General features: G+C 40.2%; 3 protein-coding genes and 1 long non-coding RNA gene across 4 annotated transcripts; all 4 read right to left on the bottom strand.

The window, feature by feature from the left end:
* Positions 1–37272: 37272 nt before the first annotated feature.
* Positions 37273–51564, bottom strand: LOC114825642 (uncharacterized). Its single transcript, XM_070823515.1, has 6 exons — positions 51222–51564; positions 50987–51053; positions 50830–50878; positions 38203–38247; positions 37773–37913; positions 37273–37692 (listed from the first exon to the last, which is right to left on the bottom strand). The coding sequence occupies exons 1-5, from the start codon at positions 51483–51485 to the stop codon at positions 37847–37849; spliced, it is 492 nt and encodes a 163-aa protein (XP_070679616.1). The 5' UTR covers positions 51486–51564; the 3' UTR covers positions 37273–37692; positions 37773–37846.
* On the bottom strand, positions 47992–48663 carry LOC139197043 (uncharacterized). The gene is made up of 3 exons (XR_011582015.1): positions 48461–48663; positions 48192–48370; positions 47992–48060 (listed from the first exon to the last, which is right to left on the bottom strand). It is a non-coding gene; the product is annotated as an uncharacterized lncRNA (long non-coding RNA).
* Positions 51565–52749: 1185 nt separating the features above from the next.
* On the bottom strand, positions 52750–56758 carry LOC114825641 (tyrosine--tRNA ligase 1, cytoplasmic-like). Its single transcript, XM_029104658.2, has 10 exons — positions 56351–56758; positions 56100–56247; positions 55592–55881; positions 55412–55508; positions 54415–54520; positions 54225–54307; positions 53876–54021; positions 53610–53715; positions 53093–53152; positions 52750–52958 (listed from the first exon to the last, which is right to left on the bottom strand). Exons 1-10 carry the CDS (start codon positions 56461–56463, stop codon positions 52938–52940), a joined length of 1170 nt encoding a protein of 389 aa, XP_028960491.1. The 5' UTR covers positions 56464–56758; the 3' UTR covers positions 52750–52937.
* A 12151-nt stretch (positions 56759–68909) lies between these two features.
* Positions 68910–70478, bottom strand: LOC114820068 (uncharacterized). Its single transcript, XM_029090115.2, has 3 exons — positions 69906–70478; positions 69555–69780; positions 68910–69152 (listed from the first exon to the last, which is right to left on the bottom strand). The coding sequence occupies exons 1-3, from the start codon at positions 70200–70202 to the stop codon at positions 69010–69012; spliced, it is 666 nt and encodes a 221-aa protein (XP_028945948.2). The 5' UTR covers positions 70203–70478; the 3' UTR covers positions 68910–69009.
* Between the last annotated feature and the right edge of the window lie 1611 nt (positions 70479–72089).

Raw genomic sequence — 72089 nt, 5'->3', positions numbered from 1 at the left:
AGTAAACAGATTCTTAGACAAATTTGGGTGAATCAAAACAAATTGTAAATGAATTTGAATGAAACTTATGGATGGAAGGCTAGCTAGGAGGTTCTTCTCCACACATGTCACACTTGCATACAAAACGATTTCCAGTTGCTTTTCGATAAACTATGAATACTCAACGCCCCAAATTAACCGTGAATTGCACTAATTAACCCTCAGTTTTTCCACAAGTTATTAGGTTGGATGATTGCATACGACAACCCAAAACATTCCCTACAAGTTCCCTACATGAATTGCATAATAGAGATACAAGCAAGAATCATTAAGTTCTATGAAAAACATAAGCATTGACGAGGCACTCGTTACTATGATTTGCATGAAACTTATGCCAAGAATTTACTTAACGTGATTGTGACTAGCAACCTTCACTACTTGTGAATATAAGTTCATAACGATTAGGTGAAACTCCCTTATATTCTAGCGTCAAATTCATGCATGAAAATTAAGCGTGCACTCTCAACCAACATACATAAATCAGTTTTTATACGAACGGATAACTAAATTGAATTCACAACTTATGAATCACAACTGGATGTAATCAAATCATATTGCAAGCATGAACATAGTTTCGAATCACCCCCTAACTAAGAGGGGTTTAGTTCCTCATACTTACAAAGCAAAGATGCATAAATTTAGACATTAAAAACAAAGATAGAAAACACCTAGAAACGCTCCAACACTCCCAAGGCTTGGGCATAGGCACGGCACAAGATGTTCCTTCTCTTTCCTTCCTTGCAAGCAGCGGCACTAGAGGTTTTGGACGGTTTTGGGTGGTTTTTATGGTGTAGAATGGATGGGGAATGGTATGGAAAGGTTTAGGATTGATGGGTGGTGTGGCTAGGGGTGGTTTTTGGCTGAATTTGGAGAGAATGGAGGTGGGAATTTTCGGCCAAACAAGGATCAAAATCTGTTGTGTTGATGAATATGGGAGGTGGTATTTATAGGCTTGAGAGAGGACCACTCCATTTCCTTTGCATGTGCATCTTGTGTGGGTGTGAGTTGTCATGTTTCCCCTTTACATTTACACACACATGCTTCATCATTTCAACCACCAAACACACACATTTTCTGCCATGTTTTCCTTTACATTTACACACACATGCTTCATCATTTCAACCACCAAACACCCACAATTCCTACCCATGTGTGTGTGTTTCCTTTGCCCATGTGTGTGTGTTTCCTTTGCCCATGTGTGTGTGTTTTTCCTTTGCATTTGCAGACACATGTTCATCATTATTTCAGCCAACAATCCACCCATTTTCTGCCCATGTGTGTGTGTTTCCTTTGCCCATGTGTTGCCTTTCTCTTTTTATTAGCCAAATCTGCTTAGCCCTTTTCTGACCTTTCAGTGTTACAATGCCCATAACTTCTTCTAGAAAAATGAGATTAACAATCCGTAAATTGATCCAGAAAATAGACATCTGTAGCTTTCCACACATATAAGGATCATTCACCCATTCATTCTGAGCAGTTTGTAACATGCTTCCAAAGTCAGATAATCTGCACAGGCAGTTTTGACGAATTTGTTACTTAATAATTCACTTGTGCTACTTTTCTTTTCTTTGATTGATAAATCACACAAAACACAAAAACATAGTAAATAGCTCAAAAATATAAGGAACTAACTAAGAAAAGACAAGTGAATTTTATGTAAAATATATATAAATATGAGCTTATCAAATACCCCCACACTTAGCTTTTGCTAGTCCTCGAGCAAAATAAAGAAAACAAAACACAACCTAAACCTTCCAACGTTTGCCTTAGGGATTTCGAACGCACATGACATGTTAAAAATCATTATCCCCACAGATTTGAGTCATCTTCACACTTAAGCACATACTTAATCATAGTCACCACGTACTAGTTCACATTTTACCAATTAAAATATGATTTTGAATGTAGTAACATGCCTTAGAGAATTTGCTCAAGTCCTTACAAGATATTCACTCAATTTTCACTCAGATTTTCTAACTACACACCCTATACTAGTTATATGTGAGAAGATTGATGTAAACATGAAAACGAACGCTCACATATATGTATTACAAAGAAAGCGATTTCTAGAGTTATTAAGCATGTTTAGATATGATCTCATGAATGGAATGCTACTACTTAGATGCGAGAACCAGTGATACCATATGCTCATACCAAATTCAAACTCCACAAATTGAAACACATAACACTCAAGATTGAAGTCAAAGGTTGTAACGGGCTTGGGGTGTTGGCTAACAAATGAAGGTAAGGGAAAACAAACGTTCTTAAAGCAATAGCAAATAAAATAATGAACTTGAACTTATAATTCACTTAGATTGCAGAAATCAACTTTTAGACGTAAGGGAAAGATTTAAACAACTCTTAGGGTCAAATTCAACTTTTTTTTTCTTTTTTTTTTCTTTTCTTTTTTTTTTTTTATATTTTTTTTTTCTTTCCACCCGTGCCTATGGCACACTACTTACATGAGAAACACTTCCCCCACACTTATTTTCTGCCGTACATAATCACAAGGAATTCAATTTGAATCATGCTTTACTATGCTTTAAGAACAAAGGTATGGATGGTCCTAATCTAGGCTAGGTGAGGATAACGTGGGTTAACAAAGAACGTAGGCTAACAAGGCTCAATGGGGTTAACTTAAACATATAATGAAGTAGGATACACGGCAATTTGGCTTTGGTGGTGGTAACTACACAACTTCATCTTGAATATGTGTTATGCAAATCAATATCATGCTTTGAATGAAATGGGCATGAGTTCTAGCATTTGGAACTAAATGATGAAACGCCTTCTAAGTAGTAACCAAGCAAAGAATAATGAGATCATGCAACGACTTAGAAAACAATAATGCACAGATTATCAACTCTCCAAATAACGTTTAGGCTCAAGTCTCACAAGGTTGTAGCGTTTGTTTGAGTTCCTTCCTTCAAGCATGTTACAAAAACTAATTTTTCCTTTATGATTGCATGTGAATTCATAAATTATAACCACAACCAAGCATACACCAAAGAGTAAATCAAATGTTCATCCATGTTTATAACTCTCTTTAACAGTCATGTAATTAAAAACCAAATCCTCATTATTGTGTTGGAAGGTACCCTAAGACACAAATAAACATACAAAAACAATTCTTTTTAGGTTTTTCAAAACAATTTTTTTCAAATTTTTATGAGATTTTCGGATTTTTATATCAAAACAAACTAAAACACTTCAAAACAGCTTAAAAACACTTAAAAGAGCAAGGAACAACATTAGAAGTAATGGGTGATAAACTCCTACGACTTTCATGCAAAACAATGGTTACCCCCCCCACACTTAAATCAAACATTGTCCTCAATGTTTCAAGTATAAACTCACACAAAAACAAGCAAATAAACAAATAACGAATAAACATGACAAGTATAGCAAGGTAAAAACAAGAAAGAGTAGAGTTTAGGAACACAAATCTGGTTATGGAGGTAGATGATCTTGTTACCTTTCCACAGCTTTGATCTTGAACTGGATTGGAATTGTACGGCGAAGCTTTGCTCTTTGGCGATGTTGTTGAAGCTTCTTGAGTTCTTCAACTCAGACTCCTTCTGCTCTCGAGTTGATTGTGCAGGCTCAATTCCTTATTTGTTCTCCAAGCAGATGTGGCAGCTTCTCTAGTTCTTCAACTCAGACTCCTTATGCTGGGTTGATTGTGCAAGCTGCATTCTTCTCTGCTTGTTTCTTCTGCACGTTGTCTCCACATGCTGCTGGTATCATTTTCGCTTGCCTTATCTGTTCTTCAGGTAGATGTGGCAGCTTCTTTGGAAGTACATCAGCAGTGGAAGACGAGTACTCGAGAGCAATTTCTCCATGTCCTGCAGGTTAGAACAAAGACAAGGAAAAGGACATGGAGAATGCATGATATGAGATACTCTTGCTTTCAACCTTCATGATATGAAATACTTTTTCTTTGGATAGGTTGTTTGCAGAGGTACCCCAAGGAATAAGGAACACTGAGTGACTCGAGAGGGTTTGTTGGAAAGGCATTCTCGGAGATGAAGGAAGGTTATGTATGTCTGCCTTGCCATGGTGGGTAAAGGTCGACATTTATAGGAAATAATAACCGGTACTGTCCTTTCACTCCTGTCGGCAACCGTTTAATGATTGAACAGTAAACTTCACGTGTTTTCTACTTCAGCAGAAATCGTCGACAGATTGCCCGTGATTTCCTCAAAGCTGACGAGGCTGAGAGAGACAGATGGTTGGAATCGGCGTTTCGAAAAACTGCCCGTGATTTTCGCAAAGCTGAGTTTGCGTGTGACGGGTGCTGACGAGGCTGAGAAAGCTGACACTCTTTGATATCTGAAATCGGTGGTTTGTGAGTAAGCCCAACTTTTGAGAAAGTTGGCGCCTCTTCGATTTCTGAATTGGCTTCTTCGATTTCTGAGCTCGCCCCTTCGATCTCTAAAATCCCATCGCGTGCTGATTTTTATAGAGGTATGCAGGACGTTCAAAGCACACTTGAATTTCTGCCTGTAAGAACTCCCGTTTTGCACTTCTACGATCTTGACTTGTCCGATCTCCTCTTTCTTTAACACCTCTGAAAAATGTCTGGCCCTTCCGACCGTCGTTTTGACTTGAACCTTGGTGAAGAGGTAGCCCCGCCTTCTCCAGACAACATATGGCGCCCATCCTTCATATCCCCCACTGGTCCCCTTACCGTTGGGGATTCGGTGATGAAGAATGATATGACAGCTGCGGTGGTGGCCAGGAACCTTGTCACTCCCAAAGATAACAGATTACTTGCCAAATGGTCTGATGAGCTGGCTGTTAAGGAATCTTTGGCTCTCAGTGTGCAGTGCGCAGGTTCCGTGTCCAATATGGCCCAACTCCTATTTGCCCGAACCCGTCAAGTTGAATCATTGGCGGCTGAAGTGATAAGTCTTAAGCAGGAGATTAGAGGGCTTAAGCATGAAAATAAACAATTGCACAAGCTCGCACACAACTATGCCACAAACATGAAGAGGAAAATTCACCAGATGCAGGAATCTGATGGTCAGATCTTACTTGATCATCAGAGGTTTGTGGGCTTGTTCCAACAGCATTTGCCTTCGTCTTCTAGGGCTGTACCGCGTACTGAAGCTCCAAATGATCAACCTCTACTGCCTCCTCCTTCTGGGGCTCCGCCAACTGCTGAGGCTCCGCCAACTACTGATACTTCTCCTAAGCAGCCTTTGTGAAGGCTCCCTCTTATAATTTCTTGCTTAATGTTCCTTTTTTTTTTTCATGAAAATGAATGTAAGAATATCTTGCATATCTATCAATGTTTCAAAAATAAACCCGCACCCAAAAATAATTAAATAAACAACAAAAATAAAAAAATGACAATCATGGCAAAATAGAAATGCAGAAAAGTGAAGGTTTTTAGAAACGCAAAACTGATTGTAGAGCGATTCATAGATCTTCCTTTTTTGAATACATGGGTTGCCTCCCAAGAAGCGCTTTCTTTAACGTCTTGCAGCCGGACGATACCTCCTGTCCCATTCCCCTAGGTTCCATGGAAGTGATCTTCGAATGGAAGGTGATACTTGAAGTGATCCGGCAATGGTGTAAATTCTAGTATGGGTGCCTGAATCATCAAAATCAGCAAGTTAGTGGAAAACGTATGTAAAATTGGAGACACAAACACCACATATTTGAAAGTTTCAGGGATATTGGACTTGGCCAGATTGAATGTGATGGTTGGGACTTGTCCCATTGCATAAAATTCAACTTCTTTAGGAATGGTTGTCTCAAGCACATCCTCTTTGATGCATTCTACATCTTCTCCAGCCACTACTTTCTCTTGAATCATTCTTCTTGGTGTACAAGGTCCTTTGAATATTTCAACACAATCTGGAACTTGATTTGTTGCACCAAGAATTGGAATATCATTTTGCACCTTTGGGAAGGCTTCCACGATGTCTTTTTCACTCTCTTCTTTCTTGGGAATCAAAAACCTAAGAGGAAAAGGGACGTTCGGAGGAATAACATTAGAATGAAATGAAATTGGGACGTCCTTACTTGTGGTGGGTGGTTTAGAGGGCTTAAGGGGCTGCGACAAGGGTTGTTCTACCCTTTCCGTGTGTATGTCTTCTTCCTCCTCCTCAATCAGCAGCTCCTCATCCACTTCTAGGCTATGTTTGGATGTTTTTAGGTTAGCTTCAACCTCCATAGCACTTCTCAAAGTGATAGCATCATGGATTTCAAAATCTTCCTTCAAATTTTCAATAGTTGAGTTGGGGAGTTCACTCTGCTCTCGAATTTTCAATTGCATAATAGAGATACAAGCAAGAATCATTAAGTTCTATGAAAAACATAAGCATTGACGAGGCACTCGTTACTATGATTTGCATGAAACTTATGCCAAGAATTTACTTAACGTGATTGTGACTAGCAACCTTCACTACTTGTGAATATAAGTTCATAACGATTAGGTGAAACTCCCTTATATTCTAGCGTCAAATTCATGCATGAAAATTAAGCGTGCACTCTCAACCAACATACATAAATCAGTTTTTATACGAACGGATAACTAAATTGAATTCACAACTTATGAATCACAACTGGATGTAATCAAATCATATTGCAAGCATGAACATAGTTTCGAATCACCCCCTAACTAATAGGGGTTTAGTTCCTCATACTTACAAAGCAAAGATGCATAAATTTAGACATTAAAAACAAAGATAGAAAACACCTAGAAACGCTCCAACACTCCCAAGGCTTGGGCATAGGCACGGCACAAGATGTTCCTTCTCTTTCCTTCCTTGCAAGCAGCGGCACTAGAGGTTTTGGACGGTTTTGGGTGGTTTTTATGGTGTAGAATGGATGGGGAATGGTATGGAAAGGTTTAGGATTGATGGGTGGTGTGGCTAGGGGTGGTTTTTGGCTGAATTTGGAGAGAATGGAGGTGGGAATTTTCGGCCAAACAAGGATCAAAATCTGTTGTGTTGATGAATATGGGAGGTGGTATTTATAGGCTTGAGAGAGGACCACTCCATTTCCTTTGCATGTGCATCTTGTGTGGGTGTGAGTTGTCATGTTTCCCCTTTACATTTACACACACATGCTTCATCATTTCAACCACCAAACACACACATTTTCTGCCATGTTTTCCTTTACATTTACACACACATGCTTCATCATTTCAACCACCAAACACCCACAATTCCTACCCATGTGTGTGTGTGTTTCCTTTGCCCATGTGTGTGTGTTTTTCCTTTGCATTTGCAGACACATGTTCTTCATTATTTCAGCCAACAATCCACCCATTTTCTGCCCATGTGTGTGTGTTTCCTTTGCCCATGTGTTGCCTTTCTCTTTTTATTAGCCAAATCTGCTTAGCCCTTTTCTGACCTTTCAGTGTTACAATGCCCATAACTTCTTCTAGAAAAATGAGATTAACAATCCGTAAATTGCTCCAGAAAATAGACATCCGTAGCTTTCCACGCATATAAGGATCATTCACCCATTCATTCTGAGCTGTTTGTAACATGCTTCCAAAGTCAGATAATCTGCACAGGCAGTTTTGACGAATTTGTTACTTAATAATTCACTTGTGCTACTTTTCTTTTCTTTGCTTGATAAATCACACAAAACACAAAAACATAGTAAATAGCTCAAAAATATAAGGAACTAACTAAGAAAAGACAAGTGAATTTTATGTAAAATATATATAAATATGAGCTTATCAAATCCCTTGTGTAAACAAGGATGAGCTTCAGGGGTAATGAATCTCTAAATCCTTCCTTCTCTTTAATGTTGTTGAAGAGTCTCATGGTTCACCATTCACTAGGCTTTGAAAGTCATGGGTTTTAGAATTGTTTTTGAATGCATGCCTACTTTAATATGTTAATAGTTTGCATATGTGTTCAAATATTCTCACATGTTCTTTGCTAAGACAAAATTTTTCCTTCAGAAACCACCTATGATGGTCTGTACGACAAGACTGTGCACCTAAATTGGATCCAATGTGAGCATAGGGTGCGGGAGGTTACATTATAAACGGGCTGTAGACATCGAAATTTCAGTGAAATAAATGTTGACTAATGCATTAAAATTACAACCTTTATTCATTTCATCAACATCATACACTCACTTCACCTACAACCTTCACTCATTTCACCAACATCATACACTCACTTCACCTACAACAACCACTCACTTCACCTACAACATCCACTCACTTCACCAAAAAAATGGATGGTGGTGATTCATTCTCAAAGCCTATAAATAGGTTTATCCATCAAAGGATATAAAAAAAAAGACGAATTCACATCACACCAAAACCTTGAAGCCTTGAAACTCCAAAGCTCTCAAGCAAATCTCGAAGGATCAAGAAAGCTCTCTTCGTTCTTCGTCAAATATTCCTTCAAGATCAAGCCCCAACAACCCTTGAGGAACTTCGTCAAATCTTCCTTCAAGATCTTCCTTCAAGATCAAGCCCCAACGACCCTTGACGACTTCCAAATCTTCCTTCAAGATCAAGCCCCAACGGCCCTTGAGGAACTTCCACCAAATCCTCATTCAAGATCAAGCCCCAACGGCCCTTGAAAACTTCCACCAATTCAAGATCATGCCCCGACGACCCCTTGAAGAAAGCGTTCATCGTTCATCACCGGTTCATCCTAAGATCAAGCCTCGAAGGCCCTTTGGACCAACAGCACAATCCACAAATCTACATATTACAAAGATCGAATCAGAGGCTAAATTTGTAGAAAAGATTGTAACCTCTAAATCATTAATACAAATATTATTTTGTACACGTGTTCTTGTCTCATTCATTGCAAGAATTTTCGTGTTTACAAATTTGGCACGCCCAGTGGGACTATCTCTACCTCTCATCTCTATCTTCGAATCCGCAAAAAGCGCAAATGGCATCAAAGAAGATTCAAGATGTTCTCGCAACCAATGCAAAGAATAAAAGCGTCATCACCGCAGATGGTGTCACTTCGGACGTCACAACTCGAAGCAAGGCAAGAGCTCTTTTTTCCACCTCTTCCACCCCTGCGTCAACTCCACCGAAGGAACAAGAGCACCCGTGGCACGAGCCCGTGATCACCCTGGCCTCGCTAAGGGTGCCAAGAGAGGAAGGCCCAAGGAAGTACTCAGAGGCCTTACTTTCCGATGTCGACTCAAGCAGCAACATAACCATGCAAGTCATGACTACTGGAGCAACTTCAATTGATGAGCAGCTGGCTCAAATGAATGAAGTGATCGCAAAACTCACACGGACTGTGAAGGATAAAGACTTGTAAATCGCCGTACTCATCAACCAACTAGATGCGAAGCTCGACGTGAAAGTCGAGCCAGGGGTTGATCCACTAAAGAAATGAGCCGATGAAAAAGAGGAGCCTCCAGTGGAGAAAATCAAAGATAATCTAGAGCCAGACCAAGTAGCAGCACTCATGGGATCTCTTTTTATCCAGCAGCTGCAGGAGATGATTGTCAGCACCATCAAGGCCTAGTACGAAGGAAGCTCACATGACTTTGTACTATACTCAAAGCCTTACTCTAAGAAGATTAAGGATTTGAAAATGTCGAAGGGTTATCAGCCATCAAAATTCATGCAGTTCGATGGAAAGGGAAACCTAAAACAACATGTCGCCCATTTCATTGAAACCTGCAACAATGCCAGGACGAAGGGAGACTACCTCGTCAAGCAATTTGTGCGCTCGTTGAAAGGTAACGCCTTTGACTAGTACACCGACCTCGAGCCCGAATGTGTCAATAGTTGGGATCAACTAGAAAGGGAATTCCTCAACCGCTTCTACAACACGCGCCACACTGTAAGCATGCTGGAGCTGACCAGTACGAAACAATGGAAGGATGAACCAGTCGTCGACTACATCAATAGATGATGTTCGTTAAGTCTGGATTGCAAATATTGGCTTTCTGAAACCTCCGCCATTGAGATGTGCGTTCAAGGCATGCACTAGGGGTTACATTACATCCTTCAGGGCATAAAACCAAGAACGTTTGAGGAGCTAGCAACCTGTTCCCACGACATTGAGCTAAGTATCGCCAATCACGGGAAGAAATAGCTGATCACTGACTTCAAGAAGGATAAGGTGTTCTCCCCAAATGTAGACAAGACTGGGAAGAAGCCTCACATAGAAGCGTTCACCGTCAACACTACGCCCATCAAGACCTCATCCGCGCCTATCAAGATCTCCTCCAAGACCAAAGCAAAGGAGATAAAGAGAGGTGAGCCTCCTCGCACCCTAGACAGGTACAAAAACACCTTGATGGAATTGGAGCAGAAGGTGTACCCTTTTCCTAACTCAGACATGGATGCAATGTTAAAACGACTTGCTGAAAAAGAAGGTGATCGAGTTACCGGAATGCAAGCACCCTGAAGAGATAAATCGCGTAAACGGTCCTAGGTACTGCAAGTACCATTGTATCATGAGCCATCCTGTTAGCAAGTGCTTCGTCCTCAAAAAACTCAACATGAAGCTAGCTCAACAAGGGAAAATTGAGCTTGACCTTGAAGACACGGCAGCAACACATACTACTACAATTGCATTTGGATCATTCGATCCCGTGCCTCACTAAGTGACACCTAACCATTTCCGTCAATGCTCAAGTTGCACGGCACCTTCTGCACAACCATCACTGGGAGCAAGCGACCAAGATGCACATACCGATGATGAAGAAGGATAGACATTGGTGACCTACAAAAAAATAAGGAAACCAAAACCACAAGCCATAAGGCTGGAACAAGGGTGAAAGCACCGTCGCCGCAACAGTAGGAAGCCTAAAAGAAACGTAAAAGCTGCCAAGCCAACGTATGCTGGGGAACCTATGGAGTAAGAGCCACGCATTCCAGTCTCCTTGCACTAGTACTTCCCGAATGACTTCTTCCAACAGTGCAATATCGCTGCATGTCACATGGTCGAAGTAGAAATGGAAGAACCTTCAAAAGGCAAAGCCATCGCCATCGAAGGAGAAATTGCCCTCACATCTAAAGAAGGTATGCCGATACACTTTAGCATCGAGGAAGTGCTACGATTACCAAAGAAGATGCGAAAAGCACTAGCAGCGGTCTTGGCGAGTCCCAATGACCACGAAGCACAAGAAAGCAAGGACAAAGGCTTGAAACTTCGACCACATGAGTATGCCACTTGTTGTGCTGCCCAAGACGCAATCAACTTCACTGACGAAGACTTACTGCTAGGATCAAAGCCTCACAACCATCATCTCTTTGTCTCGGGGTTCGTAAGGGAGCACAAAGTCAATCGCATGCTTGTAGATGATGGGTCAGCCATAAACATCATGCCAAAGTCAACAATGACCACAATCGGCATCAAGGTGGATGAACTGTCCCTAAGCTGTCTGCTAATCCAGGGTTTTAACCAAGGAAGAGAAAGGGCGATGGCCATGATCCGAGTGGAAATGACCATTAGAGAACTCAAATCAAGCATAATATTCCACGTGATTGATGCAAGAACCTCCTACAGCTTGATGCTAGGAAGGCCTTGGATCCACGAGAATGGAGTAGTGTCATCCACCCTCCACCAATGCTTAAAATTCTACCAGGAATGAGTAAAGGCGATCCAAGGTGATACCAAGACATTCACCGAAGCCGAATCACACTTCGCATACGCCAAGTTTTACATGGAAGAAGACATGGTGCCCGAAGCTCTTCTAGAATAGATCAAATCCATGATCAAAGCAACACCTAAAAAGCAGAAGTGGCAAGCCATGCCCAAAAAGCAAGAAGGAAAAGCTACGCCATCTTCAAGCAAAAATGATGATGAGCCTGCTAAACCTGCAACAACCAAAGGGAATAGGATGCCCTCAAATGAACTAAGCACACCCGTCTTCCGATACATCCTGATGTCAAGAAGAAAGAATGGTCAATCCCCGTTTGAAACTGGAGTAAGCAAAGCCGATGCACAGCGGCACAAGGATAACGTAAAGTTGCACAAGACGAATGCAATTTTGCCCTTAACACAGCTAAACGACGCTAAGGCTACAGGACTACCACAAAGCTTCATAAAAGCTCTGCCAAAAGAGATGGAACCAAGCTTTCTTCCAACCAAAAGGACTGAATAAGGTTTTGATCCAAACGCTTACAAACTCATGTCTAAGGCTGGGTACGACTTCGCCTCCTCGTCAAGTCCTGGAAAGAAATTTTCAAACACCGTCAATGACAAAGAATGTAACCTCACCAAGACTTAAAAAAAGTTGAAGAAGCATGGTTACAGAGTTGACAATAACAAAGCTGGACTTGGCTTCACACCAAATGCACCCATGAAGATTTCAAGCAAAGTGAAAAATGCTAGCACTCAACACATCAGCGTGAGCATTGAACACGATCAAGAGGAACCTAAATCCACCCCTCGGACGTCAGTCTTCGATAGGATGCAGTGTTCAAGGCCCAGAATTTCAGCACTTAATCGCATTGGTGGTCAGAACCGAACTTCCGTTTTCAAGAGGCTTAACATACCAACATCTCGAAGCTCTGTTTTTTAAAGGTTGTCAAAACCTAAGAAGCAAAGCAACACGGCTAGCTCTCCTCTTCGTCGGTCAGCCTTGGAAAAACTTGAAGACAATAAGAAGCTTTCTAGAAATAGGGAGACAACGTCAAAGGAAGAAAAGCTCAACGGGCTAGCAGAAAAATGCGATATTCGAAGCTCAATTCCTTCAAGGATGAAGCGCCAAGCAATCTTGGAGGTTGACACAAATGGACCATTGAAAGTGAGAAGGCGCACTATCATCCACACTGGACAATCTTCATGCCAACAAGCCCAAGAGGACGGCACTAAAGGGGAGGTCTAAAACATCTTCCCCGTCACGATCTAAGAAAACAAAGAAGATGAAATCCCTAAGGAAGACGTCACTTCTGGCTCTTTCGACTCAAAGTCTTCACCACAACTGCCGGGGGCATGCTCCAAGTCAAGCAAAGTTGAAGGATTGACTCATGTCACTCTAAAGAAATTACACACGAAGCCTACGTTGCATCCACAAATTCACTGGTCGAAAAGTGGGCAAGAAACCATTGTTAATACACTTTCAAGCCTAGATGAAGCTAAGATTGTCAACATGATTGAAGCTGATTTAATTCAAGAGGTCATGGACTCGGGACGGAACTTAAATGTTGCCCTAAAAAAATCAGGGCAACTCCGCACTTGCATAGAGTTTCGTAACTCAAAACAATACAACGCCTGAGGAGGCAGCATAATGCTTCTTGTTCGCACAAACCAACGCTCCTGTCCTGCAAGAGCATAAACTGTGTACGGCAAAATCATCATCAAAATCACCACTAAAACCATTAAAAAAAATATTCATCGCTCATTTGAACTACGTCATGACTTGATCCTTACTCAACCGAGGGTACGTAGGCAACTTGAAATGTCAAAACTTCAAGTACAGTCACACCATCTAAAAAAAAATGCATTTGAACTACGTTATAACTTGATCCTTCCTCAACCGAGGATACGTAGGCAACTTGAAACTTCAAAACTTCGAGTACAGTCACATCTCCAACAAAAACACAAACACTTTGAACAATAAAAAGCAAATTCAAAATATGAATACTTTATTTCTTTAAAGGAATGATTTGGTTACAAAGTCGTATTACAAAGGTGAGCATCACACCAACGTCACCACCGAAGAAAGTTGTGACCAAAAGGCACTACACAACATAAACTCGTTGTAGTCTTTTGCACAACCCCACATGGTAAAAATGACGCACTGGAACAAGCTCCAAGCAGCAACGGCTATAAAGCCCACGGCAAGCAGCAAAGTCAATGTGCACGACAACTTCACCACCGAGGAAAGTTGTGACCAAAAGGCACTACACAACATAAACTCGCTACAATCTTTTGCATAACCCCACATGGTAAAAGTGACGCACTGGAACAAGCTCCAAGCAGCAACGACAAAAAGCTCACGGCAAGAAGCAAAGTCAATGTGCACGGCAACATCACCACCAAGGGAAAACTGTGACCAAAAGGCATTACTGGTGCGAATTTTACTTAACACACAAATTAAACCATCTTGTATCAATTGTAGTTAAGAATGTAAGTAGGGATCGTTCTGGACCGGGGATTAGGAGGGCTTGCTAATAACCTCTAAACTGACTTAAAAACATAAAAGTAAGTATAAAACACCAAACTAGACTCAAATGATGCAATACAAACTAAAAAGACTCAAAACAGCTTAAAACAATGAATTAGACTCTAAACTGACTCTAGGGATGGTTTTGGACGAAATTAGGTTCTAACTTGACTCAAGACACTTAAAAACACAAATCAAAACAGATTTTGACTAATAAAACACTTTAAAGTAAAGGGGGATTTGATTTTGACGAATTTGAAAACAAAACAAATAGATTGTAAACTAAAACAGATTTTGGACGAATTTGGGTAAACTATGGATGATGGGCTAGCTAGAGGGTTCTTCTCCACACATGACACACTTGCACATAAACCAATTTTCAGTTGTTCTTTCGATAAATCATGAAACTCAACACCCCAAGTTAATTAAGTCCGCTTAAAATAACCATCAAGTTCTCCTTAAGTTATTGAATTGGATGGGAAAGCGCATACAACAATTCAAGCATTCTTCAAAAGTCCTTTTCGTGAATAGCACAATAAAGATACAATCAAAGATCATTAAGCATTATGAAAACTATAAGTATTGACGAGGCATTCGTTACTATGATGAGCATGAAACTCCTACCAAGAATTCATTTAACGCGATCGTTTATAAGCGACCTCCACTACTTGTGAATATAAGTTTGTAACTATTAGGTGAAACTCCCTTATACTCTAGCATCATATTCATGCATGCAAACTAAGTGTGCACTCTTAATAAACATACACGAATAAGTTATCAATCAAGCAGTTAAACAAATTGAATTCACAACTTATGGAATCAAACCTGAAGGTAATCAATTCATATTGCAAGTATGTTTATGGCTTTGAATTCCCCCTAGCTAAGGGGGGTTTAGTTCCTCATACTCACAAAGCAAACATAAACAAATTTAGACATTGAAAACAAAAGAATGAAAACACCTAAAAAAGCTCCAACAATCCAACTTGAATGGCAAGCACGTCCAAGGGTCCTGCTTCTTCTCTTTGTTGCGGCACAAGGTGTGGTTTGATGGATGCATATAGATATATGGAAGGGAATGGCTGAATGTGTTTAGGTTGGATGGAGGTCACGGCAAGGAAAGGGAAATGAAGGTGCATGGAATTGTGTTTTTGTTGTGGGAATGTGTAGAATGGTTAAGAAGAAAAGACTCTGCCTTGCGGCAGAATGTGTCTTCCTCCCTTCTCCCAAAACTGTCTCCCCAAATGTGTCTTTGGATGGATATATTTATAGGCTAGGGAGAGGATGTAGTGGGTGGTGGTAATGAGTGGATGTAGTGGTAGGTGAATGTGTTGGGTGAAATGAGTGGATGTGTTGGGTGAAATGAGTGGATGTAGTGGTAGGTGAATGGATATGTTGGGTGAAATTAGTGGATGTAGTGGTAGGTGAATGTGTTGGGTGGTTGTAATGAGTGGATGTGTTGGGTGAAATGAGTGGATGTAATGGTAGGTGAATGGATGTGTTGGGTGAAATGAGTAGATGTAGTGGTAGGTGAATGTGTTGGGTGGTTGTAATGAGTGGATGTGTTGGGTGAAATGAGTGTGCTAAAATGGTTATTTATAGGGAGAGGATGATGCACAAACTTCAAATTTCGTCCATTCCTTTTGCTCCAAGCATGTGCTATCCATTCCATGCCCAAAAATGCTCCAAAATGCACTTCTTTGCCACATTAACCCTTTGGACCTACAAACACACGAAAATAGCTTAAAATACTAAAATAACTACGAACTAACAACATAAATGCCAAGAAACAAGCTAACTAAGTCGCATAAATATGCTCCTATCAAATTCCCCCACACTTAGCTTTTGCTAGTCCTCGAGCAAAACAAAACAAAACAAAACACAACATAGACCTTCCAACAATTGCCTCAGGGATTTTTAATGAAACATGATGTGTTAAAAATCATCATTCCCATATATTTTGGTCATCCTTACACTTGAGCACATACTTAATCACAGTCACCACTTACTAGTTTACAATTAACCAATTAAAACAATGTTTTGAATGTAGTAACATGCCTTAGAGAATTTGCTCAATTCCTTACAAGATACTCTCTATTTTCACACACATTTTCTGACTACACACCCTATACTAGTATATGTGAGAAGATTGATGTAAACATGAAAGATTAGGACTCACATATGTTATAACAAAGAAAGTAATTTTCTGGAGTTATTAAGCATGTTTAGATATGATCTCATGAATGGAATGCTACGACTTAGATGCGAGAACCAGTGACACCATATGCTCATACCAATTTCGAACTCCACAAATTGAAACACACAACACTCAAGATTGAAGTCAAGGGATGTAACAGGGCTTGGGGGTAATGGCTAACAAAGAAAGAATAGGGATAACAAACGTTCTTAAAGCGATAGCAAGCAAAGCAATGAAATAGACACTTGGAAATCACTTTAGAATGCAGAATCAACTTTTAATTACAAAGGGAACATTTATGCAACACTTAGGGCCGAATTCAATGTTTTGAACCCTTTCTTTAACAAACAACACTTTAGAGCTCTTTTCATACTTTTTTTTTTCAATTCTTTTTTTTTTCTTTTCTACCCGTGCCTTATTAAGGACTTTGGCACACACACACACACACACACAAGAATCACTTCCCCCACACTTGCTTTCTGCAATACATTGATAAAAAAAGGAGTTCATTTTAAGTCATGCTTTACTATGCTTCAAGAACAAGGGTATGGATGGTCCTAACACTAGGCTAGGTAAGGATAGTGTGGGTTAACAAAGAACATAGGCTTAACAAGGCTCAACGGGGTTAAACTTAAACACATAATGAAATAGGGGCACGGCAATTTGGCTTTGGTGGTCACTACACAACTTCATCTTGAATATGTGTTATGCAAATCAATAACATGCTTTGAATGAAATAGGCATGAGTTCTAGCATTTGGAACTAAATGATGAAACGCCTTCTAAGTAGCAACCAAGCAAAGAATAATGAGATCATGCAACGACTTTAGAAAACAATGATGCACAAATTATTAACTCTCCAAATAAACGTTTAGGCTCAAGTCTCACAAGGTTGTAGCGTTCATTTGAGGTCCTTCTTTCAAGCATGTTACAAAAACTGATTTTTCCTTTATGATTGCATGTGAATTCATAAATTATAACCACAACCAAGCATACACCAAAGAGTAAATCAAATTTTCATCCATGTTTATAACTCTCTTTAACAGTCATGTAATTAAAAACCAAATCCTCATCATTGTGTTGGAAGGTACCCTAAGACACAAACAAACACACAAAAACAACTCTTTTTGGGTTTTTCAAAACAATTTTTCAAATTTTTATGAGATTTTCGGATTTTTATGTCAAAACACACTAAAGCACTTCAAAACAGCTTAAAAACACTTAAAAACAGCAAGGAACAACACTTAGAAGTAATGGGTGATAAACTCCCACGAATTTCATGCAAAACAACTTGGTTACCCCCTACACTTAAATCGAACATTGTCCTCAATGTTTCAAGCATAAACTCACACAAACACAAGCAAACAATCAAACAAACAACGAATAAACATGACAAGTATGGCAAAGTAAAAACCAGACAGAGTAGAGTTTAAGAACGCAAATCTGGTTTTGGAGATAGATGATCTTGTTGTCTTTCCACAGCTTTGATCTCGAACTGGTTCAGAATTCTGAGTGAGAGTTCCTTGGTTTCAAATCAGACTCATTCTGCTGGGTTTATTTGATTGTGCAGTCTGCATTCTTCTCTGCTTGTTTCTTCTGCACGGCAGGCAGGCACGAGGTAGAGGTGATGGTCTGTTTATTTCTTCAATCTTTCCAAGTGCCCACCTCTTGCTTTCTTTCTCCTTGTCCATAGCTGAGGATGAATTAGCACATTGTCTCCACATGCTTCGAGGTATCATTTTCACTTCCCTTATTTGTTCCCCAGGCAGATGTGGTAGACGAATTAGAAGCATAAGATGTTGAAGATGAGTACTCGAGAGCAGGACTAGGTAAGCAATCAGGAAGGGGTTCCAGGCAGTCGGTTCCAGATCGGAAGATTGATACCAAGTGCTGGCTGATTGCTCTATTTCTCCTTGTCCCACAGATGAAAACAACGACAATGAGAAGGATAGGGAGAAAGCATGATATGAGATACTCTTGCTTTCAACCTTCATGATATGAAATACTTTTGCTTTGGATGAGTTGTTTATAGAGGTACCCCAAGGAATAAGGAACACTGAGTGACTCGAGAGGCTTCATTAGGAAGGCATTCTCGGAGATGACGGAAGGTTATGTATGTCTGCCTTGCTATGGAGGGTGAAGGTCAACATTTATAGGAAATAATAACCGGTACTATTCTTTCACTCTTGTCGACAACTGTTGGATGATTGAACAGTAAACTTCACGTGCTTTCTACTTCACCAAAAATCTTCAACAGATTGCCCGTAATTTCCGCAAGGCTGAGTGTGTATGTGACAGATGCTGACACGTTTGGATAAAGTTGATGCCTCTTCGATATCTGGAATCGGTGCTTCAACAAACTGCCCGTGATTTCCGCAAAGCTGAGTGTGTATGTGACAGGCGCTGACACGTCTAGATAAAGTTGATGCCTTTTCGATATCTGAAATCGGCGCTTCGACAAACTGCCCGTGATTTCTGCAAAGCTGAGTGTGTATATGACAGAAGCTGACACATCTGGAAAAGCAGATGCCTCTCCGATTTCTGAGCTTGCCTCTTCGAGTTCTGAGCTCGCCTCTTCGAGTTCTGAGCTCCGTCGAGTGCAGAGGTTGCATGTGACAAGTGCGAACAAATCTGGAAAAGAAGATTGGCCCGTGGTTTCTGAGCAAGCCCAACTTTTGAGAAAGCTAGCGCCTATTCGATTTTTGAATTGGCCTCTTCAATTTCTGAGCTCGCCTCTTCGATCTCTGAAATCCCGTCGAGTGCTGATTTTTATAGAGGTATGTAGTACGTTTCAACGCACACTTGAATTTCTGCTTGTAGAAACTCCCTTCTTGCACTTCTACGATCTTGACTTTTTCGACCTTTTGAAAATGTCTGGCCCTTCCGACCGTTGTTTTGACTTGAACCTTGGTGAAGAGGCATCCATGCCTTCTCCAGACAACATATGGCGCCCATCCTTCATATCCCCTACTGGTCCTCTTACCGTTGGGGATTCAGTAATGAAGAATGATATAACCGCTGTAGTGGTGGCCCGGAACCTTGTCACTCCCAAAGATAATAGACTACTTTTCAAACGATCTAATGAGTTGGCTGTTAAGGATTCTCTGGCTCTCAGTGTGCAGTGTGCAAGTTCTGTGTCCAATATGGCCCAACGTCTATTTGCTCGAACCCGTCAAGTTGAATCATTGTCGGCTGAAGTGATGAGTCTCAAATAGGAGATTAGAGGGCTCAATCATGAGAATAAACAGTTGCACATGCTCGCACATAACTATGCTACAAACATGAAGAGGAAGATTGACCAGATGCAGGAATCTGATGGTCAAATTTTACTTGATCATCAGAGGTTTGTGGGTTTTTTCCAACAGCATTTGCCTTCGTCTTCTGGGGCTGTACCGCGTAATGAAGCTCCAAATGATCAACCTCTGATGCCTCCTCCTTCTGGGGCTCCGCCGACTGCTAAGGCTCTGCCGACTACTGATACTTCTCCTAAGCAGCCTTTGTGAAGGCTCTCTCTTGTATTTTTCTGCTTAATGTTCCCTTTTTTTATGAAAATAAATGTAAAATACCTTGCATATCTGTCAATGTTTCAAAAATAAACCCACACCAAAAACAATTAAACAAGCAACAAATAAAAATGACAATCATGGCAAAATAAAACTGCAGAAAATGGAAGGTTTTTAGGAACGCAAAACCAATCGTGGAGCAATTCAAAAATCTTCCTTATTTGAATACATGGGTTGCCTCCCAAGAAGCGCTTGCTTTAACGTCTTCCAGCTTGACGAAACTTCTTTCTAAACTTGGATAGGGCCCATAGCATGGAATTGATCCTTGAATGGAAGGTGATACTTGACGTGATCCGGCAATGGTTTAAATTCTAGTGTAGGTGCCTGAATCATCAAAATCAGCAAGTTAGTATATAATAAAATCGAAGTTGGAGAAATGGCTTACTTGCTTGCTCCAACACAAACTCAATTACGAACACCACATCAGGGATATGGGACTTGGCCAGATTTGGTGTTTTGAGAGTTATGACTTTTCCCATGTCATAAAATCCAACTTCTTTGGGAATTTTCGTCTCAAGTGTATCTTCTTTGATGAATTTTAGACATTCCTCATCCACTTCTTGCTCTTGATTCTTTGGAAAGGTTTCGAAGATGCCTTTCTCACCCTCTTCTTCCTTGGATTGCATGATCCTGCAAGGAATAAGGACATTTAGTGAAACGGGGTCAGGACAAATTGAATTTAGGCTTACCTTGGTTGTAGTGGATGGCATAGAGGGCATATGGGGCTGCGGCAAGGGTGGTTCTTCCCTTGTCGTGGCTTTGTTATTCTCCTCTTCTTCGAGCAGCAGCTGTTCATCCATGTTTTGGCTTTGTTTGGATGTCTTGGGTTCACCTCCAACCTCCATAGCACTTCCCAAAGTGATAGCATCATGGATTTCAAAATCTTCGTTCAAATTTTCAATAGTTGAGTTGGAGAGTTCACTTTGCTCTTGAATTTGTGCCATGAACTTCATAATCTGCCCAATTTGCTTCTCCAATTCATCCGTCTTCTTAGCTTGATTTTGTATCTCTTTGTTTCGATTTTCTACTTCCTGGTTCAAAGAGGTGAGTAACTTATTAAACATATCATTATCCAAAGACGTACCTGAATTGAATTGGGCAGATTGTTGTGGTGGCTGTGATGGTTCATATGGCCAGTGATAGAACTCATCCGATGGCGGCAAATATTCTTCTTGTTGTGAGCTCTGCGTCAACGAGGTTAGTACATCAAGAATTTCATCATAACTCATAGGCATACTTGAATTTGATTGGAATTGTTGTGGAAGAGGTTGTGGTGGCTGCATAGGTCTTGAATAGAACTCCTCTTCTTGCTGCCAATATCCATCTTGTTGGAATTGTTGAGGTTTTCCCCACATGTAATCTGAATAATCTCTCCAATCTGAATTGTAAGCGTTGGAAAACATGTTGTCCCATGATTGGTTATGGCCTTGATAACCCCAAGCATCTTCATTCGCAGCGAATTGAGAACATTGATGAGTTGGATATCCTTGCCCATAGGACACACCATATGTAGGGACACTTTGCATTGTGGTCCTTTCGGGATATTGTGACAATTGAGAAGTAAGTTTCGCCAATTGAGCTTGAATGGTAGCAAAATCCATGTCTTACTTCTCTAGTACCTGAAATCAAGGAAACAAAACTAAATCAAATATCAAAAGTAAAACAAACAAAAAAAAAACACAAACATAAACAAAGTCAGTAACTAAAAACAAAAGACACGAAAATATACAAAAAGAAATAACAAGGGATTAGCAAAGTTGCTAATCCCCGACAACGGCGCCAAAAATTTGGTGCGAATTTTACTTAACACACAAATTAAACCCTCATGTATCAATTGTAGTAAAGAATGTAAGTATGGATCGTTCTGGACCGGGGATTAGGAGGGCTTGCTAATAACCTCTAAACTGACTTAAAAACATAAAAGTAAGTTTAAAACACCAAACTAGACTCAAAAGATGCAATACAAACTAAAAAGACACAAAACAGCTTAAAACAATGAATTAGACTCTAAACTGACTCTAGGGATGGTTTTGGACAAAATTAGGTTCTAACTTGACTCAAGACACTTAAAAACACAAATCATAACAAATTTTGACTAATAAAACACTTTAAAGTAAGGAGGGGTTTGATTTTGATGAATTTGAAAACAAAACAAACATATTGTAAACTAAAACAGATTTTGGACGAATTTGGGTAAACTATGGATGATGGGCTAGCTAGAGGGTTCTTCTCCACACATGACACACTTGCACATAAACCAATTTTCAATTATTCTTTCGATAAATCATGAAACTCAACACCCCAGGTTAATTAAGTCCGCTTAAATTAACCTTCAAGTTCTCCTTAAGTTATTGAATTGGATAGGAAAGCGCATACAACAATTCAAGCATTCTTCAAAAGTCCTTTTCGTGAATAACACAATAAAGATACAATCAAAGATCATTAAGCACTATGAAAACTATAAGTATTGACGAGGCATTCGTTACTATGATGAGCATGAAACTCCTGCCAAGAATTCATTTAATGCGATCGTTTATAAGCGACCTCCACTACTTGTGAATATAAGTTTGTAACTATTAGGTGAAACTCCCTTATACTCTAGCATCATATTCATGCATGCAAACTAAGTGTGCACTCTTAATAAACATACACGAATAAGTTATCAATCAAGCAATTAAACAAATTGAATTCACAACTTATGAAATCAAACCTGAAGGTAATCAATTCATATTGCAAGTGTGTTCATGGCTTTGAATTCCCCCCTAGCTAAGGGGGGTTTAGTTCCTCATACTCATAAAGCAAACATAAATAAATTTAGACATTGAAAACAAAAGAATGAAAACACCTAAAAACGCTCCAACAATCCAACTTGAATGGCAAGCACGTCCAAGGGTCCTGCTTCTTCTCTTTGTTGCGGCACAAGGTGTGGTTTGATGGATGCATATAGATATATAGAAGGGAATGGCTGAATGTGTTTAGGTTGGATGGAGGTCACGGCAAGGAAAGGGAAATGAAGGTGCATGGAATTGTGTTTTTGTTGTGGGAATGTGTAGAATGGTTAAGAAGAAAAGACTCTGCCTTGCGGCAGAATGTGTCTTCCTCCCTTCTCCCAAAACAGTCTCCCTAAATGTGTCTTTGGATGGATATATTTATAGGCTAGGGAGAGGATGTAGTGGGTGGTGGTAATGAGTGGATGTAGTGGTAGGTGAATGTGTTGGGTGGTTGAAATGAGTGGATGTGTTGGGTGAAATGAGTGGATGTAGTTGTAGGTGAATGGATGTGTTGGGTGAAATTAGTGGATGTAGTGGTAAGTGAATGTGTTGGGTGGTTGTAATGAGTGAATGTGTTGGGTGAAATGAGTGGATGTAGTGGTAGGTGAATGTGTTGGGTGGTTGTAATGAGTGGATGTGTTGGGTGAAATAAGTGTGCTAAAATGGTTATTTATAGGGAGAGAATGATGCACAAACTTCAAATTTCGTCCATTCCTTTTGCTCCAAGCATATGCTATCCATTCCATGCCCAAAAATGCTCCAAAATGCACTTCTTTGCCACATTAACCCTTTGGACCTACAAACACACGAAAATAGCTTAAAATACTAAAATAACTACGAACTAACAACATAAATGCCAAGAAACAAGCTAACTAAGTCGCATAAATATGCTCCTATCAATTACACAATGAAGCCTCGCTGCAGTCTTTTGCACAACACCACAAGGCAGCGCACCACCGAAGAAAAACTGTGATCAAAAGGCACTACACAGCGAAACCCGGTTGCAGTCTCTTGCACAAACCCTAGGCAGCATAAAACACAGGTACATCCACGTCCTGCTCACTCCGCCACCAACTACCACTTCTCTGAAAGCTTCGTGAATGTCTCAACATCCTGCTCTGTCTTCTCAAAATTAAAGAATTCTAGCATTACAGCAAAGAAATCCATCAGTGGGGTACTCATATATCATATACAAATAAACACATTAAATTATATATATATATATATATATGCACGAACGTAGATTGTCCCATCACTGTTTGTGAATGAAGATTTTGTGAAAACATGTTCATTTAAGCAACATCTATAGCATGCTATTAACAATTAAAAGGCGGAATCATGCTTGCATGCACTTAAAAACAAAACATTAACCATGAAATTCAAAGCCTAGTAGATTGGTGAACCAAGACTCAACTCAAATCAAAGTGAGTTGAGAAATTATACCTTTGTAGATTCCTCTTTGTATAAGCAAAGGCTAATCACCCAAAGAGGGCCTTCATTCCTTGCATCTTAAATCTATGGATTTGGATGGATGAAAAGGTTTCTCCAAGTTCTCAAAATAGAGAACCTCTAAGTCTCCACACCAAGGTAAGATTGATGAAGAAATGAGTGACCTTGGAGGAGTGGGATTGCTAGCTAATCCCTCCAAGGGGGGCGGCCTCCTAGAGAGAAAAAGGAGAGACATGTTCTCTCCAATTTTCTCCAAAAGAACCCTAAATGAATTTTGGCTATAAAGTCATATTTATACCTTAATTCATTGGAGTGGCAAACTTGTAAATAAGTCCAAAACCCACTCCATCTCTAAATGGCCGGCCATAGGGATTCATTGGACTATTTGGGCCTTTGTGAATCATTATTCATTAAGTTGTCATACAACTTAAGTCAATGGACTTGACGTTCGAAGCCCATTGGGCCTTAAGGTCCAAAACTATCCCGAGGTCTTTAACGAACTTATTCGTTTGATTAATTAACATATTAATTAATTCTTGCCATAAATAATTAAACCATTTAATTATTCTTACTCATCTTCGTTGTTTCTTCAATCTTTACCTTACACAGTGTACGATCCATTAGGTTCCTTTTAGCGAGGCAGTGGGCGATTAGAACTCTTTCAAACCGATTGTGAATTGAAACTTACTTTCAATTCTCCCTTTAGTGATTATACACGTTTAGGGCTTCCACAAACCATGAGTGACACCTAGCAGCATATCATGGTTACCCAAGCTAATCAGAAGAGGTGGAGAACCTATTCAGTTTAGGATTACAAATGCAATACGGTCTTTCTCTAATACAATACTCTTGACCACATTGTTTGGTTTGATAGTTTATTCATGTCTACTATCCAATGTGATTCGTTTACTTATATGATTACCTTGAATGTGATTTGGAACGACTTCCTAAATCTCATTCATTCTCTGATCAGAGATTCTTAATCATATCATAGAGTATTCTCCCTCAAACAGTTTGAAGGTTAGAGATCCCTTGTTGCGCATTCACTTGCCTCCATAGCTAAGTGGCTTAACCCCAACTATGCCGTGGACACCCTCCTGATGGAGTGACTTTGACATAATCAAAGATCAAGGACTTAACCACAATACAACTATGATGCCTCAGGTCAAAGGACTACTTTGCATTATCCCAACCATGAGTTCTCATGTGACATGAATATGAGAACTCTTCGTTGATCGTGTTCAGTGAACTCATTCTCTATTGAGCACCTACGTACTTGTCTTGATGTCACACACACTAATGACTCGAGACCAGTCACTCTCCCTGAGAGAAGACACAGCACGTACTGATCTTAACGGACTGTCAATGCCCAATTGGCAATCCTATGATCAGGAACATTTAGGATGTGTCTACGAAAGAATGGTCTCATAAATCTAACTTCTTTAGATTGCATTCTCCCAATCACATATTCCTTGGACTTATCATTTAAGCATATAACATTTATATGAGACAGCTCAAACAATAATCTTTGCCCTTTATATTTAAACTACATTAGTTTAACTTTGTGAAATGTCCGTAAAGTATCATCATATGATTGGTTTTAGGGCACATTTCCAACAGTTTGTGTGTGTGTCTTTATATATATATATATATATATATATATATATATATATATATACATGTCAAAATCGATATATATATATATATATATATGTGCATGTCAAAATCGTTCTCAGATTAAAATGAATAAGCCTCACCAGAGTGAAGGCTTTGCAAAGGAGTTGGCTGGCCTTCCCTCTCCCCGACCTTCACCGATGGCAGTGCAGCAAGAACGGCAATACAGCAAGAATGGTGAAGCAAGAACTGCAAGCAATGCAACAGGTGTGCAGCGAGCGAAGAAGTGATGGTAGAGCAACAAGAGATGCAGTTGCGGTGCAATTCTATATATATGTATATACAACAGTCCAAAGATAAACAAGCTACATGCTAAAATCTCTGAGAGGACGAACAGCAAGGCAGCATGCAGTAAAGAGCAAGCGGTAGTTGTCGAAGCATAGCAAGAGACAAAAACAAAACCCGATACTGCATTACTTAAATCAAAGTCCCCCTACCCTCCCTATATAGAGAGTGACTACACTAATACTCAAAGCCCATTTAAAATGGTGCCTCTGCTCTGCGGGGAGGAAGAAGACAATGGTTGCGCAGTCGCAGTGCAATGGTTGCGCAGTGATGATTCGATCTTGTATATGTACGTACATATATATATATATGTAGAAGAATGCAGTGCGTAGACTGTGCTAACAGTGATCCGCATGTAGAGAGGAAGGCTATGCGGTGATTGTATGAATAATAGTCTCCAGAGAATCAAGTGAAAAAAAAAATACTCCGCATGCGGAGAAGAATGCGGTGCAGCGAGGAAGCCCATCGAGTAAACCCAGCAATGTCAGTCTACCGTACTCATCATCAAAACATATACACACACAAAAAGAAAATGCATGCTACTGTTAGCAAGTCAAGAAGGGAAAAGGAAATGGGTGGTGGCGACAGAATGATGCTTCCAGTCACCATCTAAAAGGAAATGGGTGCACTATTCACCATCTATAAGGAAATGGGTGCATCAAGCACCATCTAAAAGGATAATAAAAATAATAATAATAATAAATAATTTAAAAAAAAAAGAAAAAAAAAAGGAAGTAACACATCTTAGTCAAATATACATTTTATTTGTATTTAGCACAACATACTGAATAATATAAAGCATGTCCATTGATATCTCTAAGAAGTTACAAGTGTGTACAAAAAAAAAAAAAAAAAAAAGAGCTTTCACAAAGGTTGCTCACGTGAAGCCTCACCACCAGGCATAGCCCTAAAAGAAGAGGCACTAAAGATTGATCATATGGCGCCTCAATACTTGGTCGAACACCAGATAGCGAAGGCAAAAGGTGCCTCTGGAAAGAAAGCACGAACTTCTGATGGTCAATTTGAATCCGACCTTCAGATTCCTGCAAATGATCAAGCTTCATCTTCATGCTCGTCAAATAATCATTTGCAAGCATGCGCAACTCTCGATTCTCCCGCTTGAGACGTTTGATCTCTTGTCCAAGGCTTTCCACCTTGGCCGTCAATGATTCAACTTGGCGAGTTCGAGCAAGTAGGCGATGGCCCATGTTAGACATAGAGCCCGCACACTGAACACTGAGAGCTAGGAAGTCTTGAACAGCCAACTCATCGAACCGCCTTGAAAGTAGCCTATTATCTCTAGGAGTGAGAAGGTTCCTAGCTACAACCGTAGCCGTTGTTGCATCCTTCATCATGGAGTCTTCAACTGTAAGAGGGCCATTAGAAGATAAGAAGGATGGACGCCATATATTACCCTGACGCGGCGTACTTGTATCACTCCCAAGACTCAAATCTAAGCAAATGTTAGACGGGTACTCCATTTTCAAAAAATGGTAAAGAAAAAGGTTGGAGGGAGTAAAATCTCATAAATACACTAGAGACAATTTTCACAAGCGGGCAATCTTCAAAATGTGCATGTGGGATGCGGTCGATACCTTTATAAAAGGAGAGGCAACGCAGCCACCAGTTCAAAAATCGAGAGACACCACTCTTCGAATTTCAAAAGCCAGATTTTCCTACTTAAAGTCCGTCAACACTTTTCAGACACAATCTCAGCTTTTCAGCTATCACGTGCAACTTTGTCAAATATCACTGACAGAGTTGAAAACACGCGAAGTTCATTATTCCAACTACCACACTTTTGGCCGACAAGCATGGGTGACAAGGCCGCATCCGCACTACCACTTGCTATTGGGAAATCACTATATAGTTCGACCTCCATCCTCTATGGCAAGGCACACATCCAAAACGCATGACTCTTCTTCCTTGCCAAATGCATCTGCAACCAAACCCTTTAACATATTCAGTTTTCTTCCTCCCTGGAAACACCTCTTCAACCAAGTCACACCATAGCAAAAGTATCTCATATCACTAGGGTTGAAAGCAAGAGTATCTCATAGCATGCTTTCTCCCAATCATTTTCTTTATCCTCGTTCTTCTCTTTAAGGCAAGAAGAAAGAGAGCAATCAGTCGGCGCTTGGAATTAGCCTTCTGATTTGGAATCGACTGCCTGGAATCCCTTCCCTAATTGCTTGCCTAGCACTGCTCTCAAGCACTCATCTTTAACTATTGATGCACTACCAAAGAAGATACCAGATGCCTGGAGAATAGATGAGGTAAGTGAAAGTGATGCATCGAAGCAGGTAGAGACGAACGCAACAAATACATGTGCTGATCATCAGCTACTTCTTCAAAAGCAAAAGGATATCATATCATCAGACTCAAAAGCAAAGGTATCTCATATCATGTTTTTCCCCTGTCCTTTCATTTGCCTTTGCTCTTGCATGCACGACAAGGAGAAAGAAAGCAATCAGTCGGAACCCGAAATTAAACTTCCGATAGGGAACTGATTGCCCGGAACCTTTACCTAGTTGCTTATCTAGCATTGCTCTCGAGTGCTCATCTTCAACTGTTGACGGGTCTCGAATTTCCTCGGCAAATACTTCAAGACAGCTTATATGATGTTGGCTTTTTACACTGAAGCTGCCAAGCATGGATGAGTCGCTGAGAAGTGATACTCTGAAGGACCATTTAAAGCAAAAAGGTTGCGCACCACTTCTGCTATGCGAAAGAAACAAGCAGAGAAGAATGCAGCACGGTGAGCTGGAACAAATCATTATAGAAAGACACCGTTCTCGGTAGAACTGCATAATCCAAACGAATGAGTCTAAGTCAAATCCAAGCTCGCCATCGTTGTTATAATCAAAGACCTCGATAAGCTTCAACAGCCTTTCGATGGCACTGTCGTCAAAGAGCAAAGTCTCGACAACCCTTGAAGATCATACCGTTAACCAAACTGCTCGGGGTTCATATGAAAATGCCATGAACTTCCTTGATCTTTCAAAGCAAATTTTTTGCAGCATCTGACCTTATCCCTTGGCCTTCTCCAATATGAATTGGAAAGACTGAACAAAGAAACAAACCATCACCTTCATCTCGTGCCTACCTGCCATGTGTCCAAATCCTGAAATCGCTCGTAGTCATGTTTAAGTTCAAGATCAAGCCCCAACGGCCCTTGAAGAAATCATAAGTTCGATTCAAAATTAAGTCTCCTCCACCCTTGAATCAAATTCAGCACTAGATAAAATGAGTAAGTTCAGATCTTTGGAGGAAACCAGAAAACCCTCCAGCCCAGTTCAAGATTAAGCCTGTGGAAAATCAACAATTGGAGGAAACCAAAAAATCTTCCAGCCAAATTCAAGATCAAGCATCGACGGCCCTTGAAGAAATTACCAGCCCAGTTCAAGATCAAACCTCAACAGCCCTTGGATCGACATCTACATTAAGGGACTTCAAAATGCATCTCCTACACATGACAATCACATGTATACAAAGCGCCTTGAAGTAGGGGCATTTGTAGACATTGAAATTTCAGTGAAATAAATGTTGACCAATGCATTTAAATTACAACCTTTATTCATTTCACCAACATCATACACTCACTTCACCTATAACAACCACTCACTTCACCTACAACATCCACTCACTTCACCAAAAAAATGGATGGTGGTGATTCATTCTCAAAGCCTATAAATAGGTTTCTCCATCAAGGGATATAAAAAAAAGACGAATTCACATCACACCAAAACCTTGAAGCTTTGAAACTCCAAAGCTCCCAAGCAAATCCCGAAGGATCAAGAAAGCTCTCTTCCTTCTTCGTCAAATATTCCTTCAAGATCAAGCCCCAACGGCCCTTGAGGAACTTCCACCAAATCCTCCTTCAAGATCAAGCCCCAACGGCCTTTGAAGAACTTCCACCAATTCAAGATCAAGCCCCAACAACCCCTTGAAGAAAGCGTTCATCGTTCATCACCGGTTCATCCTAAGATCAAGCCTTGAAGGCCCTTTGGACCAACAGCACAATCCACAAATCTACACATTGCGAAGATCAAATCAGAGGTTAAATTTGTAGAAGAGATTGTAACCCCTAAATCATTAATACAAATATTATTTTGTACACGTGTTCTTGTCTTATTCATTACAGGAATTTCCGTGTTTACACAGGCATGTGCCATATCTCTGGTTAAATCACTAACACCCGGGTGCAAGTTTATGAGCTCAATGTTTCTCAATTAATCACAACCGTTATTCACATTCACAATTCATAAACTCACCTGGGCTTACTTGAGCATCCACATCACCACAATAATTTATTATGCATCATATACTAATTCATATACTGAATATAAATTTATATGCATGGCATTTCAAAGCATACTTTCATTTAAACGCATTTTCTGGGAAAATATCAGGTATATAAGTATATACTGAAAACCAAAAGCCCACTAACTGGTATGTCGAAGGGTCGTAACCCCTGAGCCGCCCTTGACTGTGCTCGTCCTCGAGATAAGTCTCCCCTATATGCGAAACAACTATAAAAACGTTAATTTAAAGCACATAACCAATACTAGCTAATAACTTCGCATACATTGCTCAACTGAGGTATATAAATATACCATTGTGACCTACACAACGCCATGAACACGTCCAAATTTTTAAAATAATTTTTGGAGCCCTCACGCGCCGTCACGCGCCAACAAGGGCACGGCCCTACGCACGGCCACGCGCAGGGAACCCTAACGGAATCCCCTAACCCCGTTAGGGATATTCCATGGAATATTCTGTTAAAAAGTAATTGAAACCGTTAATTCTACCTGAGGGCGTCAGAATATTCCGTCAAACTTTGACGGAATATTCTCTGTCTTCTACCTTCGAACTTCGGCTACCGTCGCCATCTCCGGAAACTGGAAAATCTTAAAATCCTTGTATCTCAGTCATTTCTTACCCAAAACTCATGAAATTGGTCTCAATTTAAAGCTTATAACTAGAATAACACATCCTTACCAATTTCAAGGCTTGAAATCCACGAAAACTCGTCGGAGAAAGCTCGATAATCCGGCGAAAACTTAAAACTCGTCAAACTCGATTTCCCGACGTCCAAATCGCTTGGTTTTTCTTCTCCGAGCTTCGTGAGGATGATTCAAAGCTCCCTATGTCCTTAAAAACTCCTAGAAACCCCTTAAAACCTCACATTAATTAGTGCATGAATAATGCATGAAATCTGGGGTTAGAGTTCTCGGGGTTTTTGAAGCTTTCAAGTTCTAAAAATAGCATATACGAACTCAGAAGCTTGTGAGGAGTTCGAATCTTACCTTCTTGACATCAATCCGCGTCTGAATGAGAGGGTTCGAGATTTGTCCATACACTTGTACGGACGTTGCAGAAAAATCAAAAGGGAGGGGAGAGAGAGTGCACAGGGAAAAAGTTGGGTGTATGGTGGTCCTACTTGGTCTTCCAATACACAAAACAAACACTTTAAGTCTTAAGTGTTCCAAAACTTAGGAAAATCTTTGAATTGGTCCAAATAAAACTTAACCCACATAACCACAAAAAACATCCAAAGGTAAATAAGTAATTTCACACCGTCGAAAATAAATATTTCAAGACGGGCTGTGACAGTTAAGATTTAAGCTTTTAGCCTGAAAATTTAGGTTCTAATTTGTGTAGATTATTCTTATTTATTTTTATGAACATTTTAACCAAAAATTTAAATTTCGATAAAATAATGAAAAATCATTAAACCTAAATCATTCTCAAACACAAATACATTGGTGAGTAGAAAAGAAAAGGAAGAATTGTCTGACGAGAGTGGATTTTGTGTGGATGTTTGAACAAATACCTGTATTTATAGAGTTTTTTGGTGGATTTTGGCTAATAAGTTTTTTAATTTTGGGTTGTTGGATCTTCTTTTAGATTTGCTCATACTCGATCTCAACTATTGAATTTAATATATTTATATATTAAGTTTTTTTTAAAAAGAAAATTGAACCTGGACTGTTGTTGGTCTGTCAGAGCAAAAGAATAGTCATTGGCCTTTTCGTAGGTGGTTGATAGCATCAGCAACTAGGTCCCATCCACTAACCTTGGCTCATTTTTTGGGTTAAACTAGTCCTAGACCCAAAAATAAGTTTTAACCCAAAACCATTTTTTAGCCCAATGATTGGAGAAGCTCTAGGCGAGTTTAAAAACTTAAATTTGAGTTTTAACCCAACCATTAGACCATCTCTAAATCTTGGGTTAAAACCTAAAATCTTTAACTCAGAAAATTTAGATTTCAACCCAGAAACAGTTTTTTGCTCCAATAGTTCTGGGTTAAAATTTTAGCCCAAGATTATTAAATAATGAATTTAGGCTAAAAAAATTTTCGCTAACTTTTTTCAAAAGAAAATTTATGTAGATTATCATAATTTATTTCTATGAACATTTGAACCTAAAAGTATTTAGATTCCGAGAAAATTTGAAAATTCATTAAACCTACTCCACGAAACCTGTATTTAATATTTATAGAGTTTTTGGATGAATTTTGATTTAAATAAAAAAAATTAATTGTTTTAGCCGTTGGATTTTATTTCAGGCCTTTAGATCTTTCCTTTACCGTTAAATTTGATCATATTTGATCTTAGCTGTTGGATTTGATGTATTTAAAATTTTAAAATTGCCCAAATATATTTTAGGGTTTAACCCCAAAACTTATTTTAGATCCAACCATTGGAGAAGGATTGGTTAGTTTAAAACCTAAATTTTGGTGGGCCAGCCTTTTAACCCTGACCTAAATTCTGGGTTAAATTTTTCCAAATTTTAGGTTTTAACCCAAAAAATTAATTTAGGCTCAATCATTGGAGAAGGACTAGGTTAGTTTAAAACCTAAATTTTAGGTTTTAACCCAAGGGTTGGAGATGGTTTTAGAGGTTGAACCAAATTCACGCACTGCCGTTAATGGAGGAGATGCACAAATCCAAGTACATGTAAAAGAACAAACTATCGTAAGCAAGCCAAAGATCGAGAAGGTGTGCTAGTCATAGACTCTTTAACGGTCAAGTTAGTAAGCAATATAAGACTCAAGCAGTAGGTAAGAGAATAAGTATGCAAGAATTGCACTGCTAGAAATGAACCCTAGAAAGGTGTATTTATACCAGTCAATGAGATGACTTTTTAGGATAGTAAAATCCTCATTAAACTAGGAGAGTCCCAAAGGATATCTAGGAAGTTTCCATCCTCTTAGAAGTGTGATTACTTGTGGCGTACTCCAATCCTTAGATTGTAAGAACCCCGAGATTATAGGAAACCCGTTGATTCTTTGCCAGATTAGGTTTCCTTATGCAAAACAAACATGGTCATTCTCAAGGGAGTCATTGAACTTCACTTACTAATTTTGGAACATGATGGTGATGGTATAGTTGCTTTGCTTATTCAGCTCCGCAGTGGAGGCTGTTGAGTCCATGACCAGACTTTTGAGGTATGTGTATACCGATCTGCCTTACTACGATCTTGGAAAACTTTGGTCCCACAATTGCCCCTAACTATGTAACTATGTATCTGAAAGAACTTGTTTCCCTTGAGAATGGATAGTTATCCAAAGACCATACCCTTTGGAGTAAGTCGAATTACATACCGTTTTAATTCTTCTAACGCGTGGCATTCTAGCTTCGAACCTTGTGAACTTTTGACTTTTCGGATTTAGACATTTGGTCTTGAGAATCATAGAGAGTAATCAGCAATGATGAGAGATGTTACGTGGTTTTTGCACACTTAGCAAGGAGTGGCTCTTTGCATCACCGAGTGACTTCGTCTTTCGAACATATGAATCTCAAGGCAAAAACTCTTCAAATTCAACAGTGAGAACTCTTTACAGCTCCTCTTTAAGTAGCCTAACCTTAGTTTTGTTTTCTCAAACTCTTTCTTTTAAGTTTCTATCCCTTTCATGCCTCAGTTCCCAAACTCAATTTTTACTTTAAGCCTTCGATCATTAGAATTTGTAACCAAGGAACTTACCATAACTATTTCTATCAAGCAAAATCAAATGAATTATGGATAAGCCATAATTGTTCTTCCCTAATCGGGTTCCGTAGCCATCATCCTTTATTGAACCACTGGCAACATCCTCCTCACAGCCTTAGTATACGGATTCAACTTCAGGAGAGTGTTGAGATTCTTCAATGGGTTCTTCTTCATTGGAGGCTTCCCGATTCTTCCTTGAAGTAGAGCCTTCCAGTCAGCTTGACGATAGATTGATCCTCGTCATAGTTGATAATCCTTGTCAAGTCAGCCATGTAGCATCCTTAGGACAATTGGCATGTTAGGGGTGAAGGCTTGTCTCCCCAAAGAATTGTACTCCTTTTGCCCTATTCATGGGACTTTGATAATAAACATGTGCTCGCATGTTTTATGAGAATTTATGACTTTCTTGAAGTCATTCATTTTGTTAGAATAAAGTGCTTGAAACTTTTCATCCCTTCCTTCCTAATCAAGAAATAGTATTTTAATACAACAAATCTTTCCAAGTAAATCTAACTCTAGAGTAATGAGCAACAAAGTAAAACATGAACAAATTTATAGGCCCGGGACAAAACTCAAAGTCCCCTAGGTAACGTTGATTTGGAAAAATATTACCTCACAAACTTAGTGTTCATAAGGATTTCCACTGCGATAACCGAAGTACCACCTTACTACGACACCGGGTGTAAGCCCATGGAAAATTTTTGCTCCGTACATGCCATGATGCCTTAGTCAGATTAAATATGAGAAAATGATAGGACTTTGCCTGTAATATCCTTTAGAGCCTTGACTTTGATGAGTTTTTCTTCTTTTAGATAGCGTACCGCTCGTTTGTTCACCTTACCCCATTTCGGGTCTAAGGATTTTAAAGATTGCAATGTGTCACTGAGAAGGGGCTTCCTTTCCAGTCCAAATTGCATGTTCGTCTTTAATGATTCTTACGCAAAAGTTCATTAAGGACTTGGTTGCTAGCATGTGGGCCAATGAGGGGGGAGGGAAATCTCTGTTATTGCTGCTAGGAATTGGGGCACACAGCCTGTATTCTGATTGCTCTAATTTTATTTTTTTTGTTACTGAACGCCTAAATGACGTCCATTTACAATTTATTTAATTTTTTTTTCCAGGACCAAAACAACGTCATCTTGGCCTAGATTTTTTAAAAAATAAAAAATAAAACCCTACAAGCAATAGAGCAACTAGACAGGATTGCAGGTTTTTTTACGAGACCAAAAGGCTAGAAACCATCGCTCCTGGGCTTGATTTCCAACAAGAAAGGGGCGGCCGCCCCTTCTTGTGCCTCTATAGCTTCGCCTTTGTCACTAATGTAGCCTGTACAAAATGATTCCTCTATTTTTAATTAGAAATACTTAGTATGAACAAGTTGTTGATTGACCTACTCATAGGGTCTTCTTCTTTAACTCATATCCCAGATATTCTACTCGAATTTCTTCTACTTCATTATCGCTTGTATAAAAAAATGCATATACTTATTTATATATATATATATATATATGTATGTATGTATGTATGTATGTATGTATGTGTATATATATATATTAATTAATTAGTTAATCCTATAATCAGCATTCATCTTAACATGCTTGTGTTAACCAAGTAAGCTAATTCATTAATGAACTAACGTTATCTGTGAGGAAAACATCCAACTGAGGGCCACCTCATCAACTCACAATTTAACAACATATTTTGTAAGAATCACTTTTATAAATTAAGCCATTTTGCTAGTGGTTCTTTTATTGGAATCACGTTTAAATTTTAATTAATAAAGCAAGCAGTTCGTTAAAAATTACATAAAAGAGGTGATTGTGCTTCCATGACCCCCATAAGCATTTTTTAAACTTTTTCTGCTAGACTTTATCAAAAAAAAATTTAGCTGACAACAAACATTTTCGTCATTCTAAAAGCATGCTTTACATCCCAAACCATGTTTTTCTAACTAATGAAATACAAGTTATCAATTCTAGGAATGAAGATAGCAGCCTCTCACCAAATTAGGCTAAAAATTAAGTTTATTTTCTTCCTCTTTGAATATTATAACTAGACTAGTTTGAATATACCATAAATGTGGGGGCCATTTACCTTTAGGGGTTCCAAGGTCAGGAGTATCTTTCAAGTTTCAACCAAGATATGATATGGTTGATATTTAAATGCTCTTAATTAGATTCAAGACAAGACTTTAATTAACCCCATTGGCCTTTGGAACTCACCACCATTCACCAAATCAATTTTTTAATCTGCCTAAAACTCATAACTATTATCCCATCAATCCTTTACATATATTTATTTTAATTGTCTCATCAAACCTTTTTTTAGTCCTTAAAAAGATACTATGCGCCCACACCGCACATATTTGACTGTTAATTTAAAATTAATCAACAGTTTTTAGTCACTCAATTTACCAGTGAATCCAATACAATGATCAAATTTTTATTGGTACGTAGTGCCCCTAGGTATCCAAGAAAATATGTTCGATAAACCAATAGAGCACAATTTGGTTGTGAATAAACTATAGTGTGTAAGCACAAATCCAATAGTCATTAGTCACTTAGTTTAGGCCATTAAATCTAATACAATAATTAAATTTGTATCAAAACTAAATATCTGTAAATACCCAAAAAAAGACGAACATAGCACAATTAGGTTGTGAATAAACTACCGTGTGTAAGTGAAGATGTAGGATAGATAGTTGGACCATGTCCAAACTTGTGCAGTGGCAAAAGCATATTATATCCCAAGTTGCCCTTGCATGTTATTTTCAAGATCAATTTTTTTTCTTTTTCTATAAACGATAAGATAATTTACACTAAAATTAATTAAACTACAAAGAAGGAGATCAATTGACTAAACTCAACTTTTTATATGGAATTGAATTTGGTCTCATACTAATCAATGTGTTGACATTTCTTTGTACTATCTAATTAATAATTTTCATGCCAAGATATCTACCGACCTACATATGCTAGCATTGACAATAAATAAATAAATAATACATAATTTGATGAAACTCTATTTATTTATTTATAATTATTGCCCCCTTGATGATGTTTTGCTCTTTAGAATTTGTTATTAGCATTCCAAAAAGTTATTGTGCACTCTAAAGCTTCAATATAAGAGAAAGAAAATTACACATATGAAGATTACACTTATTGAATTTTTTTCCGTACAATAATATTCTACTATAATGAGAATGTAAAGAGAATTTAAGCTGAATCACAAAAGACCGCAGTATTAAATGGCAAGATTTTCAACTTAAGTAAGCTTACATGATGGCCATAGAGGGGGCCCTTTTGGTAATCATAGTGTATGGACCTGCATTCCAAACCCATTAACAAGTAGGGCCAGGAAACGACCAAACATGGTGGATTGGTTTGGGCCACAAGCATCCATATGGTAAGAGACTCGGACCCCCAAATAGGCTTTGCTAAACATCTGCCGCTGCTGACAATTTTATAGCAAAGGGAACCAAGAGGTAGAACAAAATAAACATGAATATTTGCTTTCACCATAATAGTTCACATATATGCTCTCCATGTTCAACGCTTATCGGCCAACGAAATAGCGCATCTGCTTAAGTTGAACCGAAGTGGACGACTAGTTCACACATTTAATTCCGTAACCAAAATTTCCTGATGGAATAAGTAAATAAATGGAAGAGAAGTTCCCACATCCAAAACTGATAAAAAAAAATTAAAAAAAAAGGTCGTACCCAGTGCACAAGGCTCCCGCTTTACGCAAGGTCTGGGAGAGGTGAATGTTGCAATAAAAACAGGCAGGTCAACATCATGGAAGACGAAGGAGCTTGTTCACACCTGAGTCGAGAGCATCAACATTTCTCCTCAAGATTTTTCTGGTCATGCATTAAGGAACCAAAAGAAAACCCATATCACAAAACCAAAGCATTTCAGGTATAGCAGTTCAAGGGAATTCTAAATTGGGTTGATGAGCAATTTTAACCGCCAGCAGGTTGATAACCCACCAAGCATCCAGCTGCGTTCATATTAGCAGACAGAGCAGGATGAATCCTTGATTTCAGCGCAAGTGACCACCACAGCTATGGTGGGTCTGGGGGAATTCAAGAGCATAAACTATGAAACACACATAGGTATACACCCAAAGTAACGAACTGTTAAGGATACAGCTGCAAGGCTAGATTGTCAATGCCCTTCATTTCTTCATTTAATCTGCCAAAAAAGGAAAATTCAACATCTTGTTCAGAAAGGCCATCGTTATGAGGGACCTAAAAGTTTAACTATCCTAGAACCAAGCACCCAACAGCCACATAAGACTAGGCGTTGCTGAGACAGTCATATCAGTGGTTCCGATACAGGTAAACACTTCCTTGTGGAAGTAGTTCCGTGGCCAGTCACAAATTCACAACAAGAATATGTGCCACACTGTTAATGGGAAACAGAATTTGACAAATATTATATCCTTCTATATACATTGACTGCAAAAGTACTTTTTCATATGACATAAATTAGTAGGAGATACGAGTATACTGAGAAAACAAATAACTCCATGTTTAGATCATTAGGTTGGTGACGAACCATCAATTTATATGACGAAACCAAGTTGCAGGAACCGCTATTCATGGTTACTAATTCAAATTACACAACCTTAATCATGTTGAAGTTGTCAAAGATTCTAGTTGATAGGTTTCCTTTATTCTAGGGCTTATACCCTGGACGTGTTAATAACCCTCCTATACTTGAGGGACAAGTTTGTTATCTGTTTTTGAATTAGTCGATTACCACGATTCTAGGGTTGTTGTTATCGTGGGTTGTTATTTCATTTTTCTTGTTGATGTAAGGCTATTTAATAGCTGATTGATGTCTTTCAGTTTAATAAGAATGCTTCTGAGTTATCCAGTGCAATATACTTTGTGTTCGTATTCTCAAAACTTCACGTAAACCTAGTTCAGTTTCAACATCTGGTATCAGAGCCCCATCACAGGGGCCTAACCAAAAACCAGCAAACACAGTTGCTTGCGTGAAAGAACAAGAATATGACGTCCGAGAACAGTTTTGTGCAACCTGCCATCCCGAGGCTCGATGGGCACTACGATCACTGGAGCATGCTTATGGAAAACTTTCTGCGTTCCAAGGAGTATTGGAACCTGGTGGAGATGGGGATCACTGCAGTCACAGGAGGAGCGGACTCTAGTGATTCACAGAAGAAGGCACAGGAGGAGCTGAAGCTGAAAGACCTGAAAGCCAAGAACTACTTGTTTCAGGCCATTGATCGTTCAATCCTTGAAACGATCTTGAAGAAGGACACGGCGAAAGACATGGGATTCCTTGAAGCAGAAGTACCAAGGAACTGCACGTGTGAAGCGTGCTCAGTTGCAGGCACTTCGAAAGGAGTTCGAAGTATTGCATATGAAGGTGGAGAAACTGTTAATGATTATTTTGGGAGGACACTCACCATAGCTAATAAGATGAGGGTGCATGGAGAAAGAATGGAGGATATAGTGATCATTGAGAAAGTTTTGAGGTCTATGACGTCAAAATTTGACTATGTGGTCTGTTCGATTGAGGAGTCGAATGACTTGGATACTCTATCCATTGATGAACTTCAGAGTAGTCTGCTTGTGCATGAGCAAAGGATGGGTCAACATGTGATGGACGAACAAGCTCTTCAAGTTACCACTGGAGTCCAACAAGGAGGAAGAAGTGGTGGCCAAGGCTCCTATCGGGGAAGAGGTAGAGGAAGGGGTAGATTTGGGTTCGACAAATCTATCATAGAATGCTACAACTGTCACGAACTAGGGCACTTTCAGTGGGAATGTCCTAAGAAAACTAGGGACTCCAAGGCTAACTTTGCAGAAACAAATGAGGAGATGCTGCTAATGGCGCTGGTGGATGCCAAGGAAGCTGAGACGAAGGCGCTGGTGGATACAAAGGAAGCTGAGACATAGCATATTTGGTTTCTTGACTCAGGATGTAGCAACCACATGTGTGGTAGAAAGGAAGCGTTTGTCGAAATAGATGCAAATTTCAGAGAGTCAGTCAAGCTGGGAAACAACTTCAGTCTCAGTGTGCAAGGCAAGGGCAAAGTACGAATGGAGGTGCATGGGATCGTACATGTGATTACAGACGTCTTCTTTGTACCTGAATTAAAGAATAACTTGTTGAGTATTGGTCAACTGCAAGAGAGGGGACTCGCAGTGCTCATGCAACATGGAAAGTGTAAGATCTTTCACCCTGAGAAAGGTCTCATTTTCGAAACTGAGATGACATACAACAGGATGTTTGCCTTGTGTGCTCGCTGTCCGGTAAAGGAACAAAGTTGTCTCTCCATGACAACCACAGATCAAGCTGATCGCTGGCATTGTCGATATCGACACTTAAGTTGGAGCGGTCTGAAGGTGCTACAACAAAAGAACATGGTTAAGGGGCTGCCAAAGCTCAAAGCTTCTCAGAATGTGTGTGAAGGCTGCCTTGTGGGGAAGCAGCATCGTGACTCTTTTCCTAGGGAAAGTGTGTGGAGAGCGTCAAAGATCCTGCAGTTGATACACGCTGACATTTGTGGTCCCATAAATCCAATCTCAAACAGTAAGAAGAGATATTTTATCACTTTTACAGATGACTATAGTAGAAGAACTTGGGTTTACTTTCTGGTGGAGAAATCAGAAGCCTTCACCGTATTCAAAACATACAAAGCTAAAGTGGAGAAGGAAACTGGATCATTCATAAGGGGTTTGAGGACGGATCCAGGAGGTGAGTTCACATCACATGAATTCACAGATTTCTGCAATGAGAATGGCGTTCAAAGGCAGTTGACAGCTGCCTATACGCCTCAACAGAACGGGGTTGCTGAACGGAAGAATCGAACTATCATGAATATGGTTCGATGTATGCTATCAGAGAAACGGATTCCAAAGACCTTCTGGCCTGAAGCAGTGAACTGGGCTGTCCACGTGCTGAATCGAAGTCCGACCCTTGCAGTAAAGAGCAAAACACTTGAGGAAGCATGGAGTGGGCGCAAACCCTCGGTAGAGCACTTTAGGGTTTTTGGTTGCATCCCTCATGTGCACGTACCAGATAGCAAAAGATTGAAGCTTGATGACAAAAGCCTCAAATGAATACTGTTGGGGGTAAGTGAGGAGTCCAAAGCTTATAGATTGTTTGATCCTATTTCAAATAAAATCATCATAAGTCGAGATGTAGTATTTGAAGAAGATCAACAGTGGAATTGGGATAACAGTCATGAGCAAAATATTTTAGCTGATCTTGATTCTGGGATGAAGGAAATGAAGAAGATGAAGGAGATGAAGAAGAAACTGACGTTCATGGGTCAGATGGCAATAATTCATTTGAATCAGAAGATGCCATAAATGAAGGCAGTGCACCTCAAGAGGGACGAGCTCGAAGGCCACCAATTTGGATGAGAGACTATGACGCTGGTGAAGGTCTCTCTGATGAAGAAGGTATGAACTTGGCTCATCTAGCTTTGTTTACGAATGGCGATCCTACTAGCTATTGTGAAGCTGTGAAAAGTGAAAAGTGGAAACAAGCAATGGATAGAGAGATAGAAGCAATAGAGAAGAACCATACGTGGGAATTGACTGACCGACCAACAGGGGGAAAAACCATTGGAGTCAAATGGGTTTTCAAGACAAAATTGAATGAAAATGGGGAGGTAGACAAGTATAAGGCTCGGCTTGTTGCGAAGGGATATTGCCAACGATATGGAGTGGATTTTTCTGAAGTATTTGCACCAGTGGCACGAATGGATACAATTCGGATGGTTATATCCATTGCTGCACAAAGGAGCTGGAAGATTTACCAACTCGACGTCAAAGCAGCTTTCTTGCATGGAGAGATCAATGAAGAGGTTTTCGTTGAACAACCACCTGGATATGAACAGAAAGGAAGCAAAGGCAAGGTCTATCGTCTCAAAAAGGCACTATACGGGCTCAAGCAGGCTCCACGAGCATGGTACAGTTGAATAGAGGCCTATTTTATCAAAGAGGGATTCAGCAAATGTTCTTTTGAGCACACATTGTTTATCAAGACAGCCAGTGAAGGTAAAATTTTGATCGTATGCTTATATGTAGATGATCTCATTTTTTCTGGAAATGATAGGGTGTTGTTTGAGAAATTTAAGAGATCCATGATGACAGAATTCGATATGACTGATCTCGGAAGTATGAGATTCTTTCTTGGCATTGAAGTACTACAGAAACCAGATGGCATTTTTATAAGTCAGCGTAAGTATGCACAGGCCGGTCCCAAGCCCGGGTAAAGGAGGAGGGGGAGGGCGTCAGGTAGTCGACAGCCGGCACTCCACAGTTACGTCGAATCCTTATGAAAATGAATTCAGAACGAAATCGCGCTAAAGCTAGGGCGTCACCTGTAAGTGGCGCGCTGTGTGGCCCGAGCACAGTGATAAGTGAGCAAGGGTCGCTGTATCTCCATAGGCATCCGGATGCAGTGTTAAATGAGCAAGGGGGCCATAGAAACTTCTTTTCGAACGACTCCACTCAAAGTTGTTTGGGCGCATATGCACCTATCAACTTTACACGGGACACACAAAAGAAGTACTTTGATTCCATTGGACGGGGGAGGGTGAAGAAGCTAGGACAGAAGGGTAGAGTTCAGGAGAGTAGAATGCGTTTAGGAACGTGGAATATAGGAACCTTAACGAGAAAATCTATGGAAGTAGTGGAAGTTATGGTGAGGAGAAGGATAAATATTATGTGCCTACAAGAAACTAAGTGGGTTGGTCTTAAGGCAAATGATCTAGAAAACTCAGGGTTTAAACTTTGGTACTCGGGCACAAATAGAACGAGAAACGGTGTTGGCATCATCGTGGACAAGACCTTGACACAAGATGTTGTAGATGTCAAGAGGGTAGGAGATAGAATCATGGCAATCAAGATTGTAATAGGACAAGAACTTATCAATGTGATTAGTGCGTACGCACCTCAAGTAGGGTTGGATATGAGTTCGAAGGAGAAATTTTGGGAAGACCTTGGAGACTTGGTGCAAGGAATTGCTCAGACGGAGAAGTTATTTATAGGAGGAGATTTAAATGGACACGTGGGCAGGGAGACATGCAACTATGGAGGTTTTCATGGTGGCCATGGTTTTGGGGAGAGAAACGAGGATGGGGAAGCTATCTTGGATTTTGCAATGGCATATGATCTCTTCTTAGCCAACACCTTCTTTAAGAAGAGAGAAGAACATGTGATCACCTACAAGAGTGGGTCGTCAAAAACACAAATAGATTTTCTTCTAATGAGGAAAGGGGATCGTATAACTTGTAAGGATTGCAAAGTTATACCAGGAGAGAGCGTGGCTAATCAACATCGCTTGTTGGTGATGGATGTACATATCAAAAGAATGAGAAAAAAGAACAAGACTTGGAAGTGCCCAAGGACTAGATGGTGGAATCTAAAAGAAGAAAAACAAGTCATTTTCAAAGAGAAAGTAATCACCCAGTGTGTGTGGGATAGAGAGGGGGAAGCTAGCCAAATGTGGGATTCCATGGCTAGTTGTATCCGAAAAGTAGCAAAAGAGGTGTTAGGAGAGTCCAAGGGCTTTGCCCCACACCAAAAGGAATCTTGATGGTGGAATGAGGAGGTACAAACAAAGGTGAAGGCTAAAAAGGAATGTTGTAAAGCCTTATACAAGGATAGGACCGATGAAAATTGTGAAAGGTATAGAAAAGCGAAGCAAGAGGCAAAGAAAGCTGTGAGAGAAGCTAAGTTAGCGGCTTATGACGATATGTATAAGCGACTAGATACCAAAGAAAGAGAGTTGGATATCTATAAACTAGCTAGAGCAAGGGAAAAGAAGACAAGGGACCTAAACCAAGTGAGGTGCATCAAGGATGAGGATGGAAAGGTTCTTGCTACAGAGAACGCGGTTAAAGATAGATGGAGAGGTTATTTTCATAATCTTTTCAATGAAGGACATGAAAGGAGTGCTTCTTTAGGGGAGTTGAGTAACTCAGAAGAGTGTAGAAACTACTCTTTTTATCGTCGAATCCGGAAGGAAGAAGTGGTTGTAGCTTTGAAGAAGATGAAGCATAGAAAAGCAGTAGGCCCAGACGATATACCAATCAAAGTGTGGAAAGTTTTGGGAGAGACAGGTATAACATGGCTTACTGACCTTTTCAATAAGATTTTGAAAACGAAGAAGATGCCAAATGAGTGGCGAACGAGCACTTTGGTGCCTATCTACAAGAATAAGGACGACGTACAAAATTGCATGAACTATAGGGGTATTAAGCTAATGAGTCATACAATGAAGCTCTGGGAGAGAGTCATTGAGCATAGATTGAGGCAAGAGACACGGGTTTCGGACAACCAATTCGGGTTCATGCCAAGGCGCTCAACCATGGAGGCAATCTATCTCTTACGAAGATTGATGGAAAGATATAGAGATGGGAAAAAGGATTTACACATGGTCTTTATAGATTTGGAAAAAGCGTATGATAGGGTCCCAAGACACATTCTTTGGAGGATTTTAGAGAAGAAATGAGTACGAGTAGCATATATCCAAGCTATAAAGGATATGTATGAAGGAGCAAAGACTGCCGTAAGAACTCATGAAGGACAAACCGAAAACTTTCCCATAACTGTAGGATTACATCAAGGCTCATCCTTAAGTCCTTACCTTTTTGCGTTGGTAATGGATGAGTTAACAGGACATATTCAAGATGATATTCCTTGGTGTATGCTTTTCGCAGACGATATAGTGTTGATAGATGAAACTCAGGAAGGGGTAAATGCAAAGCTTAACCTTTGGAGAGAAGTGTTGGAATCTAAAGGTCTTCGCCTAAGCCGATCAAAGACAGAATATATGGAGTGCAAGTTCAGTGCAAATGGAGGCCAAAACAAGGTAGGGGTGAGGATCGGAGATCAAGAAATACCAAAGAGCGATCGTTTTCGTTACCTAGGATCTATCTTGCAAAAGAACGGAGAATTAGATGGAGATCTCAACCATAGAATACAAGCTGGATGGATGAAGTGGAAGAGTGCATCCGACGTGTTGTGTGACCGCCGTATGCCACTGAAGCTCAAGGGAAAATTTTATAGGACGGCAATAAGGCCGGCGATGCTGTATGGCACAGAATGTTGGGCGGTGAAGCATCAACACGTACACAAAATGGGTGTAGCGGAGATGAGGATGCTTCGTTGGATGTGTGGGCACACAAGAAATGATAAGATTAGGAATGAGGATATCCGGGGTAAAGTAGGAGTAGCCGAAATTGAAGGAAAGATGAGAGAAAATCGGTTACGGTGGTTTGGACATATGCAAAGAAGGCCTACTGACGCTCCGATTAGAAGATGCGACTATGGGACAGAGGTTCAGGGCCGAAGGGGTAGAGGAAGACCTAGGAAAACTTTGGAAGAGACTCTAAGAAAAGACTTAGAGTACTTGGATCTAACAGAGGACATGACACAGGATCGAGCACAATGGCGTTCAAAGATTCATATAGCCGATCCCACTCAGTGACTTGGATTTTCCAAGTCTCAAACCGAGAAGTTTTCCTCACTCGGGAAATTAAGGGAATACTACCTCAACCTACATGCTCCACTCACAAAGCTTCAACATACAAGCTTCAACAAAAGAAAATTCAGAGAACTTAGCGAAGAAGGCTTTGGTGTATTCAACACAATACGTTGAAATGAAGGAAAGCTATTTATTGATATCCCCGATAAGTCACAAATATGTACATATACATGAGTCAAAATAAACAAACAAGAGGGAGCCTTCACAAAGGTTGCTTAGGAGAAGTCTCAGCAGTCGGTAGAGCCCCAGAAAGAGCAGGCACTGGAGGGGGATCGTTTGGAGCCTCAGTACTGGACAGAACCCTAGAAGGAGGAGGCAGCAGAGGTTGATCATTTGGAGCTTCATTACGATGTACAGCCCCAGAAGACGAAGGCAATAAATGCCTTTGGAACAAACCCACAAATCTCTGATGATCAAGTAAAACCTGACCATCAGATTCCTTCATCTGGTCAAGCTTTCTCTTCATGTTTGTAGCATAGTCATGTGCGAACCGGTGCAACTGTTTATTCTCATGCTTGAGCCCTCTAATCTCCTGTTTGAGACTCATCACTTCAGCCGCCAATGATTCAACTTGGCGGGTTCGAGCAAATAGGCGTTGGGCCATGTTAGACACAGAACCTGCACACTGAACACAGAGAGCCAGAGAATCCTTAACAGCCAACTCATCAGACCGTTTGGAAAGTAGTCTGTTATCTTTGGGAGTGAGAAGGTTCCTAGCTACTACCGCAGCGGTTATATCATTCTTCATCACGGAATCCCCAACAGTAAGAGGACCAGTAGGGGAGACGAAGGATGGGCGCCATATGTTGTCTGGAGAAGGCGTGGCTGCCTCTTCAACAAGGTTCAAGTCAAAACGACGGTCGGAGAGGCCAGACATTTTCAAAGGTGTTGAAGAGAGAAGAGGTCGGACAAATCAAGATCTTAGAAGTGCAAGAATGGAGCTTCTACTGGTGGAGATTCAAGTGTGCTTTGGAACTTAATGCCAACCTCTATAAAAATTTGCACTCGACGAAGCTTCAGAAATCGAAGAGGCGTTTGCTTTCTCAAAAGCTGGGCTGCTCAGAGACCACGAGACGTTTGCTTTCTCAAAAGTTGGGCTGCTCAAAGACCACGAAGGCCGATCTCAGAAATCGAAGAGGCGCTTGCTTTCTCAAAAGCCGGGCTGCTCAGAGACCACGAAGGCCGATCTCAGAAATCGAAGAGGCACCTACTTTTCCAGCCTTGTCAGCACCTGTCAGCTTTGCGGAAATTATGGGCATTATGTCGAAGATTTCTGGTGAAGTAGAAAGCATATGAATCTTACTGTTCAATCACCCACTTCCCACATGCAACATTAGCTCATGGGTACCACAGATAACTTTGCCAAAGTCTCTGACAAAGTTGAAACACGTGAAGCTTGCAGCTCCCACTACACCGCTCTGACCAAGAAGGGTAAAAGAATAGCAAAGAAACAGCACTAACAAAGTTTAGACACATAAATTTTGAAGGTCTAGCTACCATATTATTACCCACAAGGGTAAAGGAACAGTACCACTGCTGGATAATTGAAAAGTCCCTGTGTGTCAACCTCTGTGCTTCGTGGCAAGATAGACTAACAAACATGCCCAACCTTTTCTCACATTCGAGAAAACACTCCCAACAAGATTGCTTGCTCCAAAATCGAAGAGGCACAGCCCTCCGAATCTCGAGAGCCAGACTCCCAACATGATTACTTTCTCAAAAATCGAAGAGACACCGCTCTTCGAATCTCGAGAGCCAGACCCCTAGCGGAATGGCTTTCTCAAAAATCGAAAAGGCATCGTTCTCCGAATCTCGAGAGCCAGATCTCCGACAGGATTGCTTGTTCGAAAACCGAAGAGGCACCACTTTCCCAACTTCAAGAGCCGGATCTCCTTGGATAAAGCTTGTCTGTAATCTTTACACGCAACATCAGCTTTCCAGATACCATAGACCACTTTTTCAAAGTGCTCTGACAAAGTTAAAACATGTGAAGCCGGCAGCTCCCACTATCGTGTTATGACCAAGCAGGGTAAAGGAATAGCATTACTACTTGTTGTTAGGGAGACTCCTATATATGTTGACCTCCATCCCCAACAGACAGGCAGACCTGCAAAAATGTTCAACCCTTCCTCATATCTGAGAGGGCACTTCCAAAGAAGCCTTTCGAAATATTCAGCTTTCTTTCCCCCTGATAATACCTCTACAAACAAGCTATACTAGAGCAAGAATATCTCATATCATCAGGGTTAAAAGCAAGAGTATCCCATATCATGTTTTTTCCCTGTCTTTTCCTTTGGCCTTGTTCTTACCTACAAGACAAGGAGAAAGAGAGCAATCAGTCAGCACTTAGAATCAAGCTTCCAGTCAGGAACTGACTGCCTGGAACCCCTTACTTGATTACTTACCTGGCATTGCTCTCGAGTACTCATCTTCAACATCTTATGCTTCCAGGGAAGATACCGCATATGCCTGAGGAACATATAGGGCAAGTGAGAAGGATACAAGGAAGCATGTGGAGACAAGCGTAACAGCACACGTGCCTATACATCCACTACTCTGTCAAAAGAAAAAGTATCCCATATCAGCAGGGTCGAACGTACTATAGATTTGATGGACTTGTTTTGACCCTCAAATTCTTCAGTCGGCCTTATACTCTGGAGGAAACCAGAAAACCCTCCAGCCCAGTTCAAGAATAAGCCTGTGGAAAGTTACTTCTTCAAAAGCAAAAGTATCCCATATCATCTCTTCTCATTTTTCTTCTCTTTATCCTTCATGCTGCCTGCAAGATAGGGAGAATGTGAACAATCAACCGGAACTCGAAATCAAAGTTCTGATCTGGGACTGATTGCTTGGAGCTCTGATTGCTTACCTTGTTTGTCATCTCTTTCAGCAGATCCCCTAGCTCGGCGACTTGGAGGACTTCTACTACATGGTTTGTATCGCGCTTGACCAAGCCCGAAACTACAAGCAAGCTTCAAGTGAAATTGATACATTACCTTGTGCATCTCCACCAGTTAAAGATACCACCCCTGGATGGAGGAAGAGTACTTCCAGAGAAGATGCCACATCTACCTACGAGACAGATAAGGCAAGTCAAGACGATACCACACTCCGGAACTTAGAAGTTTCGTGATTACGAGATCATTCTCCCACAATATTTCCTAATATCATTTGTACTAACTAAAAGAGAGCTTGAACCTATGTACTTGTGTAAACCCTTCACAATTAATGAGAACTCCTCTATTTCGTGGACGTAGCCAATATGGGTGAATCACGTACATCTGGTGTTTGCTTTCCTATCTCTATCCATTTATATACTTATCCACACTAATGACCGGAGCAATCTAGCGACGATCACAAAAAGCGACCGTTTTCGCTACCTAGGATCTATCTTGCAAGAGAACGGAGAATTAGATGGAGATCTCAACCATAGAATACAAGCTGGATGGATGAAGTGTAAGAGTGCATCTAGCGTGTTGTGTGATCGTCGTAGGTCACTGAAGCTCAAGAGAAAATTTTATAGGACGGCAATAAGGCCAGCGATGTTGTATGGCACAGAATGTTGGGCGGTGAAGCATCAACACGTACACAAAATGGGTGTAGCGGAGATAAGGATGCTTCGTGGGATGCTTCGTGGGATGTGTGGGCACACGAGAAAGGAGAAGATTGTGAATGAGGATATCCGAGGTAAAGTAGGAGTAGCCGAAGTTGAAGGAAAGATGAGAGAAAATCGGTTACGGTGGTTTGGACATGTGCAAAGAATGCCTACTGACACTCCGGTTCAAAGATGTGACTACGGAACAGAGGTTCGGGGCCGAAGGGGTAGAGGAAGACCTAGGAAAACTTTGGAAGAGACCCTAAGAAAAGACTTAGAGTACTTGGATCTAACGGAAGACATGACACAAAACCGAGCGCAATGGCGTTCTAGGATTCATATAGCCGACCCCACTTAGTGGGAAAAGGCTTTGTTGTTGATGTTGTTGTTGTTGTTGTTGTAGCGTAAGTATGCACAGGAAGTGTTAGACAGGTTCAACATGGGTCAGTGCAACTCAGTGCACAACCCTGTGGTTCCTGGATTCAAACTCACTCATGATGAAGGGGGAGCAAAAGTAGACAGCACGCACTATAAGCAAATGGTTGGGAGTCTTATGTATTTAACAGCTACACGACCTGATCTTATGTACGCTGTAAGTCTAATTAGCAGGTATATGGAGAATCCTACAGAGACTCATTTGTTGGCAGTCAAAAGGATCTTAAGATACGTGAAGGGAACTGGTGATTTTGGGGTATTTTACAAGAAGGGAGGAGATGAAGAGCTCATTGGCTATACGGACAGTGACTATGCCGGTGATCAAGATGACAGGAAAAGTACTTCAGGTTATGTATTTATGATGAATTCAGGTGCAATATCATGGTCCTCGAAGAAGCAACCAGTGGTCACTCTATCTACTACTGAAGCAGAATTCATTGCTGCCGCTTCAAGTACGTGTCAAGTGGTGTGGATAAGAAGAATTTTGAGTTGCTTGAATCTAAGGCAAAACGGTCCAACAAAGGTTTACTGTGATAATATCTCAACCATTAAGCTGTCAAAGAATCCAGTAATGCATGGTCGCTATAAACATATAGATGTAAGGTTTCACTTCCTTCGAGATCTTGTTAAGGATGAAGTAGTGGAGCTGCTGCAGTGTTCTACTCAGGAGCAGATTGCAGACGTGATGACGAAGCCACTGAAACTTGAAGTATTTCAGAAACTGCGAGACCTAATGGGTGTATGCAAATGGCCTGGAATAAACTGAATCAATAGTATTCAGTTTAAGGGAGGATGTTGAAGTTGTCAAAGATTCTAGTTGATAGGTTTCCTTTATTCTAGGGCTTATACCTTGGACGTGCTAATAACCCTCCTATACTTGAGGGACAAGTTTGTTATCCGTTTTTGAATTAGTCGATTACCACGATTCTAGGGTTGTTATCGTGGGTTGTTATTTCATTTTTCTTGTTGATGTAAGGCTATTTAATAGCTGATTGATGTCTTTCAGTTTAATAAGAATGCTTCTGAGTTATCCAATGCAATATACTTTGTGTTCGTATTCTCAAAACTTCACGTAAACCTAGTTCAGTTTCAACAAATCATATCATATGCATCAAGAATTCTGAGCGATCATACCATCCAAAGAAATTTCCATCTCCCAACATTTATCGAATCACGAAAGGAGATGATCAAAGCCTTTAGTAAATTACCTGAGACATGAATTTATATACCGATTTCCCTTGGTAGCAGCATCAAGCACTGAAATTCAAAATACAATAACATTGCTACTATTCAATTTCCTAAATTCGGAACACGGAATTAATCATCCTAACTACAAAATCGTTACAATGTTTTGCATAAACATACCTGATTCTTGAAGGCGGCCAGCAGCGTCACCAAAGCAATGCATGTGATCAACTGAGTTGCTAGTAACCTTCATCATTGCAGCAATTCCCAAATCATTCAATTATGATTTAATCAAGAGAAAATTTTAAAAAACTAAAATAAAAGAAAACAAATTTTCCTTCCGTTTCCTTCACTTTCTCGAGAACCAAACATGAAGTCGAAGCCAAAACAAAATTGGGATGAAGGAGGGAGTGACCTCGGAGAGGGCCAGGCGGAGGGAGGCGAAGAGGGAGGTGAAGCTGTCGGCGATGGCCAGGGAGTCTCTCTCGACCACTTCGAGAGCTCGGAAAATCTCGGTCTGGTTCATCGGAGGGGGTTTCGAATCGGTGCGGTTGTCCTCACTGGGATCGAGTGTGGAATCAGGACACGTGGACTGTGGACCGAGACGTGGGTCCGAGGTTAGGGCTTCGGAGCTCGTCGGATTGGGCGGTCGAGGTGGTTCTCCTCCGTCTTCCTCCATTTTCCCGCGGGCTTTGTTCCTGGTTTTGTCTGGAAGACTGGAATTGTTAATCAATAGCAAGATACAATAAACATAAGGGAACTTTAAGAAAAACATCCGTACGGTTTACTTTAACAAAAAATCATATTTTTACCCTAAAAAGTCAATCTTGGTACTATTCACTTTACCTTTTATTTTGTTCTTATCATTAAAACTCAAAGTTTTCAAGTCTTTTTCATTAGTTTTCCTAAAAAATAATACTAAAGGAAAAAGTAAGGAGAAAGTTATTTAGGATATTGCTATTCACACATTCATTTTTACTTTTTATATATTTTCTTTAATTTTCAATCGTTGGATCGAATGAATTGAAAAATATTAATGATTAAATGTTAATAAGAATGTCTAAAATATAAAAATAAGTGTATGAATAGCATTATCCTATATTTATTGACACCAAAAAGACTTGTAATTTAATTTCACAAATTAGTCGAAATGATCTTTTTTCAATGTTTAATTGTATTTGACGTTGATATTTAATTGATATGTTGTCGAATGTCAATATTTACATTTGAACACCTTATTTTTTTAATTTAAATTTGGATAAGTTACAATTGGCATTTGAATTTTTCACATTTGTTTATTTTTTTTTTATGTGATTCAATGAAAATCGAATTTAAAACATTTCATTTACCAGTAAAGAGGAATACTGCTAATTCGTAATACTACGTGGCAAATACAAACTCCAAGCATAACCTATAGGGATGCAAAATTCATAGGTTTAGTTAGTGTATGTTCCACCTCAAACCCTTTCGTTCAAATCAATTTTTTTTTTTTCTCAAATGATAAATTTGTTAGATTAGAGAACCAACAGAATTTGCACTCACACCGATGCAAGAGCAACACTCATCTTCACCACTCTAGTAGATGACCACTTGCAAATCATTTAGAGAATTTTCGCACGCCTTTTTCTGCACACTGTTTAAAATTCTAAATCTGCCCCGAAATTCTTCTATTATTTAGCACATTAATAAACAATGTTGTGTGCTAGGCTAACAAAGAAGTGTGCGCAAAATCACCTCCCATCGTTTAAACACAAGATTCCACCCTGCTGCTAATCAAAGCTTATAGAGATATATTGTACTGGCTTTTCCACTTATTCCATCAACCAGCCAAGGACATATTTCCCTTGTTCTTCACCATACAAAAACAAACAGAATGGTCAAAGAAAATCCCTTCCTCGGAATTTTGAGAACAGAAATGAAACAGTAATATGAACTAATAGCCGTGGAACCCAAACAATTTCATGTATATTATCTAATATATGAGAGACCAAATTCAAAAGCACCTAAGCATATCGTTTCTGCTAAACAGTATATATTTTGCATCTCCGAAAAATACAGGTCTTTTCATCCACGAATCAGGATCGAGCGAGCAGAAGGGCAACAAGGAGAAATCCAAGCTCCATTGCAGTTATCACCTGGTGACTCTATAGTTCTACAAAACCAGGGAAGAGTTTGGTTAAGTTTTCTTTCATTTAATAAACTGATGTTAAGGAGATTTCAAATTAACTATTCTGAAATGTGTTGCAAAGAAAACGGTTTGTATCTGAAAGCAAAACCATCAAATACCTTAACACTTTGCAATAGCTGTTTGGCAGCTTTGTCATTCTTGAAGTGTGCTCGTACAGGCTGCATACGGAAACAAAGAGAAAGTTAACCTAGCAGCAAATAACCAAACTGGCAGTGATTTTTTTAGGGAATAAAGGCCCGCTACAGCAGCAGAAAAGAGTAGCCAGCCATTCCTCTTTCTCCCTTCTTTTTTCATTTTCATTTTTTACCAGATAGGCATAACTTACAATATATATATATATAGTATATACACACACACACACACGCACTTGAAGTTTGAGATTAAAGCAGAGACCCGGAGAGAGAGACTCTGATCAGCTCCAGGACCTTTTTCATGAGACAGATCAATTATTGAACGTAAAAACAGACATTCTGAGCCTATAAATGCAGATTTCTTTCCCCAAATCCTTACGGTGTAATGTTTACATTTTGCATATACTCTAAGGGTTAGTCAAATTGGCATCAGGCCGTGAAATCTGGCGAGATAAAGAACATGACATATACAAAGTGAGCCTACCTCGAGTATCTTGTTCAATGCCTTTGATAAAGCTGATTTTAGGTCTGCTGGATGTAGCTCGCCGCTTTCATAATCTGCAGCTAATTCTTCAAAGGTTTTGAAGGTTCTGTATTGGAAAGAAAAGAAAAGGGGGCACAAAAAGAACAATTAGCAGAGGCAAAAATATTAATTTTCTTAAAAATGGGCAGGATGTACAGCTGAATTGGCAAAAGCCTTTAACTAAAAATTGTAACCATTATAGATTTGATCTAAAGTCTATCACTTACTTATTTCCACCATTCTTTTCAGTCCGCTCTACAACAAACTCATTGAACCAAGGTAGAATTAGATACTTCACATATTCCATACATGGATTCCCATCAACAACATTTGGAGGACAGTAAGCTTTCTTTATCTTCAAATTCACTTCAGCCTAAGATTCAGTGATATATGTCCAAAACAAAAAAAAACAAATATTTAGTGGATTACAATGGAAGATAAACACCCTAGCTTAAAACTTGAATACATTTTTCTTCCAATTCATATGTAGCTTATACAGATCATATAACCTTGACCCTCACAGAAATTGAAAATTTAGTTCACCTCTAACAGGCTAGTAGCAAGTTAGCAACCCACCTCTTCGTCTTCCATGAATATGGAGGACGATACATCACTTTTCGACATTTTCTCCTGCCCTTGCTGCAAACCAGGTAACATGTCTGCAAATCATCATTTAGAAAAACAACACAAAAACCATGTCACCGCTCCCATGTTAAAGGATAAAACGTTACACTAGCAACAGGTGGAATAGGATTTAGAATGTTACGGTGTGATAAGATAATAGGCTTGTTCTTCTTTTTTATGTCATCGCAATACTCTCTTGCAAGCACATTGACTTTACGTTGATCCATTCCCAACTGGCAGATGTCTGCCTGTTATAGGAAAAATATTTTACAGGTCACTCTTACTTCAACATGGATATTTTTTCCCTCTTTATATGAGATAAAACAAATATAAACTAGCATTTTGATGAACAATGATCAAAAGATAAAAAGCTAAAACAAGGGAAGATCAGATAGCCAAATGTCAAAATGCATGATCACATAGTAGTACAAATAACAGATTTGTACAAAGAAAATATATTGAACTTTTAACAAACGATATTATCTACATTGAGGGGGAGGGGTGGGCTTAGCCTCACAATGGGCTAGCAATAATGTGGTTCAAATTCGCCTCTGACGAGAATCGAACCTAAGACCTCTCACTTACAAGTGAAGAGGAATACCACTAGACCGTTGTACTAAGCGGCTATTGAACTACATTTTAGTCTACAAGTGACATGTTTATGCAACTGTAATATTCCTTCGATCTTTGAGGAATTGGTTGTAGTGGACTGAGTCTCCAGTATGCACTAAATTATGCATTTGACACAACTGAAAGTTATCTAATGTTCTTCATTCTTTTCATATAAACAAAATCTAATGGATTTCTTTTACATGCATCCTGATCAGAAGACACGTCATCTAAACAAGATCTAGGTAAATAGTGAGTCTTAGGGCGCCATTAAAATGGACATTCATGAACCTCGTGCTCTTTGTAGTTTTCACTATTACGCTTTTCATATTCATGTAATTCTATACAATAGGTTCAATAATTGAAGTAGCACAAAACAAATGCAATGTCCTAAGTGGTACTATCATATACTTAATACATAAAAGTTAGCATCATTCCTTTAATAATTGATGTCATTTTCAGTTTCAACATACAGCAACACGGGAAACAAATCCTATTAACAAAAATTCAAAAGCAAAAAAGCTAGCTACCTGAAGGAAGAATATATCTGCACACTGCATGCATGGGTAGAGAATTTGGGCTGCCGTTAACTCATCTTGCTCAGTTCGACCCATAATCTGACTACACCTGGATATATAGGAGAAAAAAAAATTATTTTACAGGCTCGACAGATATAATGGGCACAATAAGCATCACAAAATGCTTGCTACCTAATGATTCTAGGAAGTTTATTTTTCCGAGCTATATCCATCACACGAGGCCAGTACTCATGTGCTCTCGCATTAATCTCCTTTGACGACCACAGAAACTCAACTTTTCCGGTGTCCAAATTCATCCCCGCAGCCCTCCATATCTCAATCATGTAGCGGCCAACTGTCTCTATCTTTTTCAAATCACCCCCCATCTTGTTATTCAACTGTGCAAACCAATCTGCAATCCATATCTTCACTCGGCAACCAGCGGATGTCAGTTTGTTCACATTTATGGTTTTCATAACTCCCTACACAACAACCCATTAAAATAAGCAATGCTCAAACAAATATACGCCAATTGTTCTTTTGAAAAACTAGAAAGTCTACCATAACCTAAATGAGTTTATAAGAGTAACACACTATAAAGTTCCAATTGAGTACCTTTTCAAATTCACAAATACACAATTCATATCAATTTGTTTTCTTATTATAAATGTAACGAATACTCAAAAAAATGATTTGAAACCTGAGCAATGTGCATTCGACCGGAGGGTTCAAACCCATCGTAGCAGATGGGTTCGGCCTTGTGAGCCAGCAGATTCTGAAGCTCATCTTCTTGAATGCACTCCTCCGCCACGCTCCTCACGATCCGGTACTTCTCCTCCAAGCTCAATCTTCAACAAAACCACAGCCGCACAAACACACAATATTGAAATAATTCAGATCAACGGGCGAATTTAGAAACGGAAAGAGAAAAGGAAATCGATACAAGCTTACGGAGCGGTTGGATTAGAAGAACTAGAGGGTTGGTCTTCGGCCTGAGGTTCAGAAATGGAAAGCGATTGGACTTTGTCGGCCGAAGGGAATTGCTCTGGTGCTTCGGTCGCCATTGGAGAGGTGGGAGCTATGAAGCACGAGAGCTTCAATTAGGTGCCGATTTGCGCTCCGGGAGCGGGAGCGGTCGGAATCGCCGGAGGCCGGCTTGGATACGGCTCGAAATCGTCTAGGGATTCGCCGGCGTTTGCAGCAGTATTGGCGAGGAGGAAGACGACCTGTTCTGTAGAGTGGTGAGAACGAAGAAGGCAGGAACGACGGGAGGACGAAGAAAGGAAAAATAATAAAAACCCTAAGTTGGAGACGGCGTCGTTTCCTTGAATTAAAAGCCGTACTGTTGTCCCTAAGCTTAGCGCTAGCTTGGTATTACTGTATTTTAAAAACAAAAAAATATATATATATATTTATATTGTGTTGTAAAAATAAGCAGTTTAAAGTATCTGGTAAATAATAATTGTCAAAATGCTTTTAGCAAAAAAAATAGTGTTATATTGGTAAATTTGTATGTTAAACAACAGTGTTAAATGACAAAAAAAAAATGCATAATAGAGGATGTGCTATTAATTTATCTGTTTGAAAAATAAATTTTAATTATTACATAGTTATTTCTTAATTTAAATCTATCCCAAATATTAATTAGTACAACAAATTACTTCAAAATGAATAGCAAAATTTATTAGTGCATCTCCAATAACTAATTTTTTTGTTAGTATAGCTAGTAGACACATCCCGACGAGAAATGTTTTAGTGTGATCGGTACACGGGGTGGTACACAATGTGTCACTGTACAAATAGTGGGATATGTGCGCTAAAAGGTTAATAACTTAAAATTTCCCACTAATCCTATTAAAACATGTGATATACCACTTATGTTCTCGTCACAACTAAAAATTTCTCCATCCTAACCCCAATAACACAAGTTATGAGGCCAAGACATGTTGGCCGCCACTAAATTGACCGTATTACTCCATCGAGATGACATCACAAGCCAACTTAATGACAAAGCCATAGTAGATAATTATGATGTGAGAGAATTTGAACCAAAATGTTCTTTATTAACAAATAAAAAGTTGCTACAAAGTTTCTCTAATCTACTTCCCCACTTGGGGACACATGTTCGGAGATTAAATCCCGTTACTTATCATCACATCAGAGCAGCTAGAAGTTTCACACAATAGTAACACACATAAAATTCCAGTGTCATGCATAATAAAAAGTAGATCATGCACTTATTACAAACTAAGATAAACTGCAGTAAAGAAGTCATCAGACTCATCACTCAAAGTTCAAAGGATGGATGCCTCACTGCCATGCCCACTCGTCACTTCCGGTTTTCTCCTTATTCTCGTTACGTCCTAAGGGGTAAAAAAAAAACAAAGTGTGACTAGGTCAAGTTCATCTAGTTAAAATCATTTGAATATTGTAACCCTTGTTTTGAAATCACATATATAGCAAAAACTACATAAATATAGTTGTGAACACGGAAAATTCCTGAAATGAAAGAGACAAGAACAACGTGCACAAACAAATATTTGTGTTTGATGATTTTGGGTTACAATCTCTCTCAAATTTGATCCTCTGATTCGATCTCCGTAAGGTGTTGATTGGTGGGTGTTTCGTTGATCCAAGGGCCGTCAAGGCTTAATCTTGGATGAACAGTTGGAAGTTTCTTCAAAGGGCCGTGGGCTTGATCTTTGAAGGTGGATTTGAGCGGATCTTCAAGGACTTTTGGGCTTGATCTTGAAGAAACAGTGACGAACAGATCTTCAAGTGCTTTTGGGCTTAATCTTGAAGAACGGTTGGATGTGTGGATTTGTCGACGTTTGTTGATCCAAAGGGCCGTTGGGGCTTGATCTTGGAAGAACGGATGATGAACGATGGTGCTTTCTTCAAGGGCCGTCGGGCCTTGATCTTGAATTGGTGGATGGTTGATCCAAGGGGTCGTTGGGGCTTGATCTTGGAAGAACGAGGAACACTTTCTTCAAGGGCCGTCGGGGCTTGATCTTGAATTGGTGGATGATTGTTGATCCAAATGGCCGTTGGGGCTTGATCTTAGGATGAACGATGAACGAAGAACGCTTTCTTGATTCTTCGGGAACCTGGATGCTTGAGAGCTTCGGAGTTTCAGAGCTTCAGAGCTTCAAGAGTTTTGCCTAATGATTTTGGTTCCCCCAAATGAATGAAATGGCTTGTATTTATAGAAATTTCCAAGGCCTAATTTTGAATATAATATTCCAGATGAAATAAGTCGTTTCTGCCAGGTGTTGACACGTGTCCTATTTGATGACTTTTCCAACTCATTTCAATTTTCGTTGAGTTACACGCTACGTGTAAAATTTATGTAATACATGAGCGTTGAAACTTTGATTTATCGGTCAACATTTATTTACCGAAATTTCGATGTCTACAAATGCCCCCACTTCAAGTCGCGTCGTGTACATGTGCTTGTCGCGTGTAGGAGATGCGTTTTGAAGTCCCTTACTGTAGACGTCGATCCAAGGGCCGTCGAGGCTTGATCTTGAATTGGGCTGGAGATTTCTTCAAGGGCCGTTGAGGCTTGATCTTGAATTGGGCTTGAGATTTCTTCAAGGGCCGTTGAGGCTTGATCTTGAACTTTGTTTGAAATTTCTTCAAGGGCCGTCGAGGCTTGATTTTGAAGGTTGAAATTGGACCACAAGGAGCTTCATGTGGTAGATGATCTTTGGCTTTGGTAGTGGGTGAATCGGCACGTATTTTGTTGCGCTTGTTGACTTTCCACAGCTTTGATCTTGAACTGGGTTGGAAGATTTTCTGGATTCCTCCAATTGTTGATTTTCCACAGCTTATTCTTGAACTAGGTTTTGATTCAAGGGTGGTAGACACTTGATCTTGAATCGGACTTGTGATTTCCTCGATGGCCGTCGAGGCTTGATCTTGAATTTGGTTGGAAACTTCTTCAATGGCCGTTGAGGCTTGATTCTTGAAGGTTGACTCGAACACATGGCAAGCGGGCACGAGGTGAGGGTGACGACTTGTTGCTTTGTTCAATCTTTCTAATTCACACCTGAGCAGTTTGGTCAACGGTATGATCTTCAAGATTGATGGGCTATTCTTCTAGTTGGTGACTTGATCTTTAAGGATTTGATTCAAGGGTGGTGAATCGACACGTGCAGCTCACAACGCCTAGTAAGCCGACCCAAGAATTTGAGGGTCAAAATGAATTCACCGTCCAAAATGATTGCCACCCTGATGATATGAGATACTTTTGATTTTAAAGAAGTAGCGGATGACTCAGCACGTGCTTTGTTGCACTTGTTTCCACATGCTTCAAGGTATCATTTTCATTTCCTTTATCTGTTCCTCAGGCGGATGCGGCATCTTCTCGAGTTCTTCATCTCAGACTCCTTCTGCTGAGTTGACTGTGCATGCTGTATTATTCTCTGCTTGTTTCTTCAGGCAGATGTGGCAGCTTCTCGAGTTCCTCAGTTCGGACTACTTCTGCTGAGTTGACTGTGCAGACCGCATTCTTCTCTGCTTGTTCCTTCTGCACGTTGTCTCCACATGCTGCAAGGTATCATTTTCACTTGCCTTATCTATTCTTCAAGCAGATGTGGTAGCCTCTTTGGAAGTACAGCAACAGTGGGAAACGAGTACTCGAGAGCAGTGCTAGGTAGGCAATCAGGGAAGGGTTCCAAGCAGTCGGTTCCTTACCCGAGTTTGAGTGGAAGTTCCAGCATATTGTTTTCTTTATCCTTGTCTTTGTAGGTAAGAACAAGGGCAAAGGAAAGGACAGGGAGAACGCATGATATGAGATACTCTTGCTTTCTACCCTGGTGATATGAGATACTTTTGCTTTGGAGTCATTGGCTTGTAGAGGTACCCCAAGGAATAAGGAACATTGAATGACTCGAGAGGCTTCGTTGGGAAAGCATTTTTGGAGATGAAGAAAGGCTCTGTATGTCTGCCTTGCTATGGAAGGTGAAGGTGGACAGTTATAGGAATTTCTTTAGTACCTATAGAGGTACTATTCTTTCACTCGTGTCGGCAACCAATGCGTGATTGAACAGTAAACTTCACGTGCTTTCTCCTTCACCGAAAATCTTCGACAAATTGCCCGTGATTTGCGCAAAGTTGAGTGTGCATATGACAGGTGTTGACGAGGCTGAAAAAGACTGGCGCCTCTTCAATATCTGGGATCGGCGCTTCGACAAATTACCCGTGATTTCCGCAAAGCTGAGTTTGCGTGTGATGGGTGCTGACGCGTCTGGAAAAGCAAGATGCTTCTCCAATTTCCGAGCTTGCCTCTTCGATTTTTTGAATGGCCTCTTCGAATTCTGAGCTCGCCTCTTCGATCTCTGAAATCCCGTCGAGTGCTGATTTTTTCTTATAGAGGCATGCAGTTCATTTCAAAGCACACTTGAATTTTCGCTTGTGAAAACTCCCTTCTTGCACTTCTAAGATCTTGATTTGTCTGTTTTCTTCTTCTTTCAATACTTTGAAAATGTCTGGACCCTCTGACCGTCGTTTTGACTTGAATCTTGGTGAAAAGGCAGTCCCTTCTTCTCCAGACAACATATGGCGCCCATCCTTCATATCCCCTACTGGTCCTCTTACCGTTGGGGATTCAGTGGTGAAGAATGATATGACCTCTGGCTCTCAGTGTGCAGTGTGCAGGTTCTGTGTCTAATAAGGCCCAACGCCTATTTGCTCGAACCCGTCAAGTTGAATCATTGGCGGCTGAAGTGACGAGTTTCAAACAGGAGATTAGGGGGCTCAAGCAGGAGAATAAACAGTTGCATAAGCTCGCACATAGCTATGCGACAAACATGAAAAGGAAGATTGACCAGATGCAGGAATCTGATGGTCAGATTTTACTTGATCATCAAAGGTTTGTGGGTTTGTTCCAGCAGCATTTGCCTTCGTCTTCTGGGGCTGTACCGCGTAATGAAGCCTCAAATGATCAACCTTCGGTGCCTCCTCCTCCTGGGGTTCTGCCTAATACTGAGGCTCTGAATAATCACCCTCTGGTGCCTCTTCGATCTGGGGCTCCGCCGAGTACTGAGGCGCCATCTGATCAACCTTGAAAATCCCCTCCTGTAAATTTGATTTGATATATATTTTTTTTAAGTATGTATAATGCAAATTTATGTAAAATTTCCAGAATAAATAAAAACGAACTTTATTTCTCTCAATGCATTTGTTTTGTTTTGTTTTTTGTTTTTTTTGCTGTAAACATACATATATTATGCACACACACATACATACATACATACATACATACACACATATTAATTTTTTTCATGTGGACTGATCCATCATTCCAAAACCCTTTCCCTTTTTTTTTTTTTGCATGGTGCTAGCCACCAAGGATCCATTTTCTTCTTCTTTTTATTTTTTATTATTTTTTATTATTATTATTTATTTATTATTATTATTATTATATATATATATATATATATATATTTTTTTTCCTTTCGGCACCGGGTGCACCACCATTCTTTTTTATTTATTTTATTTTTCTTTGCTTTCGGTGCCTGGTGCATCATGTCTCTTATTTTCCCTTTTTTATATTGTAATTTTTATATGCACACATACATACATTCGTACATACATATACATACATACATATATATATATAGGGTATATAGGGTGCAGGATAGGATGGAGAGAAGGCAGAGAGGAGCCTGGTGGATGAAGATGGTGGCTTTGTGGCTGCGGAGGATTGCGTGGGCGGCCATGGAAGAGCAAGGCCCTATCGGTGCAGCTCCGGCTCAGGCAGCGGTTCAGGGTGGAGGTACAACCATGGTTGGGTGTCGATAGTGGTGTGCTCACGGCTCTCGGATCTGAGGAGGATCAATTGAAGTTGGCGTCGGCGCCGAGGCCGAATGTGGTGAGTACGAGGAGGAGGTCACGGGTTCTTGTAACAGATTTGAAATTGGAGCAGAAAGGCTGGTAGAGTCGACCTCGGGGGCTTCCTTGGGTTGAAGCTCTACGAGTTTAACCTGTGATGGCGAGCTGGTATGACCGTTTCGAAAGCTGCAACAAGCAGTGCCATCTTCTTCGTCCTTGCAGGAGCAAGTTTTGTGACAGCTTGCTGGAGTGCATAGTCAAGCATCCATGCATCTGTATTATTATTATATATATATTTTTTTTCATCGTCGATGATTTGATGCCTACACGGACCACAGATCCATGGTAGCCTCGCCGGAAGAGGAGTTGGTGGAGCGGAGCATAGAGCTCGCGTGCTCGATAGACACTACGGTGGAGGAGCAGCAGGCAGGCTTGGGTGGTGTTTGTCGGTGGTGAAAGTGATGACTGTACTGGGCCTGTGGATCCGACGGAACCTATTGTGGGTGCACTCCTCCTGATGGTTGTTACATCATGGTAAAAATAAAGGCGGATGTTTGGGTACGGGGATAAGGGTGTAAATCTGCTGAACCGTTGTTGTTGGCACTAAGAACTCCTTGTCCCATAAGCCGATGTCATAGAAGTGCACTGTAGTAATCTGGGTTAGGAACAAATGAGGTTCTGTTGAGAAAACCGTAGTTCCCTCTAACTAGAGACTGCCTGCAATATACTCTGGTATTGTACTTCGCTGACATTCCGAGCTGATCCAAGTACCAAAAGCTGTTCACATATGTGTCAGACACATTACGACCACCGCTGTTATAGGCCCCTCCAGATTCACCAACCCATATAGAAGCCCAATGACCGTTCTTTTTCACAGTTTGTTCAAGATCATGGAATGACCAATATGCACGGTCCAGGTAATGGGGATCCAATATTTTTTTTTTTCACCAACATGGGATCAACACCTGCACCCAAATTGTAGAGATGCTGAGAGATGATATCGACTGTGCCAGAACCAGAAACCTGAAGAAGCCTGGCAAACCACGATTGGTCAAAGAATCCTCCAGGCGCCATAAGCGCAGGTTTAGCAACAGACTTATTGTACAGATGGTTGATGATGCTTTTAAGCTTGATCAAATCTCTTCCGTATTGTCCAGCTCCAACACTAGCTTCAACACCACTACCACTGAGCTCATTTCCAAATTCCCATGAATCTATCTGGTATCTCTTTGAGACGGTGTACTTAATAAAATCATAAGCATTGCTATAGTCCCAGTTTCCTACCCAAACTCCCCCGCCTTTGTGGTGGTTCTGGTGGTGCTGTTGCTCTGGGTCCTGGTGTTTCTTCCAAACGGTCGTCATCTGGGAACTCCTCCTGCTCGGGAGCTTGCTCGAAATGGGATTCCGGTTCATGGGTTTTGTGCGGAGGTGAACGAAAAGAGGCTCAGAATCAGAAGGCGAAGTGCAGAAGACATGAAATTGGATCAAATTGTTTGCGGCGAAAAACGAAACAATCGAAATAGGACCGTTGCAAAAGAGTCGTGTGTTTTGTTGGGGATGGAGGAGGAGATCTGAGAGCTCGACATCAGATTTAACATGAACTTGAGCGGCTTCAGTGGCTCTTCGATTTGGAATTGCCTTGCTTCTGAGCAGAGGTAAGAAGAGGTCGCCAGGGGTCGAAGACCGCATCGGAGGAGAAGATATGACGGCCAGCGTTGGCTTTCTCACTGTAGCCCGTGAACCTGTGGGACCGCCCAGCGTTGGCTTTCTCACTGTAGCCCGAGGTGGGGAACGTTCACCGAGTCGGCGTACTTCTTGAAGTCGCCGGCGCCGCCTTTGGATCCACATGCGTAGCTGTTGAACTGGTTCTTGTGGTTGACTGAGTCGTAGGTGTACCATCGGAAAGAGTCGATGGGAGATGACGATGATGAAGAACTGGACCCGAGCTTGAAGTGGACAAGGAAGGCCTGGATTTGGGCTTCTTGCTAGGCTTGTAAGATGGAGAGCTTGGTCCAAGTGGATTTGTTTGGCAGAAAGTGGGCTTGGCCGAGTGAGGATGGGCTTCGAGACAATCATACATATATATGATTTCTTTTTCTTTTCTTTTGCTCTTTTTTTTTAATACATAATAACATGTGTATTCATTTTTTTTTCTTTTGTAATAAATTTGACTTTCTTTAATAAAACGTTTATTTTTTATTTTGATGTGACTGAACTCGAAATTTTGAATATTCAAGCTGCCTACGTACCATTCTAAAGAAGAGATCAAGTCATAACGTAGTTCAAATACATACATTTTTTTTTTGTTGTTGTGCCGTTTGCAGTTTCAACTCATGCAGGCAAGGAGCGTTGGTGTTGCCTTTTATGCTCGTGCAGACCAGGAGCGTTATGCCATGCAGTTTAGGCTCGTGCAGGCGATGAGCTTTGTGAATTTTGTCAAGCAATTTTGGAGAGGCGTTCCTCACAATTTTCATAGCAAGGAGCTTTGACCGCGTGATTGAAAAAGTCTTCGGGCAAGAAGTCGCGCATCGTGATGACAACGGACGATCTTTGTGTTGCAATTTCATCATCTTCAACACGTTCACGTTGCTTTGAAGGTTGACAAGAGCTGCTTTGCCCCCTTTCCGATTGGCGGACTTGTGGAGGAGACATATGCTTCTTGTGCAATTTCTTAGGAGTGACTTGAGTCCATCCTTCAACTTTGCTTGTCTTTAAGGATGTCCCCAGCGGTTGAGGTGAAAACTTTGAGTTAGAAGAGCCAAAAGTGATGGTGGTATAGTTTGACTTCACCACATCGTCAAGATCTAGCTCGATGATTCCTTTTTGAGCCAGCTTCATGATGAGATCTTTCAGCACGAAGCACTTTTCTGTCGGATGACTGATGAAGCGGTGGAATTTACAGTACCTTGGACTGTCAGTGCGATTCATCTCTTCTGGCCGTCTGCACTCAGGCAAGCCAATCACCTTCTTTTTCAGCAAGTCTTCTAACATGGCAACCACATCAGAGTCGGGGAATGGATAAGTTTTCTCTTCGAGCTCCTTCAAAGTGCGTCTACGCATCTCTTGATCACGAAAGCCTTCGGCTTGAATAGCCTTGCCTCGTGTGGAGATTTTGACAGGAGATGTGTTGACCGTCATCGCTTCCTTGGTGGGTTTCCATGCAGCCTTTTCCACCTTTGTCCCAAGAACTTTGTTGTCCTTGTAGTCGGCGATCGGTTCTTTCTTCCCATGATGGGCGATGCTTAACTCCATGTCATGGGCGCGGGTGGCTAGCTCTTCGAAGGTCTGTGGTTTGATGCCTTGAAGGATGTATTGCAAACCCCATTGCATGCCTTGGATGCACATCTCGATTGAAGAGGTTTCCGAGAGCCTGTCTTTGCAGTCGAGGCTTAGAGTACGCCATCTGTTGATGTAGTCAATGACTGGCTCGTCCTTCCACTGCTTTGTGCTCGTTAGCTCTAGCATGTTCACAGTGCGGCGGGTGCTGTAGAAGCGATTAAGGAATTCCCGTTCCAATTGCTCCCAGCTGTTGATGGACTCAGGCTCTAGGTCCGTGTACCACTCAAAGGCGTTTCCTTTCAGCGAGCGCACAAACTGCTTGGCAAGGTAGTCCCTTTCGGTTCCTGCGTTGTTGCAAGTTTCAACAAAGTGGGAAACGTGCTGTTTCGGGTTTCCCTTTCCATCGAATTGCATGAACTTTGGCGATTGATAACCCCTCGGCATCCTTAAGGCATCAATTTTCTTTGAATACGCCTTCGAGTACAACCCGGAGGTATTTGAGCTCCCTTCGTATTGTGCCTTGACGGTGCTGGCGATCATCTCCTGCAGTTGTTGGATAGAAAGAAATCCCATAAGTGCCGCTGCTTGGTCTGGCTCCGGCTTCACATCGATATTCTCCACCGGAGGCTCCTCTTCTGGGTTAGGGTTATCGCCGTCCTGTGGCTCTAGTCGGCTGACGAGTGCAGCGATTTGCAAGTCTTTTTCTTCCACAGTTCGGGTTAGCCTTGCGATTGCTTCATTCATTTGAGCCAGCTGCTCATCGATTGAAATTGCTCCAATGGTCATGACTTGCATGGCTGAACTGCCGTTCGAATCGGCATCGGAGAGCATGGATTCGGAGTATTTCCTTGGACTTTCGCCCCTTGGTGCTTTTGGTGAGGCTAAAGTGATCAAAGGCTCGTGCCTTGGGTGCTCTTGTTCCCTTGGCACAGTTGATGCAGAGGTGAAAGAGGCGGCAGAAGTAGCTCTTGCCTTGCTTCGAGTCATGATGCCTAAAGTGACACCACTTGCGACGAGGACGCTCTTGTTCTTTGCGCCAGTTGCGGGAACAGTTTGAGCCTTCCTTAATGCCATTAATTTTGGAAGTGTGCTCGAATTTCTTGAACGGAGAAAGAGATGAGAGGTAGAGATGGTCCCACTGAGCGTGCCAATTTGTGAACACGGAAAATTCCTGAAACGAAAGAGACAAGAACAACGTGCACAAACAAATATTTGTGTTTGATGATTTTGGGTTACAATCTCTCTCAAATTTGATCATCTGATTCGATCTCCGTAAGGTGTTGATTGGTGGGTGTTTCGTTGATCCAAGGGCCGTCAAGGCTTAATCTTGGATGAACAGTTGGAAGTTTCTTCAAAAGGCCGTGGGCTTGATCTTTGAAGGTGGATTTGAGCGGATCTTCAAGGGCTTTTGGGCTTGATCTTGAAGAAACAGTGATGAACAGATCTTCAAGTGCTTTTGGGCTTAATCTTGAAGAACGGTTGGATGTGTGGATTTGTCGACGTTTGTTGATCCAAAGGGCCGTTGGGGCTTGATCTTGGAAGAACGGATGATGAACGATGGTGCTTTCTTCAAGGGCCGTCGGGCCTTGATCTTGAATTGGTGGATGGTTGATCCAAGGGGCCGTTGGGGCTTGATCTTGGAAGAACGATGAACGAAGAACGAGGAACACTTTCTTCAAGGGCCGTCGGGGCTTGATCTTGAATTGGTGGATGATTGTTGATCCAAAGGGCCGTTGGGGCTTGATCTTAGGATGAACGATGAACGAAGAACGCTTTCTTGATTCTTCGGGAACCTGGATGCTTGAGAGCTTCGGAGTTTCAGAGCTTCAGAGCTTCAAGAGTTTTGCCTAATAATTTTGGTTCCCCCAAATGAATGAAATGGCTTGTATTTATAGAAATTTCCAAGGCCTAATTTTGAATATAATATTCCAGATGAAATAAGTCGTTTCTGCCAGGTGTTGACACGTGTCCTATTTGATGACTTTTCCAACTCATTTCAATTTTCGTTGAGTCACACGCTACGTGTAAAATTTATGTAATACATGAGCGTTGAAACTTTGATTATCGGTCAACATTTATTTACCGAAATTTCGATGTCTACAATAGTACTACAATAATAGTAGTCAAGTTCACATCACATTGCTTGTCATATAAAAAAAAGCAAGAGCAATCACACAATCAAAATAAATCAAATGTATAGCAAGCAAGTGAAGCGGCATCTACCTGATCGATGTCAAGCGTCTACTAGTGATTCTAACCTTTACTAGAAAATAAGTATCTGCAAATAAACTATGATCCTAGCTAGATATATGATATGTATGATGACCATACAGTGAAAATAAATTGCCAATAGCCTTAAGATATCATTCCAATGTAACTAGATATAAGTCTCCTCAAAGACTATAGATAATCATAATATGCATCAATATACAAATAATTTAAAACATTTAGGGGGGTGTATTCAATTGAGATTTTGAGAGAGTTTTAGAGAATCTAATTCCATGGAATTTGAGGGAATTTGAGTGAAAAAAAAATCACTTTCCTGGGATTTTGAGTTAAAGTTTCATAGAATTCACATGGATTGTGAGAGAATTCTTTGCATGGGCTTAGAGAATTTCAGAGAGTTTATTCATGAATTTCAAGAGATTTGTTTGAATTCCCATGAAATCACAATGATTATTTTATTTCAAGAAAAGCCAAATTGATTGGTAAAATTGGGTTGTCCCAGAAGGCAAAAGAAAAACTCTGATGTACTTCTTGAATTTTGACCAATCCATTTATAGGCAACTATATCAGGGAGAAAAATTTCTAGACCAACATCAAGAAAGTACCACCAATAAAATGTTCAGGTTATGGAACTGAATCTTTGTGCCGCATAAGTGCAATACAGAATGGTGATAGTAAGATTTACATATCCAATGATTCTGATCATGTCTCATGGTTGATTGATTGGAACAACGAGTTTCTACCTGCCGGTAGGCTTCACTTTATGCCAAAAACTACACAGGAAGCTATCCAGTCTTGCTCTAGGAAGGGGACATTGGAGAAATGGCTTTTAGATCAAGTTAAGGTTCGTTTCGTGAGTGTAAATGAATATGCAAGGTATCTCCTTGACAATTCACTTAATAAGCGGAAGCTTGTGATTGCATTTGCCCACTTCAAGTCTCACAGAATTTTGCAAAGTGCGTAGAAGGTGGTTGGTTGAAGGTTACTTTGAATGGCTCTCCCGGTTTTAGGCCACTTTCGCAGTCATTCCTAATTGACTTACATGTAAGAAACAGAGACCAACCTGCAAATTGTGCTCAACTCAATCAATAAAAACACTAATGGAATGTACCAAACAGTTCTTTTGAACACGAAAAAGAAACATTTTTCAAACTCAACATATGCCAATGGTCCTCAAGCCTTTTATTCTACCACCATCCTAAAATCCGAGGGATCAAGAATAGAAATTAAAAAAAAAATCCATAAAATCAAATAATCCCCTCTATTTCTCATCTTTGAATCCTATCATTCACAGCATCTGTCCACATATTTGTAGCTATGCTAGCTCTCCATGCATTAGCAATCTGTCGTTGTTGCTCTTGGGTTTGATTACCTGGTTCATCATCATTTTCTTCATCATCAGATTCATCGTCTTCAGATTCAATTGGAAATTCATCAGAACAACACTCCTTGCGAAGAAAGTTGTGCAATCCTGCACAAGCTAACACTAACTCTGCTTGTGTTTTAATTGGAAATGGAGGTGCTGACTTAAAAATTGTGAATCGAGATTTAAATACACCAAATATCCTCTCCACTACATTTCTCAAGGAAGCATGTCGAAGATTGAACAACTCATTTGCATTTACAGGGTCACGATTGTTACCAGCAAAATCTTGGAGATGATACCGAACACCTCGAAACGGAGCTAAAAATTGACGACAATTGGCAAATCCACAATCCACTAGAAAAAATTTACCTAAAATAAGAACAAATAAAATTATATGTCTAGTAATTCCTAGAATAAAAAACAACAAATAAATGAATGAATAAGAACCTTCTGGCACTTTAAGTCTGTTCGTCCTTGATACAGCATCATCTAACACTTTGGAGTCATGAGCTGAACCCTCCCATCCGCTAAGAACATATAGGAATTCCAAATCAAAGTTACAAGCAGCTAATACATTTTGTGTTATTTTTCCATGACGATCACGATAGCTAGCTACTTCGGATCCTGATACCATGGCTGGTATATGTGTTCCGTCAATAGCTCCAATGGAATCCTAAAATATGTACTAGAGTTAATTAAAAAACTTAAAATAAGGGCAAAACCTTTTACGTAATACATAGCTATGTATATGCTTATGAAATTGAAATAACAATTACTATAATAATATTACTTACTAACCTTAAAATAAGGGTAAAATCTTGTACTTTCTCTTATTTTAGTTGGCACCGTGGACCCAGGTTTAACCATCAAATCTGGTGCAATTGTGTTCAAGGCTTTCAAAACGATGTTGAAATTTTTGCTTGTTGTAAAATGTGACCGCCGAAATGTGTCCCGAGTTTGGCAATATCGAGAATTTTGACCAACGGTAAGTAGAAATGTAGCAACCTTTTCTTCAATACAAATAAATCTTGTACCCTTCAAATGCGTCTTCTCCGTAATGATGTCGCATAGCTTTAGGAAAACATCAGGATACATTCTATATAGTACTCAAAATTCTTGAGGATCCTCATTCAATACCTTGTGAATATAATTATAACCAATTCTACTAATTGGTCATCGAGCCAATGGACGTTCAATATGATCATCATGTATGATAACCATTAACGCATTTAGAACTTGAACTATTGCTTGTAATGCCATCAATAGTAACTTAATGGCTTCGTGATATTCTTCTTCTTCTTCTCTTTCTTCGTCCATTTCTTCATCTACTTCTTCTCTTTCCATTTCCTCTTCATACATGTTTTCAGACATTATATATATATATATATATATATATATATATAGAGAGAGAGAGAGAGAGAATCACCTAAAAATAAAAAATGTATCCATTAGAGCATAAAAGAAACAAAGGTAAGGAAGCAAACTACTTCTTCTGTCATTCAAACCAAAGTCAACATATTATTAAACAAAGTACATATTCCAAGGTCAAAATGAATTACCGAACCAAACTCAACATATTATCAAACTATGTAAATGCTCCAATATCAAATTTTAAATAACGGAACTAAAGTCAACATATTATCAAACAAAGTAAATATTCCAAGATGTAACAAATCCGAAATAACCACATTCAATTCATATTGTATTTTATCCACTCTGAGCGTTCTTCTGGTGTCATTTTCAAGAACTCTTTTTTCATTCCCAACTGTTGAACCAATGCAATTGCTTTGTAACGAACGAGAGGATCCAAGTTTGGAGTCTCTTTGATAGCATCCCAAAGATTGTTGTTTTTCTCTTCTTCTTTTTTCTCCTTTTCCATTTTTTCTCTAGCTTTTTCTCTTTTCTCCATTATGCTATGAATTCCTTGAATTTCAGTAGCAATTGCAGCAATCGAATCCATTCCGAGGGAACCTTTTTCTATAAGAACGATGTGAGGGGTGGTCCCATTTGATTTTAGCTCAGACTCAGGTCGAGATCTTTTCCTTGGAAGTAGCTTTTGTACGGGTGTTGGAGCGGAACCCTCCAAATTTGCATCTAGGAAAGATGATGCATATGATGGATTTTGAAATAATGGATCAAGTTGCTCAAAGCTCTCATCAGGTGAAGGAAATTCGTTTACTCTGATTGGCCTACTTTCTTCGACTGTATATGTTGTGGCATCAGTATCATCACCCAATCCAATTGAGTTATTTCCTTTAGCTGTTCCATCGCCAAATACAGTCATCAAATCTTCATAGTCCGTAAATGTCTCTTTGCGAATACCTAGACTCTTTGGGTGGGACTAGCAAAAAAGAAAAACATAATAAATGTTAAAATACAAAATCAATAAAAATGAAAGATCATCATGTAAATAATACATTCGATAAGAAAAAGAACTCACCCTAAGGAAGCCTTCCCATACTTCATCACTAGCCGTGAACTTCTTTGTGATGGGGTCCCAACCAAATCCCGAACTATGCCTAAAAAGTTGACATATTGATTGATATCGACCCCTCAATGTTTCACACGGTTCTTAACATGATCTTGAGTTTTTTGACACCCAAGTTTTTCATTGAGCACAGGAACAATTTTGGCTTCTATAGTCTGCTTGCTTATTATGCCATTAGCATCACGCCATCCATTTTTTACGGCCTCAACAAGTAGTTGCAACAACATGTTGCTCTCTTCCACGGACCATTGATTATAGTTTCCTTTTCCCTTTTCTTGTTGTGAATCTCCCATTTATGATCTTTTAGAAGATACATCATAATTATACAATGAATCAATGCACATAATAAAAACTGAACTACATGCATAGGATTGCAAAGAAGACAAATTGAACAAAAGAAATTGAACAACAGACCAGTCAAGTATCACCCTAGTTACATTGACATTTTGACTGAGAGCTATCTCACCCTTATTTGACAAAAAAAATCAACAGAT

This window comes from Malus domestica, chromosome 06 (assembly GCF_042453785.1).
Source record: "Malus domestica chromosome 06, GDT2T_hap1".
Taxonomy (NCBI): Eukaryota; Viridiplantae; Streptophyta; class Magnoliopsida; order Rosales; family Rosaceae; genus Malus; species Malus domestica.
This window is presented reverse-complemented; position numbering and strand designations above follow the sequence as displayed.

Excerpts from the sequence above, each read along its gene's own strand:
- LOC114825642 (XM_070823515.1), bottom strand. The coding sequence starts at position 51,485 with ATGGAGGAAGACGGAGGAGAACCACCTCGACCGCCCAATCCGACGAGC. Across the intron at positions 50,879-50,986 it reads TGGCCGCCTTCAAGAATCAG|TGCTTGATGCTGCTACCAAG; the intron begins GTATGTTTATGC and ends TTTGAATTTCAG. Across the intron at positions 38,248-50,829 it reads TATATAAATTCATGTCTCAG|ATTAAATGAAGAAATGAAGG; the intron begins GTAATTTACTAA and ends CTTTTTTGGCAG.
- LOC114825641 (XM_029104658.2), bottom strand. The coding sequence starts at position 56,463 with ATGGCGACCGAAGCACCAGAGCAATTCCCTTCGGCCGACAAAGTCCAA. Across the intron at positions 56,248-56,350 it reads TCTTCTAATCCAACCGCTCC|ATTGAGCTTGGAGGAGAAGT; the intron begins GTAAGCTTGTAT and ends GTTTTGTTGAAG. Across the intron at positions 54,521-55,411 it reads CAGATATATTCTTCCTTCAG|GCAGACATCTGCCAGTTGGG; the intron begins GTAGCTAGCTTT and ends TTCCTATAACAG.
- LOC114820068 (XM_029090115.2), bottom strand. The coding sequence starts at position 70,202 with ATGTATCCTGATGTTTTCCTAAAGCTATGCGACATCATTACGGAGAAG. Across the intron at positions 69,781-69,905 it reads GATTTTACCCTTATTTTAAG|GATTCCATTGGAGCTATTGA; the intron begins GTTAGTAAGTAA and ends TACATATTTTAG. Across the intron at positions 69,153-69,554 it reads CAGACTTAAAGTGCCAGAAG|ACGATGAATCTGATGATGAA; the intron begins GTTCTTATTCAT and ends TTGAATCTGAAG.